Source organism: Aquarana catesbeiana, linkage group LG06 (assembly GCF_042186555.1).
Source record: "Aquarana catesbeiana isolate 2022-GZ linkage group LG06, ASM4218655v1, whole genome shotgun sequence".
NCBI lineage: Eukaryota > Metazoa > Chordata > Amphibia > Anura > Ranidae > Aquarana > Aquarana catesbeiana.
Genome location: NC_133329.1, coordinates 169,749,111 through 169,821,199, shown reverse-complemented (window position 1 = coordinate 169,821,199; position 72,089 = coordinate 169,749,111).

The window sequence follows — 72,089 nt, the reverse complement described above, 5'->3', positions numbered from 1 at the left end:
ACCCTGATGGCGCTTGAAGCTGGCCGCCCTGGCTTGCCCCCCCGAGTGCCCGCGAGGTCCGTATAAGATACATGGAATACTTTGTGGGTAGGGGGGCCATCAATATGCCAGACAATATCTGAGACATTTTTTAAATAAAACATTTTTTTAAACTGAACAAATATTTGCTTACATTTACTACTTGTGTTTCTTTTAGCTGACCATGACTGAAATTTGGGGAGTCATGAAAATGGAATGATTCTGTAAAATTATAAAGTTGGGTGTTATTTACTAAAGGCAAAGACTAGGGATGAGCCGAACACCCCCCTGTTCGGTTTGCACCAGAACATGCGAACAGGCAAAAAATTTGTTCAAATACGCGAACACCGTTAAAGTCTATGGGACACGAACATGAATAATCATAAGTGCTAATTTTAAAGGCTTATATGTAAGTTATTGTCATAAAAAGTGTTTGGGGACCTGGGTCCTGCCCCTGGGGACATGGATCAATGCAAAAAAAGTTTAAAAAAGATCTGTTTTTTCGGGAGCAGTGATTTTAATAATGCTTAAAGTGAAACAATAAAAGTGTAATATTCCTTTAAGTTTCGTACCTGGGGGGTGTCTATAGTATTCCTGTAAAGGGGCGCATGTTTCCCATGTTTAGAACAGCCTGACAGCAAAATGACATTTCAAAGGAAAAAAGTCATTTAAAAGTACTCGCAGCTATTAATGAATTGCCGTTCCAACAATACACATAAAAGTTAATTGATAAAAACGGCATGGGAATTCCCCACAGGGGAACCCCGAACCAAAATTTTAAAAAAAATGACGTGGGGGTCCCCCTAAATACCATACCAGGCCCTTCAGGTCTGGTATGGATAGTAAGGGGAACCCGGCCAAAATTTTACAAAAAAAAAGGTGTGGGGACCCCCTCAAAATCTATACCAGACCCTTCAGATCTGGTAGGGATTTTAAGGGGAACCCCGCACCAAATTAAAAAAAAAAAATGGCGTGGGGTCCCCTCAAAAATCCATACCAGACCCTTATCCGAGCACACAACCTGGCAGGCCACAGGAAAAGAGGGGGGACGAGAGAGCGGCCCCCCACCTGAACTGTACCAGGCCACATGCCCTCAACATTGGGAGGGTGCTTTGGGGTAGCCCCCCAAAACACCTTGTCCCCATGTTGATGGGGACAAGGGCCTCATCCCCACAACCCTTGCCCAGTGGTTGTGGGGGTCTGCAGGTGGGGGGCTTATCGGAATCTGGAAGTCCCCTTTAACAAGGGGATCCCCAGATCCCGGCCCTCCCCCCTGTGTGAAGTGGTAAGGGGGTACAAAAGTACCCCTACCATTTCACAAAAAAAGTGTCAAAAATGTTAAAAATGACAAGAGACAGTTTTTGACAATTCCTTTATTTAAATACTTCTATCTTCTATCTTCTTTCTTCTATCTTCTATCTTCTATCTGCCTTCGGTTTCTTCCTCTGTCTTCTTCTTCTTATCCCCTTACCATTTCACACAAGGGGAAGGGCTGGGATCTGGGGGTCCCCTTGTTAAAGGGGGTTTCCAGATTCCGATAAGCCCCCCGCCCGCAGACCCCCACAACCACCGGGCAAGAGTTGTGGGGATGAGGCCCTTGTCCCCATCAACATAGGGACAAGGTGTTTTGGGGGGCTACCCCAAAGAACCCTCCCAATGTTGAGGGCATGTGGCCTGGTACGGTTCAGGGGGGGCACTCTTTCGTCCCCCCCTCTTTTCCTGCGGCCTGCCAAGTTGCGTGCTCGGATAAGGGTCTGGTATGGATTTTTGGGGGACCCCGCGCCATTTTTTTTAACTTTTGGTGCGGGGTTCCTGTAAAATCCATACCAGATCTGAAGGGCCTGGTATGGAATTTAGGGGGACCCCCACGTCATTTTTTTTTTAAATTTTGGTTCGGGGTTCCCCTGTGGGGAATTCCCATGCCATTTTTATCAATAACTTTTAAGTGTATTGTCGGACCGGCAATTCATTATTATCCGCGAGTAGTTTTAAATGACTTTTTTTCCTTTGAAATGTCATTTTGCTGTTAGACTGTTCTAAACACGGGAAACATGCGCCCCTTTACAGGCATACTATAGACACCCCCCAGGTACGAAATTTAAAGGAATATTATACTTTTATTGTTTAACTTTAAGCATTATTAAAATCACTGCTCCTTAAAAAAAGGCCCTTTTATAAACTTTTTTTTGCATTGATCCATGTCCCCTGGGGCAGGACCCAGGTCCCCAAACACTTTTTATGACAATACCATGCATATAAGCCTTTAAATTTAGCACTTTTGATTTCTCCCATAGACTTTTAAAGGGTGTTCTGCGGCTTTCGAATTTGCCACAAACACCCCAAATTGTTTGCTGTTCGGAGAACTGGTGAACATCTGATGTTCGAGTCAAACTTACGTTCGACTCGAACATCGGGCTCATCCCTACTAGTAAGTCAAATCATGACCTTACTGACAAGCTTGAAGAAACCTATGAAATAGGTCAACCTGAGTTTTTCCCAGGATTTCTGGAAACGGTCCAAGAGCAAATATTGTTGGCGCTCTATGTCTTAAGAACATAGATCGGCTAACAGTTAAAAGAAGTTTTCTTGGAGTTCAAGGACTCGACTCGAAGCTCATCCCTAGCAAAGACACTTTGCACTACAAGTGCACTTGAGAGTGCACTGAAACTGCACTTGTAGTGCGAAGTGGATTTGCCTTTAGTAAATAACCCCCATTGTCACCGAAAACACCAATTTTACCACAAAAAATGTTTATGAGCATTGAAAGAAGAAGCCACACATTGTTGATTATTAATCTTTTTAATACAAGCACAATCACATGTGCATTTATAAAAGGTTTTTAAAACAAACCAACATGTTTGTTGTAGAACAAATTTTTAGGTCACATTAATAAAAGTAAAAAGGTCCTTTTAAGGTAAAACAGGCATGTTTAAAAACAACAAGAAATACACAAATCTGGAACTTACAAAGTTCAACTTTTATAGAAATTGAAGGCAATATCAGACATGAGTATTTACAAACTGTGTATGATATTGCGTTCAGATGGGGTGATGTCACCCCTGAAAAAGCTAAATTTTGAAGATGCACACAAATTGCCAAATGTCAACATGTGCTAGATGCCATCATGGGGGATCAAGAGACGTGTTTTGTGGGTGCAACCCCTTCCTCTCAGCTACTTTATTATTGAGGAAGGGGTTGCACCCCCAAAATGCATACATTGATCTCCCGTGATGGCAGATAGCACATGTTGACACACTGTGTGCATCTTCAAAATTTGGCTTTTCGAGAATATGTCAAAAAAAGTTCAAAAAATTTTCCGGACAAAAAAACTGAAATAATTTGGGATTTCGAGGGGTTTTAAATTCTCCGTGATATTCTTCATTTTGTTTTGAACATCATTGATGTTTTGCATTATGTTTTCCAAGTCCCTATTACACCCGATGATCTCCCCGATCAGGATCTGAGCACTTTCACTGGTGAAATGACCTTCATCCACAACATCACGATCACCTAAAAATATAGAAACAAAAACACACCATGTATTATAAATATGCAGGCATCCATCTCTTACCTGAAGCTGTGCTCGCAGACACTCACCTGTTGTGGTGACAATTTTCACAACGTCTCCCTCCTCCTCCTCTGCTTGGCTTTGTGGGATTTCCCCTTCTTCATGAGGTGGGGGGTCTTTTGTCTCCTCTGATGAGTGGTGTCCTCCGAGTCTTTTCTCCCCTATGTACAAAAAATAGGTAAACTTAGAACACAGAAATTTGATGGCAGAAATAGGAATATGAAACATTGCTTGGAAGTGGGGTACAATTGTCTCTTTTGGCAGAGTTCCAAGATGAACAAATATTGTTTTCCTTTGTCAAGCTTGAATACTTACCTGTTTTGTACAAGCTTCACAGATGGAGACTCCCCTATAGTATACACTGGAGCACCTGTGTGGGCCCCCTAATAAAAAGGGTGTTCTGGTGTCCCACACTAGTGCTCCAGCGTCCAGATGTGTAAACAGCTGCTGAGCGTCCTCTCCTTACACAGAATCTTGTTTGCATTTCATTCTAGTTACAAACCCATCTAGACACCAAAATTATTTTAAGAGAAGTAGGCCAGAAAAAATGTATTGAACTGCATCTGGACAAAACATGGTGTTTTATAGGCCAAACGAACAATGTTTCCTACGAAAGAATAATGTGTCCATGAACATGAAAGTTGCCATTTTAAACTGTACAACAGTAAAGAAAAACACATGGAGCAGCGCAAACGTTATAAAAATAACGAATAGGAACACAGGACAACTACTTACATTTTTGCAGCACTCTCCTGATCTTTCTATACTGATCATGCTCCCTTAATTTGAGGTCCGACCACCGCTTGATCCTTGGATTGCCGTACCCCAAAATTTCTGTGCAGACTTTTCACAACTTTCGCCATGATCTTGGCCTTTCTGACATTGGGGTTGGGGTAAGGTCCATACTTCCCGTCATAGTCGGCCCTTTTCAAGAGGTCCACCAAACCACACAGTTACAGTCACAGCCTAGCAGGATCTGGGAGAATCTGCCATGCAAACTTTTGCCGGACTTTTGGGGAAAAATATAGTGACTGGCCGCAAAATTGTGCGAGAGGATGGACCCACCTAAGACCCGCTCTGCTCAGACAGATTCAGCTGTCTTATCTTCTGCACAGTCAGCAATTATTCCAACTAAACGTGGGCTGGCCAGCACTATGCCTGTCAGCAAGCAGCCTCCGACAGAGATAGAGACAGGAGACACAGTACATTCTTCAGGAGCAGCTATTCTTGCAGCAATTGCTGAGCGTAAAACAGCATTAACATCAAAGATTGATTTTGTAGCAACAGATGTCAGTCTTATTCATCAGGATCTGGACAAATTTCGGATGTGGATCACTGAGGTGGAAGACCGGATCTCAGGTGTGGAGGATCAGGTCAGATTGGACTCTAGGGACCTTAAGGCTTTACAACTACAGGTATGTGCTCTACAAAATTGGGCTATAGATACCGAAAATCGTTTAAGGAGGAATATTATCCAAATTATAGGCCTTCCTGAGCGAGCAGAAGGCTCATGCCCCATTGCATTTATCGAGAAATTGCTCATAGATCTGTTTGGCCTAACCGACCTGCCACCTACCTTTGTCATCGAGCGGGCTCATAGGATTCCACCAGCCCCCCCTAGACCGGGAACACCATCGCGTCCTTTTTTGCTCCGGTTCCTTAAAGCGAGGGTTCACCCACACCGCCAAAAAAAAAAAAAACTTAAAAGCCAGCAGCTACAAATACTGCAGCTGTTGACTTTTAATACATGGCCACGTACCTGTCCCAGTGTCCAGCGATGTCAGCAGGGGACGCCGAGAACCCGCTCGGTTCTCGGCAGCTGCCGCCACCATCCTAGGTGAGGGAATCAGGAAGTGAAGCATTGAGGCTTCACTTCCCGGTTCCCTACTGCGCATGCGCGAGTCCCGCTGCGCGTCCCTAGTAGTCCCCGCTCTCTCCTGGGAGCTGTGTGTTCCCAGCAGACAGCGCGGTCGGGACGGGAAGAGGCATAGACTCCCATGGGAGTCTATGCTGGAAGTGGGTGCAAATACCTGTCTTAGACAGGTATCTGCACCCCCCTCCCCCCTGAAAGGTGCCAAATTTGACACCGGAGGGGGGGAGGGTTCCAAAAAGCGTAAGTTCCATTTTTGTGTGGAACTCCGCTTTAATTATAGGGACCGGGACCGCATCCTGGCTGCAGCTCGGTCTAAGCCTGACACTATGTATGAGGATAAAAAACTTTTTTTTTCCTGATTATTCCCAGGAAGTACAACTAATTTGTAAATCCTTTACAGAGGCTCGCAGAAGGCTGAAAGACAAAGGCTTAAAATTTAGTCTTCTATATCCAAGCAAGATGAGAGTTATTGATGGTGACAACACACTTTTTTTGATAAACCAGAAGCTGTTTTAGCCTGGTTGGATACCCGTTGATGACTGCACAACCCCTTTTTTGGTTCTCTCCTTCTTTCTTTTTTGTTACATACTAATGAATTATTAATTTGCTAGAGGGAAAAAAAAAGAAAAAAAAGAATTTTTTTGTTGTTGTTTTTTGTATTGTATTATTATATATATATATATATATATATATATATATATATATATATATATATATATATATATATATATATATATATATATATATATTACAATACAAAAAACAACAACAAAATTTTTTTTTTTTTTTATATATATATTTATATATTTTTTTTTTTTTTTGGGGGGGTTTCATGATGGCTCCATTATTGTTTTATTATTGTTGCATTACTGTTTTATTACTCTGATATGTATGGTTGCTAAATGTTTGCCTATCATACCCCCCCTTTTTTTTTCTTAATAGGCAGTGTATTTATGTATACATGGGTTGGGGTGGGGGTGGGTGAGTATGCGTATATATGTGTATAGATATATATATATATATATATATATATATATATATATATATATATATATATATATATATATATATATATATATATATATATATATATATATATATATATATGTGGATATACATGCTTCACATATATTCTATGCTTAAAGTTTCTTTTTTTTTTTTTCTTCTTTTCTTTTTTTGGGTAATGCTGCTGTTTTTTTTTTTTTTGTCTTTCCCTTGTATTAAATTTGTATCAATTGTATCAATTTCTATTATTACTATATCATATTATCTTGCATTCTAAGTCGGCTTGTGTCAGTTTCAGTATAGAAGCCCCCCTTCCCCCTTCTCTTTTTTTGAGGGACTAGCTGAAATCAATGGCAATAGGTAATAAAAAATTCCCCTCCCCTCCCTCCTTTCCCTCTTTCCCTTTTTCCCCCTCCTCCCTTCCTAGACCATTTTTTTTAGTGTTGGCCATGGCCGACAAGCAACCACCTTTTTTTTACCCCATAGGTATTGGGAAAGCTGCTTCAATTGATGCTCGGAGCTGTTTTTTTTCTGTGTTTTATTTATTTTTTTATTTTTTAATTTTTTTCCCCCTGATTTCTGAACCAGATTTCCCCTACCTAGGTGCTGTGCTACAGCACCAAGCGGTTACTAACAAACTGTTGCTAACTAAATTTTTTAGGGTTTCCTTTTTTGTTTTTTGGGTAAAAGCCTGATCTGGCTACTCTACAAATTTTGGAAGACGCCACCAGATGAGGGCAGGATAGATACCCTTCTGTCATCTTGGGTATTGTTTATTGGTGTTGTATGTGTATATGTTTTTGTTTGGAATGATTATGCATTGGTTATGCTATTACCAGGTATAGACTCCCTGGATTGGTGCTGCTCCTGAGATGTACATTAGAGTGTACACCTAGATTAAATTTGTTTTCTACTTCTCCTTCTTTCATTTATAGTTTGACGTATAATGACGTCACGTGATGTCTCAGTTTTCAGGATATTATCCTGGAATGTTCGGGGACTTCATTCTAAATTTAAGAGGGCAATACTTTTTAGATACCTTAAATTACATTCTCCACATATGGTGTTTTTACAGGAGACGCATCTCAGGGGCAGCAAATGTTTGGCACTAAAAAAGCCATGGATTCAGCAAGCCTTTCATTCTTCTTATTCTACATATGCAAGAGGAGTATCGATATTAATCAGTAAATCTCTTCCATGTATAATGGAACAGGTCTATACTGCTCCCCAAGGCAAATATGTAATAATAGTATTTACGGTGTGGGGTACGCGATATATAGTAGTAGGGGTGTATATTCCCCCTCCTTTTTCTTCGTCCACCCTATACTCAATCTTGGAGAAAGTAATTTCGTATTATCTGGCAAAGCTGTTGTTGATGGGTGATTTCAATGCCATTATGGCCCCTCACCTGGACAGACCTGTTCCCCTGAAAATTTTCTACAGATTTACTTACCTGGGCTCAAGTAATGGGTGTAACTGAGGTCTGGAGGTGGAAACATCCTGAGAATAGAGCCTATTCTTGTTTTTCTGCCACATATAAAACCTCTTCTCGTATCGACCTCGCCTTTGCTAATCCGACTATGCTGTCTGATGTATTAGATGTATCATATCTACCCAGTGGACTCTCAGATCACTCGCCATTACTTCTTAAAATTCATGCCCCATCCTATAGAACCGTAGCCCTATGGTGCTTGGGGACCCACTGGCTTTCTCATGTAGACCTGACGACCAATATCTCACCACGATTGGCGAAATATTGGGAGTTTAATGAGGAATCCTCCTCTGTTACAATGATATGTGATGCCTTCAAGGCCTTTTCCAGGGGACAATATATCTCCTATATTGCTGGGATTCGCAGGGAACAGGCAGGCATTGCAACAGCGCTACAGCAAGCTGTGCAACGTCAGTCTGATATTTATACTACTGACCCTACTAATACCCATTTTGACCTCCTGAATGCTGCAAAATGTAAGCTACATCTCCATCTCACAGAGATCACCAGATTAGATCTACATCGGAATAAACAAATGTTCTTTGAACACGGGGACCGTAATGGTCGTCTTCTAGCAATGTTGGCACAGCCGGATTATCCTCCAACAGTGATTCCCAATGTGGTGTCTGCCTCAGGTGCATCAGTTTCTTTATTACCAGATATACTAGAGGTCTTTCGCCAATACTATAGTTATTATACTTCTGTGTTGCCTTCTGACTTTCAGCCCAAGGATATGGCATCCTGGCTAGACCCATTGGCATTTGTCTGGCTTCTAGATAAAGAAAGACAATCTCTGGTGGGGCCAATAACCCCGGAGGAGGTACTGAGAGCAATCGAATCATTTCTGCGGGGGAAGTCTCCGGGTCCGGATGGCCTCCCCATAGAGTTTTATAAGACACATGGGAATATATTAGCTCCCAAGCTACCACAACTTTATTCTCAATGCCTGACAGATGGAGCCCTCCCAACTTCTATGAGCCATGCCCATGTTATACTAATTCATAAATATCTAAAAGATCCTTCATTGTGTGCCTCCTATAGGCCAATTGCCCTACTTAATACAGATTTTAAAATTTTGACCAAATTACTTACCATCAGACTACAACCACTATTACCATCTGTTGTAGATATTGATCAAACTGGCTTCATGGCCAACAGGTCAACCGATGTAAATTTGAGACGTTTGTTCACTAATATACATGCAAAGCATTTGAATGAAGGTACTAGGGTGGTGGCCTCCTTAGATATTGAAAAGGCCTTCGATACTATCGAATGGCCTTTTCTTTGGGAGGTCCTTAGAAGGATGGGGTTCCCCCTGATCTTTATTAAATGGATACAGATAATTTATCAAAACCCCACCTCAGCTATCAAGTTGGGAGGTAGCTTATCACAGTCTTTTTCTCTGTCAAGGGGTACTTGACAGGGCTACCCCCTCTCTCCAGCCCTGTTCACCATAGCAATGGAACCACTGGCGGAGGCTCCCTGTACTTCCCTTCATGTTAAGGGATTGCGTGTTGGCTGGCTGGAGGGTCTTGTATGTGGACGACCTACTCCTCTTTCTTAATGACGCAGGACCATCACTTAAGGGGGCCCTACAGATCCTCAATTCTTTCTCTGCGGTCACAGGCCTTAAAGTAAACTGGGAAAAGTCACTTCTATTTCCTATAGACTTTGCGGCTCGTGCTACTGCCGATACGGATACCCCCCTAAGATGGGTGGAGCATTTTAAATATCTAGGGGTGGTGGTTTCCAGACAGGTTTCAGACTATATATCCCTAAATTTAACACCTGTGATCCAGGAGACTCAACAACGGCTGAAGGCATGGGAGTCATTACCCCTTTCATTGTTAAGACGCATAAATTTAATAAAAATGAATGTATTACCTAAATTCACATATTTATTTCGACACTCTCCCCAGTGGATCCCTAAATCTTTCTTTGTAAGGCTACATCGTATTTTCTCAGCATTCATATGGAGATCAAAGCCCCCTAGGTATAGCTGGGCGACATTGGTACGCCCGACCTCCCAAGGTGGCCTGGCATGTCCAGATTTCCATAAATATTACTTGGCTTCTCAGCTAGTAACTACGGCCTGGTGGCTTAACCCAGATATCTCAAATTCCGCTACTCAGGTAGAAGCAGCAGTGCTGGGATCCCTAGAGGCGCTGAAATTTTTGATCTTTCGGGGCCCTCGTGCTCCATATTCATTGACACCATCTATGCTTACCATGCTACGTGTATGGGGAGAGGGCCTCAAAATTGAACGATATCCCCTACAGGCAATATCACCTAATGCTCCCCTCTGGTTAAATCCCACTCTGGAGCATTTCTATTCACTACCCGACCCCTATGCTTGGACTAATTTTAAGATAAAAACAGTGACACAGATCATTTAGGATAAATCTTTAATTTTTTTCCCCAACTAATCTCTGACTTCAATATCCCTCAGTCGTATTCTTTTTGTTTCCTTCAACTCTCCCATGCCTTCAGCTGTCAATTCTCTGGCTCTCTTCTACAACTAGTCCAATCTGCCTTAGAGAAGCTTCTTAGGCTGGATTGCACAAAGAATGCTGCATCTAAATTGTATCTTCACTTAACAACTGCCTCTCTTCCTGATTTAGAGAAATTAAAATCAAAATGGGCTAAGGATATCCCTGAATTTAATGAAGATGATTGGGATAATATATGGGACTCTCCCTTCAACTCTCTTGTCTCCTTGAGAGACAGACTTATTCAGTTTAAGATAGTCCACAGGGCATATTACACCCCCATATATTAAATAAAATTAATTCAGACTCTGCTCTTGGTTGTTGGCGATATGGGGAGATTCCTGGAGACTTTACCCAGCTATCGTAAGGTATTGGGAAGAAATACTAGCATTTATATTCAAAATAACATATATCCCACTGCAACGATCAATGCCAATATGTATTCTAGGTCTGATAGAGCAATTTAGTTCTACGACAGCAGGGCGTACTTTGGTGGGGCTGCTTTTGTTCTATGCTCGTAAAGCTATAGCTCTCAGCTGGAAGAAAACCACCCCCCCATCGCTGACTTTGTGGAAACAACTCATTAATAATAGCTTACCATTATACAAAGAAACATATATAAATAGGGGTTGTCTCCTCAAATATGAAAAGGTTTGGTCCAAATGGCTCACGGACCCCTCTACAGCCTCAATAGCCTCCTAGAGGAATATGACTCTTTGCAATCTCTCCATTAGTTATTGGGCTCTAGGCGTACATATGCAACACGGGATAAAACCTTTCTTTAAAATTAAACTGGCATCGGAACAAGGTATGACCGATGTATGTATGTATGCGGGTTTTTTTTTTTTTTGTGTGTGTGTGTGTTTTGTTTTCTATGTATATAGTTTCTTTAATTGCTGCAAGTATTCATTTTTGTTTGTTGTCTGTTTTTTTAAAATTAATAAAAGCGTATATTTAAAAAAGATGTCCACCATCTCCACCATCTCCACAAAGGCCATATTTGATGCCTTAAATCGTCTCCTCCGGGATTGTGATGTTTCTGGCTCCGGGCTTTCCTCCTCCTCCTCCTCGGTGTTGTAATTAGCACGCACCTGCTGTGTCTCCGCCATGTGCTCTTCCCTACTGCGCCAAATGAGATGGGGCAGGGAATAGACTAGAAAGAACGTCAGGAGCGGGCGGAGTTTCACGCATGCACAGTGTATATAAAGCATAACACACGTGCGTAGTACGTACGATCTGTGAGCGGAGGTGGGAGTATCGGAAGCGCCAATCGTGATAACGAAGGTAAGATTTAAACTTAGGCCTATACTGCTTATAGATTGAGGTCTATATTGGGACAAGATTAGGAGACTTTAGCCTGACATTAGGGTTTGTCTTGTGTATTGCAGATAAAATGGATGGCTTCAATGACCACAACTTCCTTCCCCTGTTCATAGACAAGTACAGGGAGCTGCCCTGTCTGTGGCAGGTGAAACATCTGCATTATAATCATAAACAAAAGAGGCAGGCGGCCCTGGAGAAACTGCTGGAGTTGGTGAAGCCGGTGGTCCCCACAGCAACCATCCCCTATTTAAAAGCCAAAATTGGTGGCCTGAGGAGCACTTATCTTAGGGAGCGCAAGAAGGTCCAGGATTCCCAGAGATCCGGAGCTGCAGCAGATGACATTTATGTCCCCAGGCTGTGGTACTATAAGAGACTGCGATTTCTGTCAGACCAGACGGAAGTCAGAGAATCCCTCTCAACCCTTCCTTCCACTCTTCCTTCTACCCTATCTTCCACCCCAGCTGAGGCTTCCGATGTCCAACCTGGGACTTCCAGCCAGGAAGAAGTGGAGGAGCCCAGCTGGAGCCAGGTATAGCATTGTTCTACAGATTTCTGGTGAATAAATAAATGATGTTTACTAGATGTTATTATTGATCACTAATTGCTGATTTAATAAAGTTTTTTAAATATCAATAGACAGTAGTGGGCAAAAATAATTGGGACAAGAATGAAAAATGCTGGGCTCAGAATGATAGTCTGTTATATTTGTTAACATTCAATTTGCAACAGTCGTGAGATCAAAAAAGTGTGTGTGATTGATGAAGAAAAAACTAAAACTATGTCCCTTTTTCATACACAGGAAGACCTCAGCCAGGAGGAGGCTGTGGAATGTGGCACACAGGAGGAGGCTGTGGAATGTGACACACAGGAGGAGGCGGGGGTATGTGGCAGTCAGGAGGAGGCGGGGGTAAGTGGCAGCCAGGAGAAGGCCGGGCCCGGTAGGAGCCTGACAGAATCACAGGTAGCTCCCCTCTGCCTTTCAAACAAAAGACCCAGGAAGGGGGGTAACATGCAGGATTCAGCATTCAGGCTGATTCAGGAGGTTTCTGCGTCCCTGAGAGCCACCCCCACTCATGAAGAGGCCTTTGCCTCCGTGGCTGCCACCAAACTGCAGGACATGCAGGAGGTCCAACGCCTCGTGTGTGGAACTCATTTATCAAACATTAAATAAGGGGTTGAGGGACGAAATCACACCCAATACCCACCTGAGTGAGTTGCATCATCCTCCTCCTCCTGCCACAACTCCACCACCACAGACACAGAGTGGAAGGAAGCGTGGAAGGAAGACTGATTTACGATCGGGTGTCATATTTGCCTAGGTTTTGAGTTGGGGGTGTTCTGGGGGACCCCCGGATAAACGAGAGGCCAAATAAAGGCGGAACCAAAAAAGGAAGTCGCCATGTCGCGAGGTCCGATGCGTTTGAGAAATTCTATGAGAATCCAGGTAAAGCCTGAATATCGTGGTGAAGTGGCTCTGAAGACGATCGCTGTGGATGTTTTACAGAAGTTGCTGAATGTACAGGTCAGTGATATATTTGCTCTCCAAGATTTTATGGTCAGTGGTCAATACGATGTTTCTTTTCATACTGAGTAGGGATGAGCTTCGAGTTCGAGTCAAACTTATATTCGACTTGAACATTGGCTGTTCGCAAGTTTGCCGAACAGCGAACAATTTGGGGTGTTTGCGGCAAATTCGAATGCCGCGGAACACCCTTTAAAAGTCTATGGGAGAAATCAAAAGTGCTAATTTTAAAGGCTTATATGCAAGTTATTGTCATAAAAAGTGTTTGGGGACCTGGGTCCTGCCCCAGAGGACATGGATCAATGCAAAAAAAAGTTTTAAAAACGGCCATTTTTTCAGGAGCAGTGATTTTAATAATACTTAAAGTCAAACAATAAAAGTGTAATATCCCTTTAAATTTCGTAGCTGGGGGGTGTCTATAGTATGCCTGTAAAGGGGCGCATGTTTCCCGTGTTTAGAACAGTCTGACAGCAAAATGACATTTCGAAGGAAAAAACCCATTTAAAACTACACGCGGCTATTGCATTGCCGGTCCGACAATACACATAGAAGTTCATTGATAAAAACAGCATGGGAATTCCCCACAGGGGATCCCCAGCCAAAATTTTAAAAAAAATGACGTGGGGGTACCCCTAAATTGGATTTTAAGGGGAACCCTGCGCCAAAAAAAAAAAAAAAAAACGGCGTGGGGTCCCCCCAAAATTCCATACCAGACCCTTATCTGAGCTCGCAACCTGGCAGGCCACAGGAAAAGAGGGGGGGACGAGAGTGCGCCCCCCCTCCTGAACCTTACCAGGCCACATGCCCTCAACATTGGGAGGGTACTTTGGGATAGCCCCCCAAAACACCTTGTCCCCATGTTGATAAGGACAAGGGCCTCATCCCCACAACCCTGGCCGGTGGTTGTGGGGGTCTGCGGGCAGGGGGCTTATCGGAATCTGGAAGCCCCCGTTAATAAGGGGACCCCCAGATCCTGCCCCCCCCTGTGTGAAATGGTAAGGGGGTACTTACCCCTACTATTTCACTAAAAAGCCAAAATTCAGCCCGAACTCATTCTCAGGCCGAACCGTTCACCTATCCCTAGTGAATGCCAAGCCAAGATGTGTATCTTGAATTATGCATATAATCTATGTCTCTAGGGTGATTTTTATCCATGCTTCCATGAGTCTAGATTGGACATACCACAACTAATATGTGATATGATCTGCTGCTATGAGCTAACATTGTCATATCAGGTTCTGGCAACGATATCCAAAATACCTTTGTCATCTCTAGAATTGATCTGATGAGTCACACACTTTTGGTATCAGTAGTATACTGTAATGGTACTTCACCAGCTGTTCTTACTACTGTTTTTCATTTGTATACAACTGTCAAAAAATCTAATATAATTGAATGAATAAAAGGTTTTGAAGCTCCATTTCCCATAGCAACCAGTCAGTATCTTCATTTTTTCCAGGTATTGAAACATGAAACTTTACTGTTGGATATGGTAACAGTCCAAATTTGTTGCAGTTTTGTTTGCTCATTTGCTCATACTTAAAATAAAATAATTCACAGTTTTGCAATGCATCGCATAAACCTAAAATTACGTGAAATACTGAGTCATAATGAAGCTTTGTCTCATCATCTGTTTCATTGTCAAGTCTTTAAGCGATGCTTAGAATAATACTGTTTATTATTTTGCCCATCATCTTGAAAGTAAACTATTAATAGGCATTATGCATTCTGTTGCAACATATATTTAACCTCCTCATATCCGCGCTATAGCTGAATGATGACTACAGCGCGGGACCTACTTTGCCGGGACGTTGTCATATGACATTGTCCCCTTTAAATGCACCCCGCGCTCCCTTGTGATCGCCCATTGGGGAAAATTTGTGATGGCCGTGTGCCCTTGCACACAGCCAATCACAGATTGTGGTAAATGGCCAATCACAGCGGCCATTTACCATGTGATCTGTGTGTCCAATGAGAGATGAGCGACCTGTGCTGCAGCGTGAGTGATTGCTATTATATACCATCACTAGGGATGAGCTGAACACCCCCCTGTTCGGTTCCCACCAGAACATGCGAACAGGCAAAAATTTGTTTGAACACGCAAACACCGTTAAAGTCTATGGGACTCGAACATGAATAATCAAAAGTGCTAATTTTAAAGGCTTATATGCAAGTTATTCTCATAAAAAGTGTTTGGGGACCTGGGTCCTGCCCCAGGGGACATGGATCAATGCAAAAAAAGTTTTAAAAATGGCCTTTTTTCAGGAGCAGTGATTTTAACAATGCTTAAAGTGAAACAATAAAAGTGTAATATTCCTTTAAATTTCGTACCTGGGGGGTGTCTATAGTATGCCTCTAAAGGGGCGCATGTTTCCCGTGTTTAGAACAGTCTGACAGCAAAATGACAAAGGAATGAATTTCAAAGGAAAAAAAGTAATTTAAAACTACTTGCGGCTATTAATGAATTGTTGGTCCGACAATACACATAAAAGTTCATTGATAAAAACGGCATAGGATTTCCCCACAGGGGAACCCCGAACCAAAATTTTAAAAAATGGAGTGGGGGTCCCCCTCCTAATTCATACCAGACCCTTCAGGTCTGGTATGGATTTTAAGGGGAACCCCGCTCCAAAATGTAAAAAAAATGGCGTGGGGTCCCCACAAAAATCCATACCAGACCCTTATCCGAGCACGCAACCTGGCAGGCCGCAGGAAAAGAGGGGGGACGAGAGAGCACCCCCCCTTCTGAACCATACCAGGCCACATGCCCTCAACATTGGGAGGGTGCTTTGGGGTCCCCCCCAAAGCACCTTGTCCCCATGTTGATGGGGACAAGGGCCTCATCCCCACAACCCTTGCCCGGTGGTTGTGGGGGTCTGTGGGCGGGGGACTTATCGGAATCTGGAAGTCCCCTTTAACAAGGGGACCCCCAGATCCCAGCCCCCCCTGTGTGAAATGGTAAGGGGTACAAAAGTACCACTACCATTTCACACAAAAAGTGTCAAAAATGTTAAAAATGACAAGACAGTTTATGACAATTCCTTTATTTAAAGTCTTCTTCTTTTCCATCTTCTTTCTTCTATCTTCTTTCTTCTATCTTCCTTCGGTTTCTTCCGCGTGCGTCAGAGGGGGCGGGGTCACCGGGTGGCCCCGCCCTCCATTATTTAAGAAGTGTCAGAAGACGAGAAGCGTCACACAGTGGGAGCCTCCAATCATGGATGTGGAGCGGCCCGAGAATGAAGAAGGGAAGAAGACACCGCGGAGGAAGATGCCGAACGAGAACACCGGAGCAAGAAGCAGAGGATCGGAGGAAGAACCAGAGGAAGAAGAAGATGGAGGAAGAAACCAAAGGAAGATAGAAGAAAGAAGATGGAAAAGAAGTAGACTTTAAATAAAGGAATAGTCAAAAACTGTCTCTTGTCATTTTTAACATTTTTGACACTTTTTTTGTGAAATGGTAGGGGTACTTTTGTACCCCCTTACCATTTCACACGGGGGGCGGGATCTGGGGGTCCCCTTGTTAAAGGGGGCTTCCAGATTCCGATAAGCCCCCCACCCGCAGACCCCCACAAACACCGGGCAAGGGTTGTGGGGATGAGGCCATTGTCCCCATCAACATAGGGACAAGGTGCTTTGGGGGACCCCAAAGCACCCTACCAATGTTGAGGGCATGTGGCCTGGTATGTTTCAGGAGGGGGGGCACTCTCTCGGGGGACCCCACACCATTTTTTTTTAAATTTTGGTGCGGGGTTCCCCAAAATTCAGGTCTGGTATGGATTTTGAGGGGGACCCCCAAGCCATTTAAAAAAAAAAATTGGCACGGAGTTCCCCTTAATATCCATACCAGACCTGAAGGGCCTGGTATGGAATTTAGGGGGACCCCCACCCCATTTTTTTTAAATTTAATTTTGATTTGGGGTTCCCCTGTGGGGAAATCCCATGCCATTTTTATCAATGAACTTTTATGTGTATTGTCGGACCGACAATTCATTAATAGCCGCGAGTAGTTTTAAATGACTTTTTTTCCTTTGAAATGTCATTTTGCTGTCAGACTGTTCTAAACATGGGAAACATGCACCCCTTTACAGGAATACTATAGACACCCCCCAGGTACGAAATTTAAAGGAATATTACACTTTTATTGTTTTACTTTAAGCATTATTAAAATCACTGCTCCCGAAAAAACGTCCCTTTTTAAAACTTTTTTTGCATTGATCTATGTCCCCTGGGGCAGAACCCAGGTCCCCAAACACTTTTTATGAGAAGTACCATGCATATAAGCCTTTAAAATTAGCACTTTTGATTCCTCCCATAGACTTTTAAAGGGTGTTCGCCGGAACACCCCAAATTGTTCGCTGTTCGGCAAACTGGCGAACAGCCGATGTTCGAGTTGAACATGAGTTCGACTCGGACTCAATCTCGAAGCTCATCCCTAACCATCACATACAGTAACAGTGCCAGTGTCACAGTGCCCATCTGTGCCATCAGTCTTTGTCATCAGTGCCCATCTGTGTCGCGCCATCAGTGCACATCTGTGCCATAAATCAGTGCCCATCTGTGCCATCAATCAGTGCCCATCTGTGCCGCATTATCAGTGCCAATCAGTGCACATCTGTTCCTGCCTCATCAGTGCACATCTGTGCCATTAATCAGTGCACATCTGTGCTGCCTCATCAGTGCAAATCTGTGCCATAAATCTGTGCCCTTCTATGCTGCCTCATCAGTGCCATCAATCAGTGCACATCTGTGCTGCCTCATCAGTGCACATCTGTGCCATTAATCAGCACACATCTGTGCCACCTCATAAGTGCCCATCTGTGCCAATCAGTGCACATCTGTGCCACTTTATCAATGCACATCTGTGCCATCAATCAGTGCCCATCAGTGCAAGCTTATTAGCACACATCTGTGCAGCTTCATCAGTGCCACCTCATCAGTGCCCATCAGTGCAGGCTTAGCACACATCTGTGCAAGCTCATCAATGCAGGTTTATCAGCGCACACCTGTGCAGTCTCATCACCACCAGCAATAATGTCCAAAAAATCCTTTTCCACTGAGGAGGCTTACCAAATTCTTGAGAGAGCAACAGAGAGCTTTCTACTTAAGATTCCCTTCAAATTCAAATTCTGAGTCTGATGTAAATTATGAGCCAGTCCTAAGTAGTGGAACATTGACATGATAAGCTTTACAAAATTCGGCCATTTTTAAATTATTTTTCTGAAAAATTCCCCTAGTTGTTTACCCCGGACCAACACATATGTGTGGATGAGTCACTTGTAAAATTTAGTGGCAGGCTGGGAATCAAGCAATTTATCCCCAGCAAAAGGGCCCGCTATGGGGTGAAAGTGTACAATTTATGTGACCAAGCCACAGGGTACACATATGTCTTCATAGTGTACAAAGGGAAGGACACCCAGCTGCATCCCCCTATTTGCCCAGACTACATAGGATCAAGCGGGATAGTTGTTAGGGACCTCATATACCCACTACTGGAGAAAGGCTACCACCTGTATGTAGACAACTCCTACACGAGTCTGTCCCTGTTCCACAACCTTCACCGGAGGAAGACGCCAGCATGTGGTATCGTGAGAAAGAACAGGAAGGGCTTTCCTCAAAGGCTCATCAATATGAAGTTGAGAAGAGGGGAGACGGTGAGTCTGTGAAAAAAGGAAATTCTAGCAGTGAAGTGGAGGGACAGAAGGGATGTCTACATGCTGTCTTCCTTCCACAATAACACCTATGTGGAAATCCCCAGAAGGAATGGCCCCATCCAAAAGACAACATGTGTTCACAAATACAATTTTTTCATGGGGGAGTCGACTTCAACAACCAAATGCTTGAACCCTACCTTGCCACAAGACGTACATGCCATTGGTATAAAAAAGTAGCAATTTATTTTTTTTATTTGGCCATATACAACTCATATATAATTTATCACAACTCCACAGAAAGCCCCCAATCCTTCCTTGGCTACTAGGAGGAAATTATCACTGCCCTTATATTCCCGAACAGCCCACCAGAAAACATTTGATCCGATGTTCTTAGTAGACGCTCTGAACTCCACTTTCCCAATAAAATCCCTACCAAACCAACAGGCCAAAGACATCACAAAAGATGTAAGGTGTGTACCAGTGGAGGAGTTAGAAGAGACATCTCCTATTATTGTCCCTAGTGTCATACCCAACCAGACCTCTGCATAGGTGACTGTTTCCACCATTACCATACTTCAGTAAATTATTAGTGAAGTACGATAAACATAATCCTCAGTTGACACCCCTTATGCCACTGCCTGCTCCGGAACTGACCTTGGCTTGTTATTCAACAATGCTTCTGTCTACTGCTTCTGTACATACCTCTGCCTGAGCTAGTACTGACCCTGGACCAGGCCCAGACTGGCTATAGGGCAGACCGGCATTCGCCCGGTGGGCCAGGGCCAACCGCTTCCTGGCTTGCTGACAGGGCCGCACAGTGAGAGGTAAGCAGCGACCGTGGCCTGGACAGGGATAACACAGGCCATGGCCACCACTCACCTGCCACTTTGCAGCCATGCCTGTGTTTTCTCCGGTGGAACTACAAATTAGCATCTGCATGGGCTGAGCTGTGTGTTTCTCTCACACACAGCTCAGCATCAATGCCGATACTGACAGTTCCGCTCTCCGCTCGGACTGACTGCTCCTCCTCCTCCCGCCCCTCTACTCCTGTGTCTGCCCTGCCCGCACATCTCCGGGGAGATGTAAAGGGAGATTGAACCCCGAAGATAAAAGCTACAGACAGCCTGTGCCTGAGCCTCCATCCTGGGGTGAGTAAGCTCACCCTCTCTCCTACTTCCCATTTTATAAAACAAATTGAAGGGGTCCACAGCATTCCCCCTTAAATCAGGGTTCTTAGAACACCACTTTATATCAGATCCCCCTTAAATCAGGGTTCCCCTTTACATTAGAGTCCACAGAGCTCCCTCTAATGCCCTGTACACACGATCGGACTTTCCGACGGAAAATGTGTGATCGGAGCTTGTTGTCGGAAATTCCGACCGCGTGTAGGCTCCATCAGACTTTTTCCATCGGAATTTCCGACACACAAAGTTTGAGAGCTGGATCTAAAATTTTCCGAAAACAAAATCCGTTCATGTAAATTCCGATCTTGTGTAGACAATTCTGACGCACAAAGTGCCACGCATGCTCAGAATCAAGCAGAAGAGCCGCACTGGCTATTGAACTTCATTTTTCTCGGCTCGTCGTACGTGTTGTACATCACCGCATTTTTGACGTTCGGAATTTTCGACCAACTTTGTGTGACCGTGTGTATTCAAGACAAGTTTAAGCCAACATCCGTCGGAAAAGATCCGATGGATTTTGTTGTTGGAATGTCCAATTGTGTGTACAGGGAATTACAGTAAGTGGAAATTCTGCTGACTCTAAGGGGGGCTGTGCGGACTCTGATGTAAGGGGGGGCTGTGCAGACTCTGATGTAAGGGGGGCTCTGCAGACTCTGATGTAAGGGGCATCTGTGTGGACTCTGATGTAAGGGGGGCCTGTGCAGACTCTGATGTGAGGGGGTCTTTGCAGACTCTGATTTAAGGGGGCCAGTGCGAACTCTGGTGTAAGGGGGTCTGTGTGGACTCTGATGTAATGGGGCTCTGCAAACTCTGATGTAAGGGGGGCCTGTGCAGACTTTGATGTAAGGGGGGGTCTGTGCAGACACTGATGTAAGGGAGCAGGGGGCAGGAGGAGCTGGAGATCTTCACAGTGAGAAGAGAGTAAAAGAAGGCACTGTGATTACAGAGAAAAGGGGGGCATGATTACAGGGGCACTGTAATATAAAGGGGACTGCACTGTAAAGGGGCACTGTAATCATTACAGTGCAGTCCCCTTTATATCACAGTGCCCCCTGCACATTACAGTGTGGAGGACCGACACTAGCCACCCCCGCAAATGCCTACTGACACACCCCCCTTGCCCCTGAAAAAATTGTCTGCTCAGTCCAGGCCTGCCCTGGACCATTTGACCATGTTTTTTCCCTTCCTCATGGACTGATCTTGTACCCTGCTACTGGACTGGTAGGATTCATAGCACAAAGCACTCACATATGTGAGGGGCTCCAGAATAGTTTTTCTGGATGAAGAAACCTTTTTTTTTTTCTCATTCCTAGAATAGGGTCTTGAGACCAGAGCCTTCAAAGAGATTTGGGTGGGATAAGCCTCTACCCCTGTCCCCATTCTGTCCTGAATGAGGCCCTACTTCTGCCTCTGCCTGTTGCATAAACACCCCACACCCCATGGACCATGTTCCTGCCTACTACCAGGACCAATATTTTGGCACTGCTGACGATATCACGCTGACCCTGGACTGTATATTGACAGTATCCCTGCCTGCTGCCTGTACTGACTATGAACAGTATTCCTGCCTGTTGCCTGGACAATTGAGTTCGCTGTTGCTGACCAAGTCCCTGCCTGTTGCCTGGACCTGTGCTAAGCTTCTGTGAACAACTGCACTACTAAAACCACAGGTAATCTTTTGTTTACCCTTTGCTTAGCAGAATGTATTTTGGGGTGTAATTCTTGGTATGTGCATGCTATGTGTCCCTAGAACACCTGATGGTGTTCCTTGCATGTTGGGCCTCTGTATGTGGCCAGGCTGTGTAAAGGTCTCACACATGTGGTATTGCCACATGTGGTATATAGGAGGAGTAGCAGAATGTATTTTGGGGTGTATATTTTGCTATGTACATGCTATGTGATGGAAATATCTTTAAATGGACAACCTTGTGTAAAAAAAATGCATTTTCATTTTTTTACAAATTTTCCAAAAACTTCTGGATAAAAATGAACCGTTCAAAAGACTCATTATGCCTCATAGATTATAGGTTGGGGTGTTAGCTTTCCAAAAAGGGGTCATTTTGTGGGTGTTTCCATTGTCCTGGTGCTCCAGGGCCTTCAAAAATGTAATGGGTAGTCAACAAGTTAGATGTGTAATTTATGCTCCTAGAACACCTGGTGGTGCTCCCTGCATGTTGGGCCTCTATGTGGCTAGGCTGTGAAAAAGTCCCACACATGTGGTATTGCCATACTCAGGAGGAGTATCAGAATATATTTTGGGGTGTCATTTGTGGTCTGCACATGCCATGTGAAAGAAATAACCTATTACAATTTAAATATTGTGAAAAAAAAAATCTTAATTTTGAATTTTGCAAAGAATTGTGGGAAAAAACGACAACATCAAAAAATTCACCATGCCGTTCATGAAATACTTTGGAATGTCTACTTTCCAAAAAGGAGTAATTTGGGAAGCATTTGTACTTTCCTGGCTTGTTAGGGTCTCATAAAATGAGATAGGCCGCCAGTACATCAGGTGTGATACATTTTTTATGATTTGCACCATAGCTTGTAGATTCTCTAACTTTCACACAGACCAAATAATATCCACTAATTTGGGTAATTTTTACCAAATATATGTAGCAGTATACATTGTGGCCAAAATTTATCAATAAAAATTACTAATTTGCAAAATTTGATCACAAACAAAGAAAATGCATTTTTTTTCAAAAGTTTTGGTCTTTTTTCATGTATAGCGCAAAAAATAAAAAAAAACAGGGGTGATCAAATACCACCAAAAGAAAGCTCTATTTATATGAAAAAAGGACAACAAATGTATTTAGTTACAGTTTTGCATGACTGAGTAATTGTCCTTCAAAGTGTGAGGGCACTGAAAGCTGAAAATAGGTCTGGATAGGAAGGGGGTTTAAGTGCCCAGTAAGCAAGTGGTTAAATTACATAACACAAGGCATTTGAAAATAGAGCATGAAAGTCGCATATTGGCTGCTATGCAAAAGTTTTGTGTACTAAATTGCTTATTATAAAAAATACCATGCACATAACTTGTCAAGGACAATTGTAGAACATCAGATCTTCATGATGCCCATTACAGTTTGTTCTGTGTGGGTACAATGACAGCAGCATGGACTACAATCACTAAATTACTTACTTATGTATGACTGAGCAAAGCCTTTAACTAAACAGAATCCAGAATTACAGCCCATATCCATCATTCAGATCAGGAAGAGGAAAATGCTTCAGACGGTGTGGTAATTATTTTTATACATCAAAAACCTGTTTTTAAATTACATTTTCTCAAGATGTAGTGGAATGGGTTTCCCTCATTTCAATTTGAAAGAATCTATTTTCTCTCTTTTAACATTTACATTTTTGATGTCTGCTTTAGCATTTAATAGTTTCTCATATACCTAAATAATTTTGAAAATGTGTGGGTGTGCGATTGGGGGGCGGGGGGTATAGCACATAGTTAAAAATGAGGTTGACATACCTGTCCGAGTAAATAGCAGGCAAGTGTAGCTTTACCTTTAGCAGTTCAGCTCCCTTTGAATAGTAGGCCTACCAGTACCAGGTTGTCCCCAGAAATTATTAAACAAAACTATATAAGTTGGCCATAGATGAATAGAAATTCGGCCAGTTCAGCAGGGGGAGGCCAAATTTTGATCCATGCGTGGCCACTGCTGCTCGAAATGACAGTAGTTGATCTAAGAATCAACTTCTGTCAATCGGGCTTGTTTGAAAAGTTTTCTCAATCAGCAGCTGATAATGCAAAGAGAGTCCTTGCTGTCAGGATACAGTGTCTTGGTGGAAAGGATTTATCTATCAACCTTTATCCACTATCCATGGCCAGCCTTACTCTACTCTTCTCTTACGTACCATACGAGAAACAGGATGGAAGACCCACTGAGAGGTCAGCATTGATGGCTGGCAGTGAGCATGAACATAGTAACGCTATGGAATGCTTCTCCTTTTGGCCAATCGGGAAACAGGTCTCAGAGGAGAATTGGTGTGACAATAGTGAATATTCATTCGCTATAGTCACACAACTGGTTGGGCTCAGGGTGCTGTGCTCTGAGCCCTAAGCCCACCCTTTTTTGAAGCCTATTAGAGTCTTTGGCTCTAATCATGTGCTTCAAAAAAAATAAAAACCCTGATTGGAATCCATGTGTCCGGCACCCTGCATGTAGATTAGGGGGCCAGATGCATGGATGGGGGGGCGGCGCCCGTGCACCCCTAATGAACCAGCCACCACTGATGGGAGATGAAATTCAGGAAAGAAACTTTACTATGGCAGTCAATGGACTATACAACTACAATTCTCAGTGCGAGCCAGGTATAAAGAGAGCGAGAGCTATATTTTCACAGGCTGAATACCGAGGAATTTCCTCATTGCTGCGAGGAGACCATGGTGTGCACATCACTGCTCATGTATGCATATCAACCTGCTACAAGCCTGCGGCCGTGTGCTGAAGACACGTGTTGTTCCAGACAGATCCAGAAGTGAGCTGGCATCTGAATAGCGGGACCCCTGTTGCTGTATCATTGGGGCTGGTGTCATTAACCTGTTGCTGCTAGCAGAGACTGAGCACATAAGAACTGGCCATCTACCTAGAAGCATTATTTAATGCAGACTTTACTGAGACTATACTCATGTGCATTACCATAAAGACTGGTCCCCAACACTAGCCAGCTGAAAAACTAGGGCTAAAGACTGCTCGCTCAGATAGCTGCGTGACAAGAACTTTTGCAATGTAGCAAAGAAATTCACCCAAGCTCTACTGCTATGTAGTACAAGTACAGTATATGAGCAGAGTGTCGGCGCTCTGGCTGAAATTATTCACTGTAAGTCCATAACAAATGCAAGCCGGCAGCTTGACAGCTTCTTAATTAGAAAACTTTATTTGAGCATTACAGCAATAGCAAAATCCATAAAATGCTGATATGTGTTGGGCCTAAGCCTTCATCATAGCATGTCCAAGTAAAATTAAAACAATGTATATGGGGGCGTGGCGACCACACTGCTGTATGGCCACATAGGACAGGAGCTTTGCGAAGATTAACGACAATCTGCGGGCCCCTGCACCTCAGGCACCCTCTGGAAATGCCCCACAGAAGAAGGGAAGCGCCGCAGCTGATAAGCTGGATGACTTCTTCCCTAAGCTCTCTGCCAGTTCATGGCAAAATGGCAATAAACAGGAACTGATTCTGGACAGCCGCACTCTTGAAAAATAGCCTTATTTATAGGGAAAATTCACATCAAAATCAAAGATGAAAATCACAGCAGACAAAAGAGCTGACGTTCGCACTAACATTAGTGCTTATTCATAGATATGAATAAGCACTAATGTTAGTGCGAAACGTCAGCTCTTTTGTCTGCTGTGATTTTAATCTTTGATTTTGATGTGAATTTTCCCAATAAATAAGGCTATTTTTCAAGAGTGCGGCTGTCTAGAATCAGTTCCTGTTTATTGCTACTTGCTTCCGAACCGAGAGAGAGATTTACTTTCTGTCTGTCCTCCTGGAGCGGTGATACCTTTCTTTTCCTCATGGCAAAATGGCGCTGGGGGCGGCTCACAGACGGAATGGAGCCTCCTTGGGGCCCCCTGCAGACCCTATATCCCCATCCAGAGCATGTCCACAAGGGCTACAGGTTAACTCCCCTCCCTCAGGAGCCTCCATCTCATCCACATAAATCCCAGCAAAGTATAGGCCGAGGATGGACTCATTGAATGACACACAGAAGGATCTGGGCATGTGCACAAGCTGCTGACTCACATGCTCCACAGTCACGTGCATACCCCTTTGCTGCATTCCCCACCTCAGACCACCCAGTCTGTGACCATACTGAAAAGTATGCTAACTTCCCTCAGGGAGTCTCTACAACTTGACTTGAAATCCTACGTTAACCACATGCAGGCTGACATACAAGACCTTGGAGATCGGATGGACCACATAGAGAATAAAATGTGTGACTACGCAGAATCTTTTAATATGCTGGTTGACACTCAGTCTGCACATGAGGATGAAATAGCATGGCTGAAGTCAAAAGTGGAGGACTTGGAAGACAGGTCTCATCACAATAACTTGAAAATTTGGGGGGTCCTGGAATCGATCCAACAATCCCAACTTCGGCAATTTACAGGAGACCTATTACTAGTCATTATACCTACACTTACAGTGGAGGATTTGACCATTGATTGAATCCACAGGGTCCCTAAGCCCAGGTATCTTCCATCCGAATTTCCTAGTGATGTCATTCTCTGGGTGCACTTTTTTTCAGGTTAAAGAACAGCTCCTGGTGGCCATCTGTAGAGCAGAGCATCTTCCCGACCAATTCTCCAAGCTTCATCTCCTACCGGATCTCTCCAAGCATACTCTTCAACTCCGTGGCAATCTTCTCACCATCACTAAGGCCCTGAGGAACCAGAAGATCTTGCACCACTGGAAGTATCCCTCTAAACTTACTATCACACATAATAGAGTGACAAAAAGCTGGATGAAGGTCTGCAACTTCTCCGAAGCTGGGACATCATCTCTGGTTCCGGCACCTTCTTGCCCTAGATTGAATCATTCTCGTCAAATCCCACCACACTGGCAAAAAACTCCACAAAAGAAGCTGCCTCAACATCATCCTTCAGGGGGCTCATGAGTGACATTTAGAAGTTCTTCTTTTCTCCTTTACTATGGCCTATGAGCATTTTACCATCTTGCTCTTACCCCTGGTTCATTATAGCAGTATGTACTACCCTTAGTCCTTCTGGACTTTTACTTATCCTACTATGTTTCTTTACGCTTTTTTGCAGTTATTCTTCCATTTCATTCACTTTGTTTGACTCAATGCAGATGCTCGGGCCTGTTCCAGTTGATCCTCATCTCTGCACACAGCCACACCCGGATCCGGCACTGACTGACATGGACCCAGCTGGCTCCCGTGACTGCCAACGGCTACTCTCCCAGCTTTTTACCCGCCCTGCGGAGCTACGGGCGCATTGTCATTTCCACACCTATATACTTAGGTGTTATGGGTTTTAAAATTATGTCTATTAACGCTCACGGGTTGAACCAACCTGCTAAGTGTTTTTCTTTATGGCATGAGGCACGTAACACCCAAGCAGATATTGTGTGTGCCTAAGAGACGCACTTCCATCTAGATCAGGGGTCTCAAACTCAAATTGCCTGAGGGCCACATGACAAGTTTTCATATCCCATGGGGGGCCGCATGCAAACTTTTAAAACTTCAAAAGCAATGAACTATACCAGCAATAATATACTATACTATACCCAGCACTGGTGTCAGCAAACGCATTATACCCAGTACTGGTGTCCGTAAGCGCATTATTAACCCAGCATTGGTGTCAGCAAACGCATTATTAACTACCCAGCATTACCCCTCCCACACTGCACAAATAGCCACACACTGCACAAATAGCCCCACACTCCATAAAATACCCCCCACACTCCATAAAATACCCCCCACACTCCATAAAATACCCCCCACACTCCATAAAATACCCCCACACTACACAATTACCCCCCACACTGCACAATCACCCTCCACACTGCATAAAATACCCCCCACACTGCACAAATTTCTACCCCAGTCACCCCACTAAGGACTTTGCCTCAGTGTGATGGCTCACTCACCTCTCCTGGCAGTCAGGATCATCTGCCTCCCAAATCCTCTCCTCCTGGCTTCCATACAGGCCTAGTGACAGGGGACCCAGAGAACACAATCTCCCGCCCTGAGGTGGCAGCAGGACCCTGGTTTGGAGCTCTGGTCGATCGTCAATGCCTAGGTGGGCGGATCGATGAGCGGATCCTTCCTCCGCTCCATTCTCAGCTCTGTTCTCTCTCTGGGCTGCAGCAGCGTGCAGCGGAGAGGACAGAAGAGATGGAGAGGTAAAGCCGATGGCCGATATATGATGACGATTTTTGTGGCCGATATTTTAGGCCGATTTGAAAAAAAAAAAACCTCACCCACTCCACTCCTCCCTGCTTGCTCCTGTCACTCTACCAAACACTTGATGTCCTCAGTACAGATGGCACTGGTTGGCTTAGGCAGGTGGCACTGGCAGGTGGCACTGGCAGGTGGCACGTTGCACTGTTTGGACGGTGCACTGATTGGCACTGACAGATGGCACTGGCAGGTGGCACTGATTGGCAATGGCACTGGCAGGTGGCACTTATTGGCAGTGGCACTGGTTGGCACTGGAAGGTGGCACTGGCAGGCATTGGCAAGTGGCACTGGTTTGAAACTGGCAGGTGGCACTGGTTTGGAACTGGCAGGTGGCACTATTGGCACTGACAGGTGGCACTGATTGGCGTGGCACTGGCAGGTGGCACTGATTGGCGTGGCACTGGCAGGTGGCACTGATTGGCGTGGCACTGGCAGGTGGTGGCAGGTGGCACTGGCAAGCACTGGTTGGCACTGGCAGGTGGCACTGATTGGCGTGGCACTTGCAGGTGGCGGAAGGTGGCACTGGCAGGTGGCTTTGATTGGCAGGGGCACTGGTTGGCGGTGGCACTGGCAGGCACTGGTTGGTGGTGGCACTGATTGGCGGTGGCAGGTGGCACTGGCAGGTGGTACTGGTTGGAGGTGGCAGGTGGCAATGGCAGACTGGTTGGCACTGGCAGGTGGCACTGATTGGCAGTGGCACTGGCAGCTGGCACTGACAGATGGCACTGATTGGCACAGGCAGGTGCCACTGGCAGGTTTCACACTGAGCGGAGTGTAACAGTGTGTGAAACTGACAAGGAGCTGTCCACACTCAGCGCTTGATGCTTGTGTGAAGCTGACACGTAGCACAGAGGAGAGAGACAGAGGGATCTGTCAGAATTGAGGTTGATGTCGGGGTGGGCGGGACCCGGCCGAGGTGGGCGGGGCCAGCAGCTGTCAAACACCAGCCAATGATTGGGCTGCTTAAGAAAAGGGGCGGGCCACATACACGTAGCTGCCCGCCCAGATCCCATTGGCTGGTGTTTGATATTGGCCGGGTCCCGCCCACCCCGGCCGGGTCCCGCCCACCCCCGACATCAACCTCAAATCTGACAGAACCCTCTGTCTCTCTCCTCCTGTTACGTGTCAGTTTCACACAAGCATCAAGCGCTGAGTGTGGAGAAGGAAGGAAGAGCAGCGGCCAGTGCTATATATCGACCTAATGGCCAAATATCGGTCGACCTCTAGTCCTTTATCAGCCCTGCCTGCGGGCCATTTTTAACCGGTCCGCGGGCCGCAAATGGCCCGCGGGCCGGTACTTTGAGACCCCTGATCTAGATGCTACCCCCAAATGTACCCATAAGAATTTCCCTCACATTTTTTTAGTATGCACTGCTTTGAAGAAAAGGGGGGTGCTTTTTGCCAGAAAGAGCTTGTGGTTTTCAATCTATGAAATTCTGTCCTTGATCCTGAAGGGAGGTTTCTAATTCTCTTATGTGATATTAACAACTACCCTTATACTTTAGTAGGTGTATATGCCCTGAATTCACACCAGTTGCACTTTATGCATAAATTATTGTCAAAAATAGCCAAGGTGAAATATGGGAACCTAATTTTGTGTGGGGACTTTAATGTGTCAGCAAACCCCCACATCGATACCACTTCCCCTATGCAGCACTGTCTTCCTTCTCTTCAGACTCTGCTGCACCAGGATGAACTGTACGATGTCTGGCGCTGCCTACATGACAGTGAAAGGAAATATACTTGCAGTGCTAAGGTTGCAAAAAAGCAAATTTGCATAAATTATATAAATGTGACTTAAACATAAGTATATCAAATAAACAGAGATTCATACATGGTGAAATGTGAATCAACCAAAGAAAAAGTGAAATTTCTGAAAAAATACAGGTATGGTGAAAAATGTGCTAGTATGGAGACTTTACCATATATCAGGTGAGAGATAAAAATTAGTGTTCATATTAAACAGAAACACATCAAATAATCAAGGATTAACACATAATGAATGTGAGTCCAAACTCAGAAAAAATTAGAATAATTTCTGAAAAATGTGCCAGTATAATAATGTGCTAGTATAACAACTGCACAATAAACAAAGTCCAAAAAACGAAAATGGTGGTTTATAAAGTCCAAAAAAATCCAATGAGATGTGCAGTCCCGTTAAAAAAGAAACATAAGAAAAAAATGCTGGTATAATAAAAATGTGCTAGGTTGCTAAGTTATAATGAAAAATGTTGCAGGTTCACAGCGCAGTATTCCTTTAACTTTATTTAAAGGAAATATGCTTAAAGTGGAATTCCAACGATATATTGACATTTTTTTTTAAAATGCATATCTTCGCATCATAATATACACTAATGTCACTTTTTAATAAATGACGCAACTACATTTAATATTTGAGATAAAAAAATTACCTTATAGTTTTCTATCTTGGCAGTTCCCATAATTTTCCGGAATACGGTGCAGCTGAATTACCAGCATGCACCACCCGTTCTCGTGCACGCGCAGCATGCAAAGCTCGCAGCGATGATGAGCGACGGTGCACACTGACTCCTGGGAATTATGACACAAAGTTCCCAGGAGACAGTGCGCCGCCGGATATGACAGAGATATCTGTGGGTGGCAGAAGGCGGAAGCCACATGGAAAAGCTTACAATATAGTGAGCTGACAGAAAAAAAAATGACAATTGCTGAAAATATGGGCTGTAATATTTTGATTGAGAAAAAGTTTATAAAGTGGGTGGAACTCCACTTTAATTCACAGCCAGGCACAACACGTATTCTCATATAGACATGTTCCTGGTTGACAAATGGACAGAGGGTATCCTCAGTCGATATAGCCAATATAACATGGTCTGATGCGATAATAACGATTGAAAAAACAGAAAAGGATGCTTGCACCAGCTCCAGAGAGTGTCGCTGCAATACAAAACTTATACAAGATCCCACCAACATTAGTATGCTTTCTCAGCATCTCCAAGAATTCTTTCAGCTTATTGCACCCTCGGTCAGTGATACATTCTCTCTTTGGAATGCCCACAAGGCATTATCCGAGGGCTTCTCATCCAATTAGGTACAAGGGCCAGAAAGGCTAATGCCCTGTGCACACGATCGGACTTTCCAACAACAATACCATTGATTTTTGTTCGAAGGGTGTTGGCTCCAGCTTGTCTTGCATACACACGGTCACACAAATGTTGGCCAACAATTAAGAACGTAATGACGTACAAGACGTACGATGACCAATAAAAAGGAAGCTCAAAAGCCAGTGCACCACCCTTTGGGCTCCTTCTGCTAATCTTGTGCTTATCTCGTGTTAGTAGAAGTTTGGTGAGAAACGATTTGCCCTTTTCAGCCTCGTGCTTTTCAGTTTCTTTCTGCTTTTCAGGTTGTGCTTGTCGGTTCGTATCTGTTCTCCAGTGCGTGCTTGTCTAGTCGTTTCTGATTTTCAGCTCGTTCTTGTCAGGTCCTTTCTGATTTTCAGTGCGTTCTGTCAGTTGGTTCTGAGCAGCCGTTCGTTTATTAGCCATGTTGCAGTTACGTACTCATCATAGAATTTGTGCTGTTGTTGAGTTATTGCTTTGACCCAAGTCCAGTCCATTAACAGGGGGAGGAGGAGTTCTTGGACCAAGAATTGGTTGCTTAATCGTGACCAATTCTCTCATATGCCTTTGCTGTGGGCGCTCCAGAAGAATAATCCTGATGATTTCAGGAATTATCTCCAGATTACGGACCCCGTCTTTCATCATCTATTGGCTTTGCTGTCCCCTTATATTACTAAGCAGGACACCTGCATGCGGCAAGCCGTCTCTCCCAAGCAAAGGCTCGTCACCACCTTGTGGTACTTGGCGACAGGGAGAAGTCTCCAGGACCTCAAGTTCATGACTAGGATCTCCCCCCAGGCTCTGGGAATCATTATTCTAGAGACCTGTTCTGCCATCATTCAGGTCCTGCAGAAGGACTATATTAAGGTAAGTTTTATCCTTTAACATCACATTCTATGTATTTAATGTTTGCTAATGTATTGTATTTATTTCATCATTCCCTAATTACCATGATTGTAATATGCTGTAAATGTCCTCTTTGTCCGCATGCATGCTGTAAGCTTTTACTGCTCCTTTTTTGTCCTTCACGCATATTTGCCTTCACTAACCTCCCCAGCATGCTATCCTGAGCCCATACACATCTAGCCTAGTCACTTAACGATGTATTTTGTCAGCTCCATTGTATTGCTTACCCTAAACACCCCCTAAAATGTGTCCAAATGTTATTGTTTCCCTACATTCAGGCAGAGTGCAAGAGGCTTTTTTTGGGGGGGCCAAAACTCATTTGGAACCGTCCCTCCCCCCCAACCGCTAAGTCAACCGATACCAATACTCTATCTGCTGACTTTGCCAAACCCATACACACTATACCTACCTCTTTTGTGGTCATATTTATGGATGAATTCAACAAAGCATGTAGTGCAAGTGCCTGCCTGAATACTTTCAAATGGTACTATTTAAAGTTTTGTTCTCCTATTATGTTGATAGGTAATTGCAGAATGTTAACCACTTGCCGACCGCCTCACGACGATATACATTGGCAGAATGGCACGGGCAGGCAGAATCACGTACCTGTACGTGATCTGCCTCCCGCGGGCGGGGGGTCCGATCGGACCCCCCCGGTGCCCGAGGTGGTCGGCATTTCTCCCCCGGCGATCGGAGGTGAGGGGGAAGCCATACATTTGTGGCCCCCCCTCGCGATCGCTCCCGGCCAATTGAATCATTCATCTGCTGCTGTATAGTAAACAGCAGCAGAGGAAGTGATGTCATTGCTCCTCAGCTCGGTATTTTCCGTTCCGGCGCCGAGGAGAGAAGACATCAATGTGAGTGTAAAACACAACACAAAGAAAAAAGGGGGGATTAATTGCGCATAAGTGATAGTAAGTGATCAAAAGGGGATCAAGTAAAGATAACAAATGAATTAAATATTTAAAGTATTGTAAAAGCTGCAAATTCCTATATGTGACACAAACACAAAACATGAATATTGTAAAACGAATTGAATCACGCTGTTCAAAAAACAAATGTGTGTATAAGTGATGATTAAATCACCTTAAGGATAAACCCAAGTAAATGTGTATAAACATATAAATAAGCATGTATAAATAATCGATGAATCTAACATCAAAAGTGCAGTCTTCGTGTGCAATGAAAAAAATTATTATTATAAGTCCATATATGAACGATAGAACACCCGAGTGTTGAATTAAATGAAATGAAGATCCTGCTGGATATGGACAAAGTGCTTGAATCCACCACCATATAAAGAGTGACTGGCTGCTTACCAGAAACCCATGACCCCCCGTTACAGAGGGTCTGAGTGAGCTGTTAGATTTAATTGCTCCGGACCACCGTCAAGCCGAGATTGAACACTAGGATGGAACATCAGGGACCTGGAAGACATAATCTGTTTACGAAACGCCACGTAGGGCTGAGCGACATGTTCGCATCACCTCCCACCAATGTTGTGATACCAGCAGGACGGGCTGTCTGTGAGTATCCGGCCGGTGCTCCAGACTTCTTTCCATAGGCGCTCTTTTTCCATTTTACATGTGAGTGTACATTTTATTTGTGTTTTTAAAAGAGCCTTAAGATTTTACACTATTGGAGCCCCCCCCTTCTTTTTCATATATGGTCACATCACTCTGCTGAGAACCTGACTTCCCGCTGATCCGTCCATCTATACCGAGGTCCCTGATGTTCCATCCTAGTGTTCAATCTCGGCTTGACGGTGGTCCAGAGCAATTAAATCTAACAGCTCACTCAGACCCTCTGTAACGGGGGGTCATGGGTTTCTGGTAAGCGGCCAGTCACTCTTTATATGGTGGTGGATTCAAGCACTTTGTCCATATCCAGCAGGATCTTCATTTCATTTCATTCAACACTCAGGTGTTCTATCGTTCATATATGGACTTATAGTAATCATTTTTTTCATTGCACACGAAGACTGCACTTTTGATGTTAGATTCATTGATTATTTATACATGCTTATTTATATGATTATACACATTTATTTGGGTTTATCCTTAAGGTGATTTAATCATCACTTATACACACATTTGTTTTTTAAACAGCGCGATTCAATTAGTTTTACAATAAAACACAACACACACACAGTAGAACATGCCAGGCACACATTACACCCCTGATCACCCCCCCGATCACCCCCCCGATCACCCCCTAATCACCCCTCCCCCCGTCACACTGACACCAAGCAGTTTTTTTTTTTTTTTTTCTGATTAATGCATTGGTGTCAGTTTGTGACAGTTAGTGTGGTAGGGCAGTTAGTGTTAGCCCCCTTTAGGTCTAGGATAGCCCCCTAACCCCCCCTAATAAAGCTTTAACCCCTTGATCACCCCCTGTCGCCAGTGTCACTAAGCGATAATTTTTCTGATCGCTGTATTAGTGTCATTGGTGATGCTAGTTAGGGAGGTAAATATATAGGTTCGCCGTCAGCGTTTTATAGCGTCAGGGACCCCCATATACTATCTAATAAATGTTTTAACCCGTTGATTGGCCCCTAGTTAATCCTTCCACCAGTGATCACCGTATAACTGTTACAGGTGACGCTGGTTAGTTAGTTTATTTTTTATAACTAGTAGAGTATGGGGATGGGGGATTATAACGGTGCTAGGGTCAAAATAATGCAAAGAGAAAGAGACAGTTTAAAATGGCAAAAATTACAAAAATATTTTTATTCATAGAAAATATCACAAACATGAAAACACAATCAAATGATTGACGGTAAAAACAGACTAATATATTCCGTACGACCCAGAATGTAGTAGGGTAGGCCAGATGGAAAAGGCTTAACGAAATGGGGGCTCAGTTTCCTACATGTTTCGCCAAGGCATTGGCTTCCTCAGGGAACAAGAGCTCAAATTAGGTATGGGAAAGTCTGTACATAAGGATAAAGAAAACAATATAAAGACAAAAATATTAACGATATGATATTAAGTACACAACTGAATAATCTAATGATCTAATATTGTGGCTGGACAATCACACAGAGAGGTGGCTCCAATATCCCCTGTAACGCAAACGTACCTGAGAGACCGACAACCAGGGGGGCCACGAAAAGCCCCACCACAACGGGGAGGGGCAGGCTGCACCGTATATTGTGCCTGCAGGGGGTACGCAGTAAACCTGGCAAGGAAATGCATTGGGGATAGGTGAGTCGATGTTGAAAAATATATTGAACATTGCGTTTAAGAATACTGGGAGTGATGCAGTTATGCATCGATTGCAAAAAGCAAAAAAGTTTTTTATGATAGATAACTCACACTATAGATTAAAAACAATTGATTGAAGGAGGGGAGAGGTGCCTGTAGGAAAAGGCGCACACACAGCAGGGCAGTTGGAGGAGTTGACACTCAATGGACCTCTATGGAAAGATAAATAAATAGGTGCCTTTGCTTAACCAATGGGCCTGATATTACCAACCAAGATAAGGGAGAGAAATGCACAGAGAGAGAGCTTACCTAGTAGGATGTATAGCAAAACAAATAACTCGTTTAGATGTTTTTATAAAACAAGGTCTTTTTTTGAAGAAAAAGCAGAAGCAGTGAGTCCTAAAAGGGAGATAGATTAAAGAGAGTTTATTAAGGATTAGGGAACTGTGCTGAAGGGGACTGAGAGACTAGTTGGAAAAACCAGGAATAAATTACCTAATAGGCCGTGTAGCAAAGTGTATAACTCCAAAGGGGTCAATATTAATGATTGTCCAGGAGGTGGATGGTAGCTCCAAGATGATGGCACCTAAAGAGAAATGATTCAGGGCTAAGCAAGGAGTGGAGTTGAGAGTATTATTACTATGGTGGAGATTCCAATTACCTGGTTCATGTGTGTGGAAGCAAATGCAGGCACGTCCCTCGTCCAGCGTGTAAACCGAGGGACTGGCCGGTTCCTAAAGTACCCCCCACACCTGATCAGATAGTGATCAGGTGTGCAGACGCGAGTAAAGGGCGTCCGCGCCTGTGCGCCGTGCGGCGCCCCGGAAACTACATGTTCCGGCATGCACCGCACGCGCATGCGCAGACACTGCAGCCATCACGTGGCCAAGGAGGCATGACGCCATGGAATGGGTGGTCCCAAGGCACCATAAACACTCATTTGCCGGTGGAATGGGGGGGCCAGAAAGTGTAAGCGAAGCTCGGACACCCGAGGCAGACAAAAAAGTTCTGCCCCGGGCGTCCGTACAGGCACGAACAGCGCTAACGAGACACCCACCGGGGGGGGGGCATGATCGCATCCCTCCGCGGGATGCAGGAGAGCCAGGCACTGGAAACGATCCAGGGATGGATTTACCTCAATGCGAAATAGAGAGTGGGCGGAGGCACAGGAAAAAGGGGGGATCGTTGGGCCAATGGGGGTTTCGCTTACACTTTCTGGCCCCCCCATTCCACCGGCAAATGAGTGTTTATGATGCCTTGGGACCACCCATTCCATGGCGTCATGCCTCCTTGGCCACGTGATGGCCGCAGTGCCTGCGCATGCGCGTGCGGTGCATGCCGGAACATGTAGTTTCCGGGGCGCCGCACGGCGCACAGGCGCGGACGTCCTTTACTCGCGTCCGCACACCTGATCACTATCTGATCAGGTGTGGGGGGTACTTTAGGAACCGGCCAGTCCCTCGGTTTACACGCTGGACGAGGGACGTGCCTGCATTTGCTTCCACACACATGAACCAGGTAATTGGAATCTCCACCATAGTAATAATACTCTCAACTCCACTCCTTGCTTAGCCCTGAATCATTTCTCTTTAGGTGCCATCATCTTGGAGCTACCATCCACCTCCTGGACAATCATTAATATTGACCCCTTTGGAGTTATACACTTTGCTACACGGCCTATTAGGTAATTTATTCCTGGTTTTTCCAACTAGTCTCTCAGTCCCCTTCAGCACAGTTCCCTAATCCTTAATAAACTCTCTTTAATCTATCTCCCTTTTAGGACTCACTGCTTCTGCTTTTTCTTCAAAAAAAGACCTTGTTTTATAAAAACATCTAAACGAGTTATTTGTTTTGCTATACATCCTACTAGGTAAGCTCTCTCTCTGTGCATTTCTCTCCCTTATCTTGGTTGGTAATATCAGGCCCATTGGTTAAGCAAAGGCACCTATTTATTTATCTTTCCATAGAGGTCCATTGAGTGTCAACTCCTCCAACTGCCCTGCTGTGTGTGCGCCTTTTCCTACAGGCACCTCTCCCCTCCTTCAATCAATTGTTTTTAATCTATAGTGTGAGTTATCTATCATAAAAAACTTTTTTGCTTTTTGCAATCGATGCATAACTGCATCACTCCCAGTATTCTTAAACGCAATGTTCAATATATTTTTCAACATCGACTCACCTATCCCCAATGCATTTCCTTGCCAGGTTTACTGCGTACCCCCTGCAGGCACAATATACGGCGCAGCCTGCCCCTCCCCGTTGTGGTGGGGCTTTTCGTGCACCCCCTGGTTGTCGGTCTCTCAGGTACGTTTGCGTTACAGGGGATATTGGAGCCACCTCTCTGTGTGATTGTCCAGCCACAATATTAGATCATTAGATTATTCAGTTGTGTACTTAATATCATATCGTTAATATTTTTGTCTTTATATTGTTTTCTTTATCCTTATGTACAGACTTTCCCATACCTAATTTGAGCTCTTGTTCCCTGAGGAAGCCAATGCCTTGGCGAAACATGTAGGAAACTGAGCCCCCATTTCGTTAAGCCTTTTCCATCTGGCCTACCCTACTACATTCTGGGTAGTACGCAATATATTAGTCTGTTTTTACCCTCAATCATTTGATTGTGTTTTCATGTTTGTGATATTTGCTATGAATAAAAATATTTTTGTAATTTTTGCCATTTTAAACTGTCTCTTTCTCTTTGCATTATTTTGACCCTAGCACCATTATAATCCCCCATCCCCATACTCTACTAGTTATCTAAATTTTTTTGGGATGAGGTGCTGCATCCAATTGTACCATCTAGCCACAACCATATTTTTTTAGTTTATTTTTTATAGTGTCAGGGCACCCGCCGTTTATTACTGAATAAAAGTTTAGCCCCCTGATCACCTGGTGGTGATATGCATCGCCCCAGGCAGCGTCAGGTTAGCGCCAGTACTGCTAACACCCACGCATGCAGCATACACCTCCCTTGGTGGTATAATATCTGAACGGATCAATATCTGATCCAATCAGATCTATACTAGCGCCCCCAGGAGTTTAGGGTTCCCAAAAACGCAGTGTTAGTGGGATCAGCCCAGATACCTGCTAGCACCTGCATTTTGCCCCTCCGCCCGGCCCAGCCTAGCCCACCCAAGTGCAGCATCGATCAATCACTGTCACTTACAAAACACTAAACGCATAACTGCAGCGTTCGCAGAGTCAGGCCTGATCACTGCGATCGCTAAAAGTTTTTTTGGTAGCGTTTTGGTGAACTGGCAAGCCCCAGCCCCAGGCAGCGTCAGGTTAGCGCCAGTAGCGCTAACACCCACGCACGCACCGTACACCTCCCTTAGTGGTATAGTATCTGAGCGGATCAATATCTGATTCGATCAGATCTATACTAGAGTCCCCAGCAGTTTAGGGTTTCCAAAAATGCAGTGTTAGCGGAATCAGCCCAGATACCTGCTAGCATCTGCGTTTTGCCCCTCCGCCCGGCCCAGCCCAGCCCACCCAAGTGCAGTATCGATCGATCACTGTCACTTACAAAACACTAAACACACATAACTGCAGCGTTCGCAGAGTCAGGCATGATCCCTGCGATCGCTAACAGTTTTTTTGGTAGCATTTTGGTGAACTGGCAAGCACCAGCCCCAAGCAGCGTCAGGTTAGCGCCAGTACCGCTAACACCCATGCACGCACCGTACAACTCCCTTAGTGGTATAGTATCTGAACGGATCAATATCTGATCCGATCAGATCTATACTAGCGTCCCCAGCGGTTTAGGGTTCCCAAAAACGCAGTGTTGGTGGGATCAGCCCAGATACCTGCTAGCACCTGCGTATTGCCCCTCCGCCCGGCCCAGCCCAGCCCACCCAAGTGCAGTATCGATCGATCACTGTCACTTACAAAACACTAAACACATAACTGCAGCGTTCGCAGAGTCTGACCTGATCCCTGTGATCGCTAACAGTTTTTTGGTAGCGTTTTGGTGAACTGGCAAGCACCAGCGGCCTAGTACACCCTGGTCATAGTCAAACCAGCACTGCAGTAACACGTGGTGACGTGGAGAGTCCCATAAGTGCAGTTCAAGCTGGTGAGGTGGCAAGCACAAGTAGTGTCCCGCTGCCACCAAGAAGAAGACAAACAGGCCCATCGTGCCCATAGTGCCCTTCCTGCTGCATTCGCCGATTCTAATTGGGAACCCACCGCTTCTGCAGCACCCGTACTTCCCCCATTCACATCCCCAACCAAATGCAGTCAGCTGCATGAGAGGCATTTTTATGTCCTCCCGAGTGCCCCTACCCAACGAACCCCCCCAAAAAAGATGTCGTGTCTGCAGCAAGTACGGATATAGGCGTGACGCCCGCTATTATTGTCCCTCCTGTCCTGACAATCCTGGTCTTTGCATTGGTGAATGTTTTGAAGGCTACCATTCACTAGTTGAGTATTAGCGTAGGGTACAGCATTGCACAGACTAGGCACACTTTCACAGGGTCTCCCAAGATGCCATTGCATTTTGAGAGACCCAAACCTGGAACTGGTTACAGTTATAAAAGTTACAGTTACAAAAAAAGTGTAGAAAAAAAAAAACACAAAAAAATATATAAAATAAAAAAAATAGTTGTTGTTTCATTGTTCTCTCTCTCTCTATTCTCTCTCTATTGTTCTGCTTTTTTTTACTGTATTCTATTCTGCAATGTTTTATTGTTATTATGTTTTATCATGTTTGCTTTTCAGGTATGCAATTTTTTATACTTTACCATTTACTGTGTTTTATTGTTAACCATTTTTTTGTCTTCAGATACGCCATTCACGACTTTGAGTGGTTATACCAGAATGATGCCTGCAGGTTCAGGTATCATCTTGGTATCATTCTTTTCAGCCAGCGGTTGGATTTCATGTAAAAGCAATCCTAGTGGCTAATTAGCCTCTAGACTGCTTTTACATGCAGTGGGAGGGAATGCCCCCCCACCGTCTTCCGTGTTTTTCTCTGGCTCTCCTGTCTCAACAGGGAACCTGAGAATGCAGCCGGTGATTCAGCCAGCTGACCATAGAGCTGATCAGAGACCAGAGTGGCTCCAAACATCTCTATGGCCTAAGAAACTGGAAGCTACGAGCATTTCATGACTTAGATTTCGCCGGATGTAAACAGCGCCATTGGGAAATTGGGAAAGCATTTTATCACACCGATCTTGGTGTGGTCAGATGCTTTGAGGGCAGAGGAGAGATCTAGGGTCTAATAGACCCCAGTTTTTTTCAAAAAAGAGTACTTGTCACTACCTATTGCTATCATAGGAGATATTTACGTTCCCTGAGATAACAATAAAAATGATTAAAAAAATGAAAGGAACAGTTTAAAAATAAGATAAAAAAGCAAAAAAATAATAAAGAAAAAAAAGCACACTTGTCCCCCCCTGCTCTCGCGCTAAGGTGAACGCAAGCGTCGGTCTGGCATCAAATGTAAACAGCAATTGCACCATGCATGTGAGGTATCACCGCGAAGGTTAGATCGAGGGCAGTAATTTTAGCAGTAGACCTCCTCTGTAAATCTAAAGTGGTAACCTGTAAAGGCTTTTAAAGGCTTTTAAAAATGTATTTATTTTGTTGCCACTGCACGTTTGTGCGCAATTTTAAAGCATGTCATGTTTGGTATCCATGTACTCAACCTAAGATCATCTTTTTTATTCCATCAAACATTTGAGTAATATAGTGTGTTTTAGTGCATTAAAATTTAAAAAAGTGTGTTTTTTCCCTAAAAAATGCGTTTGAAAAATCGCTGCGCAAATACTGTGTGAAAAAAAATGAGAAACCCACCATTTTAATCTGTAGTGCATTTGCTTTAAAAAAATATATAATGTTTGGGGGTTCAAAGTAATTTTCTTGCAAACAAAAATCATTTTTTTAATGTAAACAAAAAGTGTCAGAAAGGGCTTTGTCTTCAAGTGGTTAGAAGAGTGGGTGATGTGTGACATAAGCTTCTAAATGTTGTGCATAAAATGCCAGGACAGTTCAAATCCCCCCCCCAAATGACCCCATTTTGGAAAGTAGACATCCCAAGCTATTTGCTGAGAGTCATGTCTAGTCTGTGGAATATTTTATATTGTGACACAAGTTGCAGGAAAAAGACTTTTTTTTTTGCACAAAGTTGTCACTAAATGATATATTGCTCAAACATGCCATGGGAATATGTGAAATTACACCCCAAAATACATTCTATTGCTTCTCATGAGTACGGGGATACCACATGTGTGAAACTTTTTGGGAGCCTAGCCACGTATGGGACCCCGAAAACCAAGCACCACCTTCAGGCTTTCTAAAGGCGTAAATTTTTGATTTCACTCTTCACTGCCTATCAGTTTCAGAGGCCATGGAATGCCCAGGTGGCACAAACCCCCCCAAATGACCCTATTTTGGAAAGTAGACACCCCAAGCTATTTGCTGAGAGGTATAGTGAGTATTTTGCAGACCTCTCTTTTGGTCACAAAGTTTTAAAAATTGAAAAAAGAAAAAAAAAATTTTTTCTTGTCTTTCTTCATTTTCAAAAACAAATGAGAGCTGCAAAATACTCACCATGCCTCTCAGCAAATAGATTGGGGTGTCCACTTTCCAAAATGGGGTCTTTTGTGGGGGGTTTGTGCCACCTGGGCATTCCATGGCCTCTGAAACTGTGATAGGCAGTGAAGAGTGAAATAAACAATTTACACCCTTAGAAATCCTGAAGGAGGTGCTTGGTTTTCGGGGTCCCATACGTGGCTAGGCTCCCAAAAAGTTTCACACATGTGGTATCCCCGTACTCATGAGAAGCAATAGAATGTATTTTGGGGTGTAATTTCACATATTCCCATGGCATGTTTGAGCAATATATCATTTAGTGACAACTTTGTGCAAAAAAAAAAAGTCTTTTTCCTGCAACTTGTGTCACAATATAAAATATTCCATAGACTAGACATGCCTCTCAGCAAATAGCTTGGGATGTCTACTTTCCAAAATGGGGTCATTTGGGGACAACTTTGTGCCAAAAAAAAAAAAAAATTGTCAATTTCCTGCAACTTGTGTCAAAATATAAAATATTCCATGGACTCAACATGCCTCTCAGGAAATAGCTTGGGGTGTCTACTTTCCAAAATGGGGTCATTTGGGGGGGTTTTATGCCATCTGGGCATTTTATGGCCTTCAAAACTGTGATAGGTAGTGAGGAGTGAAATCAAAAATTTACACCCTTAGTAATCCTGAAGGTAGTGATTGGTTTTCGGGGCCCCGTACACGGCTAGGCTCCCAAAAAGTCTCACACATGTGGTATCCCCATACTCAGGAGAAGCAGCTGAATGTATTTTGGGGTGCAATTCCACATATGCCCATGGCCTGTGTGAGCAATATATCATTTAGTGACAACTTTTTGTAAATTTTTTTTTGTCATTATTCAATCACTTGGGACAAAAAAATTAATATTCAATGGGCTCAACATGCCTCTCAGCAATTTCCTTGGGGTGTCTACTTTCCAAAATGGGGTAATTTGGGGGGGTTTGTACTGCCCTGCCATTTTAGCACCTCAAGAAATGACATAGGCAATCATAAACTAAAAGCTGTGTAAATTCCAGAAAATGTACCCTAGTTTGTAGACGCTATAACTTTTGCACAAACCAATAAATATACACTTATTGACATTTTTTTTACCAAAGACATGTGGCCGAATACATTTTGGCCTAAATGTATGACTAAAATTGAGTTTATTGGATTTTTTTTATAACAAAAAGTAGAAAATATCATTTTTTTTCGAAATTTTCGGTCTTTTTCCATTTATAGCGCAAAAAATAAAAACCACAGAGGTGATCAAATACCATCAAAAGAAAGCTCTATTTGTGGGAAGAAAAGGACACAAATTTCATTTGGGTACAGCATTGCATGACCGCGCAATTAGCAGTTAAAGCGACGCAGTGCCAAATTGTAAAAAGTGCTCTGGTCAGGAAGGGGGTAAATCCTTCCGGGGCTGAAGTGGTTAAAATGTGCTTCAATTTGTACAGTGTGTATTCATATTTTTGGATTATGACACTTCGTACCTGTCCAGTGGGCTGCCAGTAGTGTAAGTAAGGAGGGGCTGGCCAAAGTAACACACATTATTTATGCATTCAGCTCTCAATGAAGTGCAGAGGGTTACCTGTCCAAAACATTCCCCCCACCATAACATTTTTACAATGGGCCATCAGAGGGGGTGAGGAAAATGATAAGTGGACCTTATACTTTTGTCTTTAAATACTCATTTCAATAAATGTTATACTGATGTTAGCCAAGAATGTTTGTGTCTAATCTGCTTGCAATGTTATGTGCAAAAGTAGTATTTTTTATTCTTTTTTTGACTCCACAGTTTCCTTCCAACCCACAGGAATGGCAGACTGTGGCCTCCCAATTCCACCACCAGTAGGACTTTCCCAATTGCGGTGGTGCGATCGATGAGAAGCATGTCCAGATTGTCCCACCACCCAACTCGGGCTCATACTACTTCAACTATAAGGGGTTCAGTAGTATTGTGATGCTGGCGGTGGTGACAGCAACTTATGAATTCTAATATCTAGACATAGGGAAGAATGGCCATATGTCTGATGGAGGAGTGATCGCCCAGACGGAATTTTACCGGCATCTCCAAAATGGCACCTTGGGTTTGCCACCTCCAGGAGGATAACGTTGCGGGCCTCAAGTTCATTTTTGTGGCGGATGAGGCCTTTGCTCTGGGGGAACATCTGATGAGGCCATTCCCCATGAGTACGCTGACCCCAGAGCAGAGGGTTTTTAATTACCGGCTGGCCCGGTTCTGGCTTTTCCTTGTGGCCATCAACATGGCAGAATACAAACTCAATCGCATTGTCTTGAGCTGCTGCATTCTTCACAACTTTCTACGGAAGAATGCAGCCAACTATCTGGCCTCAATTGCAACTATATATACATTGTTCCAAATTAGTTATATATTTTTGTAATGATCACATGTTCATCTGTCCAAAACTTAGAGTTAGCGTTTGCTTATTGTTGTTGCTGTCGCTGTTTGTCCCTGTGATGACACCCTCACGCATAGCCCCCTGGCTTGCCATCCATTTTCCAAATGATGATCTGTTGTTTCAATCTATATGTTCCTAACTAGGTTCATTTTTGATCGTCCTGTTGCTTATTGCAGCAGGACCTGCAAATAATACATCCCTGTGGTATATCTCCAGGGTACTCTGTCAAGTCGATTAGCTAAAACCCCTTTATCCCTCCCCCTCTTTTGGTCACTTTGTGACAATACTTGTACTTTTTTACATTTTAGCATATGGATGCAACATATTATGTTTGTGTGCCCGGAGCAGCAAAGAGTTTCCTCCTAGAGGACTAGATGGGAGGGAATTGTTGTTCCGTCGGCACTTTCCCCTCCCCCTGTTGTATCCATGGCGACCTTGTTGCCATTTGGATGCGCTGCCACGCCAGTGGGACTCGATCGTGGCGTGTCACTCCGTGGTGTGGGCGCGTGACGTCACCACGCATGCACCATGTTCATTGAGCGTCATTGGTGCCTGCGCTGTGTGGAGGCTCGCCGCGAACGGGACCCATGGGGCCCATATTGGATACCTGGATGAGGCTGGCCATATCCAGCTGATTTCTATTGGACATCAATTATGGCCACATTTGCGGAGCTATATAAAGCCCTGCTCATTATCCGGCAGGCATGGCAGGGGCCAAGACACATTTGGAGATATCTACATTCCACCTCGTTCAACAGTGAGTACAATGGGGACCCTCTTTTCTCTACTTTATTTTTGCTTTTACATGTTGTCAATACTGACCATTATCCACACTCCAACTAGCAGATTGACTTATTATATTTTTTTTTTCCTCCTTCTCTTCCCATTTTTTGGGTAAATGTATCCAGTAGTTTCCCTCACTGTCAACAAGGCTGATGCTTTAACCATCGTTTTGCTGAGGTGGTCTGTGATGTCCCCCACTCTATGCGCCCCCTTCAGCCATGCTGCCGGTTTATAATTGCACTATTAAGCGTAGGTAGGTGCTATCTGTCCTGGGTTTACACTACGTACAACCTGAATTCCTAAAGCTTTCATTATGTGCAAATACTGATAACTTTATGCTTCTATTTCCAGGTTCCTGCTGTTTTGGACCCCAGTACACACTCATAATTTGCATCTGTATACAGATTTTGGTGGTACAATTGGGGATGCTATCCTTTTTGAGGATTTCGACAATTTTTGGCTCCCCCTGAAATTTATTTTGGGTGGGAACACTACTTCATTGGATGCGGTGTATGGGGTGCTCTACGTGATGGTGTCAATTTCTCTTTTAACATTGTGGATACTTATATGCATTTGCCAATGAACATGATGTAAGTGTTAAATACCCTTAGGGCTGTATGTATTATAGACAGTACTAATTGTCAAGGGTATATGTGTATGTACACTATATTGATTATCTTGCATCTCTCTGGTTGTGATATTTTTTGTCAAAACCCTGACGAAGGAGAAAACGTTTTCCAAAATGCGTCGGGTTCAGTAAAATCATATTCTTCATTGTCATCTTATCCATACTGTATCCACGTTTATGTGGTATATTTAGGTATTTTTGAATAAATATACCTTTTGTTATCTCATATCATATATTGTGTGGTAGTGCTTCTAAAGTTCCACTCTAGGGGTTCCCTCTCTTCTGTGACATTTTTCTTGGGATGTGGCACACCCATATTAGTTTTCCTTATTAGACTCTTTTTCAGTTGCAACTGAGGCCAACTTTTCACCTGACCAAACAATGACGGTGTTTGAAAGTGGCTGTCCTGGCTTGCCCCCCCAAAGTGCCCGTGAAGTACAGCAAAACTATGTCGAGTACTTTGTGGGTAGGGGGGCAATTGATTTACAAGAAAATTTGGAATCTGTCTAATAATTTTTTTTGGAAAAACTAAACTCATTTGAATTTCTGTTTGTGTTTCTTATCTGTCTCCTAGGTTCTCAAATGGCCTTTTATTTTTGGTCATTTTCTTCAATAGTGAAAATGTAACTTATTTGATACATGAGGTGACAATCTTTTCTTCAGATAACTATTATGTTGTGCTGTGGGTCTGCTACACACACACAATGTTATTGTTGGTAATGTATGTATAATGCATTAATGATGATAGAATTTTGCAAATTCTACAGCACAGTGGTGGTTATTTACTGAAGGCAAATCCACTTTGCACTACAAGTGCACTGCCAGTACACTTGTAAGTGCACTGAAAGGAGCGTGGCCTGGATATGGCTGAATGAGGACTCATTCTTTGTGAGCTCCTGGCTTTCCCCTACCAGTCTAGGCAAAATCTATCTTATACAGCCTCACCCAACGGCATGCTAGCAGCAAAACGATACCAGACACGATTGTCGGCACAGGGACATCAACCACGCACTTCTCATGGTGAGATACACAGATTCTTTAGGAGCGTGGCCTGTCTCTCCCCAGGCGCCATAGCTACGACGCCTCATGGTCCCGGAGCACTAGACCCACCACCCTCTCCTGGCCTGTTCCCTGACCCAGACTCCCTCTTGGGAACCCTGCACTCCTCCGCTCAGTAATGTCGGAGATGTCAGCCTCCCCCAGCAGACGAGAACCGGCTGACATGGAAGGAGAAATCAGGGCACTCCTCCAGGCTTTGCCTACAAAGTGGGACATAGAAAAATTAATACAACGTGTAGAGGAGGCTCACCTCAGGGACATTCAAGCAGTGAGATCGGAGATTAGCTCTCTATCGGACAGGGTGGACGCCGGGGAAATGTCTATCTCCTCTCTGGAAGCCAGAGTGGGAGTACTGGAACAGTCCAAGGTAACACAGGCAGAATCAACAGCTGCGTTGCAACTGCATTTAGAAGACTTGGAAGACAAGAGCCACAGGAACAACCTGCGGCTCCGAGGACTCCCGGAAGCAACAGGCTCTGAAAACCTTTCAGACACAGTGACTGCCATCTTCCAGCAGTTCCCTGCGTCAACGCAATCCATCATCAAGCTGGATAGTGTCCATAGGGCCCTGGGACCAAAATGGCCAGATCCAACCAGGCCCAGAGATGTGGTGTGCCGCATCCATAAATACTCCCTGAAGGAGCAGATTGTACGTAAAGCATGGGAGTGCGGAGAGGTAGACTTTGACGGAGAATCCATCAAGATCCTCCCGGACCTCTCCCGTGCTACCCTACAACGACGCGCCCGCCTACGCACGCTACTAGATCTGGCAAGAGATCAGGGTTTCATGTACAGATGGGGATACCCGCTCTCTGTCACTTTCAGAAAAGATTCTGCTTTCTTCACTCTTCGTACACCATCTGACCTGCCGGACCTGTTCGAGTTCCTGGAGGCGGCGCCCATTCAGGTTCCCAACTGGCTCCAACTCTTGCCGGGACCCACAAGTCGCCCTGGCCCTACAGGATCCAGGGGTTCTTTTCCAGCACGCCCGCAGAGACAACGGAGGAGACCAAGATCCCTGTCTGGAGAACAATCCCGGGAATCGTGAGTGCAATGAACATTAGTCTAATTGAGTTCATACAGCAGTTTTTTCTGTTTTTTTCTGTTCTTTTCTGACTACTAATGCTTCCAGCGGACGTTCTGAGTTGTCCCTGCTTCACAACAGGTTCCCCCCAGCCCGTGCCTTGTCGATACGTGCGTCAGGAGGGGGCCCTCCTGGAAATATCTCTCAAAAGGTATGGAAGCTTAAAATGTTTATACCATCATGGTATTAATGGTCCCCTAAGAGACTCCAAGATGGCCACATACCATTTAACGGAAAGCAGACATTCCGAAAAGTCACCGCTATTGTTTGTCTATTGTAGGACTAACTTTTCCCCACGAGAGAACTAGGGGGATTTTCAAAGATTCTTTGGGGCATATTCCAACAGAGACGACAGTAGCCCTCAGATTCTTTTGCAAGCCTAACATGGCACACGGGGAGGTGGAGTCTTTGTGCCCCAATGTTTTTCAAGCTTCATGACATTTTGGGAGCAGACTCTTTCCTGCTGCTTCAACCCCTCAGATTAGGTCTTAGTGCCTCAATGTTTATTTTGTTATGTGCATCTATGTGCTAACGCTTTCTTTACAGAATGTGCTGTCTCCTTTGAACCCCACTATCAAGTTGGAGAGCTGGGTCCCCCACCCTCCAGTATACTTCTGACCCCGGTGTTTTGGGTAGCTTAACACAGATCATTGATGGTGACCATTTAGACCTGTCTAACTATTGGGATTAGGGGGCATCATTTTGCCGGGCCCCATACAGTTTCCTTCAATTTAAGCGAGTAGCAAACCGCTGAGACGGGAGACAGCTCCCCTATAAGGTACCTTTTCCCAATATACCCCTCTCCTCTCCCCAACAACTTTTCCCTCCCTCCACCCTTCCTTCTACCCTCTTCCACCCTTCCTCCCCCCATCCCCCTCCTCTCCCTTCCTCAATCCCCCCTCCATTTACCCCCCTTCACAGGAGTGGGGGGATGTTCATCCTCAGACGGGTCCTGGAGACGGATTGACCGGTTCCCCCCCAGAGGTCAACCCTGATATGTTGGGGAATGAAAAACCAATAAGATGAGAGTTCCAGTCTCTGGGTCACTCTCAGGTCCTGTTATGACCCTTACATTGGTAGTCTAAGGCTCACTCTTTTGTATTGGTATGTTCTCACACAAGGTTATATTTTCAATGTTATGCTTATTTGGTTTACCAATTGGTGTTTATTACTAGAAGTCAATAGTTCGAGGTTATTTTATTTTACTATTCACTACAGCCGAGGTGGGTGGGGATAGCCGGAGCCCCTTCTTCGGCTGTGTCTATCCGAACCCCCACATAGGCAACGCTCAATCTCCGGGAACTTTCTCCGGTGTGCGTTTTAGCAAATTTGCTACCTATCTAGAATCTCTCCTCTTCTGTTACCTGCTCTACTCTTTCTTTCTTTGTCCTCTTTTCTCTTCTCTCTCTCTTTCCCCATCCTTTCCTAACCTCCCTCCTACCTCCTCAACCCTTCCCCCCCTTTTTTTTTTATCATGGATGTACTTAATGAGATCTCACTTAACACCAAAGGACTTAACGTCCCAGAAAAGAGACGTATGCTCCTACAAGATCTTCCTACAGGAGACCCACTTCAGGGACACCAAACTAACCATTCTTAAGAATTGGGCCTACCCAATAGCTTACCACTCGACTAACGCGACTGCGAAGTCAAGGGGGGGGTGTCCATTTTGATCTCCAGTAAGGTGCCGTGGACCTGCTTAGACTCCGCGCTGGACCCAGCGGGCCGGTTCTTATTCCTGAAAGGCATGATTGGAGGGGTCAAGGTGACGTTAGCAAATCTATATGTCCCAAACACTCACCAGGATGTCTTCCTGGAGAGGACTATTGGAAAGCTGTTGAGTTTCTCTGAAGGACAGCTGATTGTGGGGGGTGACCTAAATACCCCTATGATCCCCTCGGAAGATACTTCCTCGAGACGTTCCACGGTTTCTCCTGGCTCTCGTAAACACATTGATCAAGCCTTATATAAAGCCCAACTGGTAGACGTATGGTGTATTCTCCATCCCACAGAAAGGGACTATACGTTTTACTCTATACCCCACAAAGTATGCCCTTTGCCCTCACCTCAAGAACTAAATATTGGAGGCTGAATGAAAGTCTCTTACAAGACAAAGATGTAATTTCAGAAATTACTAGGGAACTTCAGCTCTACTTCAGCAGGCATCGCATGGGAGGCTCACAAAGCAGTCATCAGGGGTATGCTTTAAAGCATGGCTCAAGACTTAAAAAACAACGTACGCAACAGCTGAACTCACTGCTAGATGACTTACGACAACTGGAAACATAACATAAACAGTCTCCATCCCCCACCCTAGAGACCGACCTCCTTATCAGACGATCCCAAATTAATGACCTGTTACAGTTTAAAGCCAAGGCGTCGATGCAAATTTGTAGAAAAATTTCCTATGAATTGGGTGACAAATGCGGCAAAATGTTAGTGCGGTCACTTCGGGATCAAAGGCTGGCAATGTACATACCCCACATATGCCCGCCAAAAGGGACTAAGGTCTCCAAACCCCTCGACATTGCCCAAGAGTTCCAGAAATTCTACACATCTTTGTACAACATAGACAGAGTTCCCCCTTCACAAGATCACTTGCAGTCATACTTATCTACCTCTTAAATGCCACAGCTACCTGACTCAGCTCAGGAAGCCCTAGAAGACCCCATCACGGTTGAGGTTTCACCATCAGATACTATAAAACCTTTATGCTGACTTTGAGCACGTTCATGGTTAAATTATTTAACGAAGTAGGCCCTGAATCACCTTTTACAATAGACTCTTTGCAGGCTAACATTGCAGTAATACCAAAGGAGGGTAAAGACCCAACCTCCTGTGGCAATTACAGACTGATATCCCTGCTTAACACTGACATAAAGCTGTTCACCAAGATACTTGCGAATAGGATTCAACAACATCTTCCTCATCTGATCCACTTAGTTAAAGTAGGGTTCATACCCAAGAGAGAAGCAAGGGACAACACCATCAAGGTACTAAATATAATACACAGAGCGAACAAATCGCACCCCATGCATGCTCCTGGGCACAGACGCGGAGAAAGCCTTTGACAGGGTGAACTGGTCCTTCATGTATGCAGTCCTTCGGATTTGGCGTTAATATGTCCCGGTGGATCTCATCAATATACTCAAGACCCACAGCTTGTGTACGAGCTAATGGAGTCTTGTCGGATCCCCTACAAATCTCCAATGGGACACGTCAGGGGTGCCCGCTTTCGCCCCTCCTATTTGCCTTGTCATTGGAAACCTTTCTGTGTTCGGTCCGTAGAAACCCGGATATTAGTGGCGTATCGGTGGGAAATTTTCAACATAAAATATCGGCACGTGATATCCATCCCAAATCTTGTTAGGGAATTTGACAAATACGGTGCCCTCTCCAACCTTTAAATAAACTTCATAAAATCAGAAGCGATGGGCATTAATCTCTCACAGTCACTTAAAGTCCAACTCCAATCGAATTTTAGGTTAAAATGGAACAATACGGCATTGACATATTTGGGTACAATAATTCCAGCCCACACATCAAAGGTCTTTGAACTGAATTTCCCCCCGTTACTTGCAAAGATCAGAATGCTCCTCAATAAGTGGGACCCCGGTCTACACTCGTGGTTCGGCTGCTGCAATATTCTTAACCACTTACCGTCCGGCTCCTGTACATATATACGTCGGCACCCCCCTCCTGCCGCTCTCCTGTGCCCTCCGCCGCTTACCGGAGCCATCGGTAGCGGAGGCGATCGGGACCTGTCACTTCCTGGGTATGGAGACGAGTGAGGCTAAGATGGCCCCCACATGTCTACATACCATAGGAGGGCGGAAGCAACGTCATAACGTCAGCTCCGCCCATTTTACTTAAAAGCATATTTTTTTTGTCATTTTTTTTAAACGAAATTTTTTTTTTTTTTGCATTTAAGTCCAAATATGAGATCTGAGGACTTTTTGACACCAGATCTCATATTTAAGAGGACCTGTCATGCTTTTTTTCTATTACAAGGGATGTTTACATTCCTTGTAATAGGAATAAAAGTGATCCAATTTTTTTTTTTTTTTAAACTGTGAAAAAATAATTAAAATAAAGTAAAATAAATAAGAAAAAAAGAAAAATTTTTTTTTTAAAGCGCCCTGTCCCGACGAGCTGGCGCGCAGAAGCGAACGCATATGTGAGTAGAGCCCGCATATGAAAACGGTGGTCAAACGACACATGTGAGGTATCGCCATGACCAGTAGAGCAAGAGCAATAATTCTAGCCCTAGACCTCCTCTGTAATGCAAAACATGCAACCTGTAGAATTTTTTAAACGTTGCCAATGGAGATTTTTAAGGGTAAAAGTTTGATGCCATTCCACGAGCGAGCGCAATTTTGAAGCGTGACATGTTGGGTATCAATTTACTTGGCGTAACATTATATTTCACAATATAAAAAAATGGGGCTAACTTTACTGTTGTCTTATTTTTTATTAAAAAAAGTGATTTTTTTCCCAAAAAAGTGCGCTTATAAGACCGCTGTGCAAATACGGTGCAAAAAAAAGTATTGCATTGACTGCCATTTTATTCTCTAGGGTGTTAGAAAAAAAACAATATATAATGTTTGGGGGTTCTAAGTTATTTTCTAGCAAAAAACCTGTTTTAAACATGTAAACACCTAAAATCCAAAACGAGTCTAGTAAGTGGTTAAAATGAGTATACTTCCCAAATTTCTATACCTCCTACAGACTTTACACGTCCTTATCCCATCTACTTATTTCCAACAAATACGAAAGGTATTTTTCAAATTTATATGGGCCCACAAACACCCCCGATTGAAGAGATCCCAACTCACATTGCCAAAGCAATATGGGGGATTGGCAGTACCAGATGTACACAAGTACTACCAGGCAGTTCACCTTGGTAGACTGGTTGATTGGTGTAGGCATGAGCCCCTCAAAATGTGGATTCAGCTTGAACAAGATCAGAGCCCTATCCCTTTGAAAAGGGCTCCATGGTGTTACGATTCCTTGCCTAATAAGGTAAAGTCAAACCCACTAATCAGCCAGACTGCAAAGGTGTGCCTCCTTCTGTTCAAAAAGAGGTCCCTCTGATCCGAGACCTCGCCAATCTTCCCAATTCTAGGGAACTTGCTTTTTACACCGGGCTATCAGGAAGAACCCTTCAAACACCTACTACTTTCGGGTTATACACAGGCCTCACACTTCTTAACACAGGGAAAATGACCCTCGCTGCAAGACCTTATGGATCCATCGGGATCTTTTAGACTGAAATTTTGGAATGCTCTCAAACTCTCCCACTTCCTTAGGACTCTCCCCCCTTCAAGCAATTTTGATCAACCTCTCACAACCTTAGAGGAGATATGTTCAACAGAATGGACATTACCACACACTCTCTCAAGCATGTAAAATCTTCTGATCACTCCCTCAGACTCCCACTTAAGCTGCATTGCTGACTGGGAAAGGGACCTGAATCGTACATTTAGTCCACAACAAAAACAACGCATCCTCCATTTCACATACAAATCGTCAATCTGCACGAAAATACAGGAAAACAATTTTACAATCTTAACCAGGTGGTACAAGACTCCAGCAAGGCTAAGAAAAATTTTCCCCGCTTCCGCGGATAGATGCTGGAGATGCCAGGAGGAACAGGGTACACTACTACACGTCTTCTGGACATGCCCAATCATTGCACAATTTTGGTCAGAGGTCAAAAATATTGCCCAGAATTTCTCAGATCGGCAAATTCCAGATGACCCTGCCTTCTTCCTCCTCCACGTCTCGGCTACCCCGGTGAAATCCTACAAAAAATCAATTATCCGTCACCTCCTTGACGCGGCCAAATCATGCATTCCGCTGAAGTGGAAAACCCCACAATCTCTGACTATTGGGATGTGGCTCAGGAAAATTGAACAAATCAATAAATTTGAGGACCTAATCCTAACAGCACGGCAGCAACAAGAACGATATTCCAAGACGTGGTTCCTTTGGAACATGTTTGTCAGATCTGAAGAGGGTCGCACTTTATTTGAAAACGCAATCCTAGACTAAAACTGGAGACCTGTTCCCCCCCCCTATTTTTTTTTGCCACCTCATCCCCTTCACCCTCCCTTACCCCTTACCCTTTATCCCAACTACCGCCTCTTCTTCTATCTTTCCTTACTTTCTGCTCCCTTAGTCTTCTTTACCCTATCTCTCCTTTTTCTTTCGTGCTCTGTGATTTCACAGTGGCAACTGTTTTATTGTTATTAAGTTAAAAAGAGAGGGAAGGGCCACATGGGACCACCGTACTGAACAATGTATCTCTTGTTAGAGTTGGACAACTTGCTGTTTTACCATTTTCTATCTTTTTTGTACTGATTTTTGTATGTTCTGTACACATTGTTATGTTGTTTATTTTGTGTCAAGGGTCCATGGACCTCTCCCTTGATTAAATAAAAGATATATAAAAAAAGAAAGTGCACTTGTAGTACAAAGTGGATTTGACTTTAGTAAATAATGCCTATTTTCACTGTAACTACACCAAAAATAAACTGGTATTGAGCGTTGAAAGAAGAAGCCACACATTGTTGAGTATAAAACATTTTACTCCAAGCACATTCACATGTGCGTTATTAATGGTTTTGGAACAAACCAACATCTTGGTGTATAACATGTATGTTTGACATAAACATTTTTTGCCTTTTTTGGGGCTAAACAGACATGTTTAAAAGCATAACATACACATCCCCAACTCAGGAACTTACAAAGTTCACTGTAAAGTGAGGGCCATATGAGACATTAGTATGTCAAAACTGGGTTGATTTTGCCTACATCAGATGGGGTGATTTCACCCCTGTAAAAGCCAAATTTTGAAGATGCACACAAATTGGGACTCAAAATTTGGATTTCCCTCATGATCCCACCCCTACAATGTGTGTATTTTCCCTACATCTATTTTGCTAAAACCACAAAACACACAGTGTGCCAACATGTGCTATCTGCCATCATGGGATATCAATGTATGTGTTTTGTGGGCACAACCCCTTCCTCAAAACTAAAGTAGGTGAGAGGTAGGGATGAGCCGAACACCCCCCTGTTCGGTTCGCACCAGAACATGCGAACAGGAAAAAAGTTTGTTCGAACACGCGAACACCGTTAAAGTCTATGGGACACGAACATGAATAATCAAAAGTGCTAATTTTAAAGGCTAATATGCAAGTTATTGTCATAAAAAGTGTTTGGGGACCCGGGTCCTGCCCCAGGGGACATGGATCAATGCAAAAAAAGTTTTAAAAACGGCCGTTTTTTCAGGAGCAGTGATTTTAATAATGCTTAAAGTCAAACAATAAAAGTGTAATATCCCTTTAAATTTCGTACCTGGGGAGTGTCTATAGTATGCCTGTAAAGGGGCGCATGTTTTCTGTGTTTAGAACAGTCTGACAGCAAAATGACATTTTGAAGGAAAAAACTCATTTAAAACTACCCGCGGCTATTGCATTGCCGACAATACACATAGAAGTTCATTGATAAAAACGGCATGGGAATTCCCCAAAGGGGAACCCCGAACCAAAATTAAAAAAAAAAAATGACGTGGGAGTCCCCCTAAATTCCATACCAGGCCCTTCAGGTCTGGTATGGATATTAAGGGGAACCCCGGCCAAAATTTAAAAAAAAAATGACGTGGGGTTCCCCCTAAATTCCATACCAGACCCTTCAGGTCTGGTATGGATTTTAAGGGGAACCCCGCGCCAAAAAAAAAAAAAAACAGCGTGGGGTCCCCCCAAAAATCCATACCAGACCCTTATCCGAGCACGCAACCTGGCAGGCCGCAGGAAAAGAGGGGGGATGAGAGTGCGGTCCCCCCCCTCCTGAACCGTACCAGGCCACATGCCCTCAACATTGGGAGGGTGCTTTGGGGTAGCCCCCCAAAACACCTTGTCCCCATGTTGATGAGGACAAGGGCCTCATCCCCACAACCCTGGCCGGTGGTTGTGGGGGTCTGCGGGCGGGGGGCTTATCGGAATCTGGAAGCCCCCTTTAACAAGGGGACCCCCAGATCCCGGCCCCCCCCTGTGTGAAATGGTAAGGGGGTACAAAAGTACCCCTACCATTTCACTAAAAAACTGTCAAAAATGTTAAAAATGACAAGAGACAGTTTTTGACAATTCCTTTATTTAAATACTTCTTCTTTCTTCTATCTTCCTTCATCTTCTGGTTCTTCTGGTTCTTCTGGCTCTTCTGGTTCTTCCTCCGGCGTTCTCGTCCAGCATCTCCTCCGCGGCGTCTTCTATCTTCTTCTCCTCAGGCCGCTCCGCACCCATGGCATGGGGGGAGGCTCCCGCTCTTCTCTTCTTCTTCATCTTCTTCTCTTTTTCTCTTCTTCTCTTCTTCATTTTCTTCTCCGGGCCGCTCCGCATCCATGCTGGCATGAAGGGAGGCTCCCGCTGTGTGACGGCGCTCCTCGTCTGACAGTTCTTAAATAACGGGGGGCGGGGCCACCCGGTGACCCCGCCCCCCTCTGACGCACGGGACATGACGGGACTTCCCTGTGGCATTCCCCGTGACGTCACAGGGAAGTCCCGTCAAGTCACCGTGCGTCAGAGGGGGGCGGGGTCACCGGGTGGCCCCGCCCCCCGTTATTTAAGAACTGTCAGACGAGGAGCGCCGTCACACAGCGGGAGCCTCCCGCCATGCTAGCATGTGTGAGGAGCGGCCCGGAGAAGAAAATGAAGAAGAGAAGAAAAGAAGAAGAGAAGAAGATGAAGAAGAAGAGAAGAGCGGGAGCCTCCCCCCATGCCATGGGTGCGGAGCGGCCCAAGGAGAAGAAGATAGAAGACGCCGCGGAGGAGATGCTGGACGAGAACGCCGGAGGAAGAACCAGAAGAGCCAGAAGAACCAGAAGATGAAGGAAGATAGAAGAAAGAAGAAGTATTTAAATAAAGGAATTGTCAAAAACTGTCTCTTGTCATTTTTAACATTTTTGACAGTTTTTTAGTGAAATGGTAGGGGTACTTTTGTACCCCCTTACCATTTCACACAGGGGGGGGCCGGGATCTGGGGGTCCCCTTGTTAAAGGGGGCTTCCAGATTCCGATAAGCCCCCCGCCCGCAGACCCCCACAACCACCGGCCAGGGTTGTGGGGATGAGGCCCTTGTCCTCATCAACATGGGGACAAGGTGTTTTGGGGGGCTACCCCAAAGCACCCTCCCAATGTTGAGGGCATGTGGCCTGGTACGGTTCAGGAGGGGGGGGGCCGCACTCTCGCCCCCCCCTCTTTTCCTGCGGCCTGCCAGGTTGCGTGCTCGGATAAGGGTCTGGTATGGATTTTTGGGGGGACCCCACGCTGTTTTTTTTTTTTTTTTTTTTGGCGCGGGGTTCCCCTTAAAATCCATACCAGACCTGAAGGGTCTGGTATGAATTTAGGGGGAACCCCACGTCATTTTTTTTTTTAAATTTTGGCTGGGGTTCCCCTTAATATCCATACCAGACCTGAAGGGCCTGGTATGGAATTTAGGGGGACTCCCACGTCATTTTTTTTTTTTAATTGTGGTTCGGGGTTCCCCTTTGGGGAATTCCCATGCCGTTTTTATCAATGAACTTCTATGTGTATTGTCGGCAATGCAATAGCCGCGGGTAGTTTTAAATGAGTTTTTTCCTTCAAAATGTCATTTTGCTGTCAGACTGTTCTAAACACAGGAAACATGCGCCCCTTTACAGGCATACTATAGACACCCCCCAGGTACGAAATTTAAAGGGATATTACACTTTTATTGTTTGACTTTAGGCATTATTAAAATCACTGCTCCTGAAAAAACGGCCGTTTTTAAAACTTTTTTTTGCATTGATCCATGCATTCATCCCTGGGGCAGGACCTGGGTCCCCAAACACTTTTTATGACAATGACATATTAGCCTTTAAAATTAGCACTTTTGATTTCTCCCATAGACTTTTAAAGGGTGTTCCGCAGCATACGAATTTGCCGCGAACACCCCAAATTGTTCGCTGTTCGGCGAACTTGCAAACAGCCAATGTTCGAGTCGAACATGAGTTCGACTCGAACTCGAAGCTCATCCCTAGTGAGAGGAAGGGGTTGCACCCCCAAAACACATCCATTGATCCCCCGTGATGGGAGCTAGCACATGTTGACACACTGGGCCTTATTTCAGAAAGGACAATCCACTTTGCCCTACAAGTGCACTTTCAAGTGCACTTGCAGTGCACTTGTAGTGCAAAGTGGTTTTGCTTTTTTTAAATAAGCCACAGTGATGTGCTAGCTCCCATCATGGGGATGTGTTTTGGGGGTGCAACCCCTTCCTCTCATCTACTTTAGTTTGGAGGAAGGGGTTGCACCCACAAAACAAGTACATTAATATCCCATGATGGCAGATAGCATATGTTGACACACTGTGTGCATCTTCAAAATGTGGCTTTGCGATTCATTTAAAACATTTAAAACACGTACAGCAATAACAAGTTAAAAACATTTTTTTTGTTTAGCTTTTGCCAAAAAATATCAATGATGTTGCTCAGTCTTTTTTGAGCATTATTGATATTTAGCTTCATCTTGTCTAAATCGCGATTGCACACCATGAAGTAAGTTTCTTCTTCCACAACATCTACATCACCTAAAAATAAAAAAACACACCATGTGTTATAAATATGCAGGCAACCATCTATTACCTGAAGCTGTGGTCTCAGACACTGAACTGTTGTCCACACAATTTCGATCACTTCACCCAGCACTTCCTGAACCTCTGCATCCACATCCTCATGTTGTGTGGTGAGTTCCCTTTCTTCAGTAGGTGTGGGGTTACTGGTGTCCTCAGATGTCCCGATTCTTTTCTCCCCTATGTGAATACAAAAAAGGTATACTTAGCAGACAGATATTTTAGGCTAGAGATAGTAATATGAAACTCTGCTTGGAAGTATCTTCCAATTGTCTGTTTTGGCAGAGTTCCAAGCTGAAGACATGATTTTTTTCCCTTTCAAAAGTTGGAATACTTACCTGTTTTGTGCAAGTTTCACACATGGAGAGACCCCTAGTATCCACTGGAGCACCTGTGTAGGACACTATAACAAGGTTGTTATCCTGTCCCACACTAATGCTCCTGCATCCAGATGTGTAAACAGCTGCTGAGCGTCCTCTCCTTACACTGAATCAAGTTGTCATTTCATTATAGTTTCAAACACATCTAGACAACAATGTAATAAACTTATTTTAATAAAAATAGGCATAAACAAATGTAGTTAACCTGCATCTGCCAAAAACATTGTATTAGTTGTCGAACGAACGATGTTTAATACGAATGATTCCTGTGCCCACGAACTTCAAACTTGGCATTTTAAACTGTACAACAGTAAAGAAAAGCACGTGAACCAGCACGAAAGTAATAATAATAATAATAGGAACACACGACAAATACTTACTTTTTTGCAGCACTTTCCTGATCTTTCCTCAATTGCTCCTTGGATCGTCATACCCCAAAGTCCTGTGCAGACTTCTCACAATTTTAGTCATGATCTTGGTCTTTCTCACATTAGGGTTTCTGTACAGTCCATGCTTCCCATCATAGTCTGTCCTTTTCAAGATGTCCACCATCTCCACCATCTCTTCAAAGGACATATTTGAGGCCTTATATCTCCTCCTGGATGTGGAAATGCCTTGCTCCAGGCTTTCCTCATCATTGCTGACAACAGCATGCACCTGCTGTGTCTCTGCCATGTGCTCTCCCACTGCCCCGAAAGGGAAGAGGCGGGGAATACACTAGAAAGAAGGACAGGGGTGGAGTTTCACGCATGCGCAGTGTATATAAAGCATAATACATGGGCTAAGTATGTACAATCTGTGAGTGGAGGACGGAGGATCATTAGCGCCGATCTTTCAAACATAGGTACAATTGTAACTTGGGGCATCAGTGGTTAGTGGCCTATACTGCTTATAGATTGAGGCCTATATTGGGACAAGGTTAGGAGAGTTTAGCCTGACATTAAGGTTTGTCTTGTGTTGTGTCTTGCAGATAAAATGGTTGACAAATTCACAGCCCCTGATTTCCTGCCCAACTTCATAGACAAGTACAGGGAGCTGCCATGTCTCTGGCAAGTCCAATGCAGGGACTATTCGAACAAGCAAAAGAGGAAGGCAGTGCTGGATAAACTGTTGGAATTGGTGAAGCCTGTGTATCACACGGCAGACATCACCTATTTGAAGGCCAAAGTTGGTAGCCTGAGGAGCACATATCATAGGGAGTGCAAGAAGGTCCAGGATTCCCTGAGATCCGGAGCAGCAGCAGATGACATATATGTCCCCAGGCTGTGGTACTACGACAACCTGCATTTTTTGTCCGACCAGACGGAACCCAGGCCATCGCTATGAACACTTCCTTACACATCAGCTGAGGCTCCTGAGGTCCAACCTGGGCCTTCCACCCAGGAAGAAGATGTGGAGGAGCCCAGGTTGACCCAGGTATAGCATTGTTGAAGATATTTCTTGTCAAAAATTGAATTATGTTAACTAGATGTTATTGATCACAAATTTCAGATTTAACAAAGTGGTTTACATATCAATAGACAGTAGTAGCCAAAAATGATTGGGACAAGAATAAAAAATGCTGGTGTCAGAATGATAGTCTTTTCTATTTGTTAACATTCAATTTGCAACAGTCATGAGCTCAAAATTATGTGTGATTGATGACCAAAAACCTAAAACTATGTACCATTTTCATAGTCTCTTGTAAGATCACAGCCTCGGGACATATATGTCACCTGCTGCTGTTCCCAATCTCTCGGAGTCCTGGACCGGATTGTGCTCCCTATTAAATGGACTCCTCAGGTTACCAATTTTGACAGGCAAATAATTGAGGGTACAAAGGCTTCACCAATTCCAACTGTTTCTCCAGTGTTGCCTTCCTCTTTATTTTGTTATGACCTTGTGCTCCCTATTAAATTTTACATTTATGTTTTGACAAATACTTGGCTATGTGTTTTACATCAAAAAGGACAGTTTGTTTGTGAGTAGGCAGGTACATTTCAACAATACAAATTCAAATTAACAAGGGACACCAACATAGTTGTATCTTTGAGGTTAAAAAATACAAGATAATAATGGTGTTGTGGTAACTTGACACACAAAACGAAAAAACAAATTATTATGGAGATCACTAGAAAAAGAAAAAAAAAGATTATTCTGGAGCTCACGAAAAAAAAAACAACAAAAAAAATATTATAGAGAAGAAGAAACAGCAAAGGCGCCTCTTAATAAAACAGTATATTTTAATGACACAATTTCATTAAAAGCACTCACATGTTAAAACTTGTTAGTCCGGCATAGGTAGTCTCAGTAAAAGCCATGTCGGCTCGTATGTTCGGTGTAAGCTTCCGGGATTCGATAGTAATCCAAAACGAGGCTTGTACCTCCGCTGGGCAATCGAATGAAGGGCTGGAACGCAAATCCAATGGTATAACGACAGTACAGCACATACCATTGGATTTGCATTCCAGCCCTCCATTCGATTGCCCGGCAGAGGTACAAGCCTCGTTTTGGATTACTATCGAATCCCGGAAGCTTACGCTGAACATACGAGCCGGCAGCGGAGAGGAATAAGGCTCGTTTACATCAGAGAGTGCAATCCTGTACAGCTTTTACTGAGACTACCTATGCCGGACTAACAAGTTTTAACATGTGAGTGCTTGTAATGGAATTGTGTCATTAAAATATACTGTTTTACTAAGAGGCGCCTTTGCTGTTTCTTCTTCTCTTGCATATCTGGAGTGGCTTCACCTCCCTTCATAAGGCTGCCCTACCTATAGACTGTATGCATCTCACGAAGAGCTTTTGATAGCTTAAAGGACATTTTTTTGATGTACATTGAGTTACACTGTTTACATTGAAACCTGCACTACTTTGTGTTGTTGTTTTTTTCTAAAAAAAAATATTATGCTGGAGATATAATAATAAAAAATATGTTTGTCAGAACTGTGAATATCAGCAGCAAAGCAACTTCATTATTATAACATTATAAAGAAGAAGAGAATGCACTGCATTAAGAGATTTCATAATTTGCCGCGTCACGAATGTGATATCTCCAATATGAACGCTAGTTTTACAAGACAGAGCGCTTCCAGCTCGTACAAACGGGCAAAACAAAATGTGTAGCGCTAGAAGTTCAACATAAACAAAAATGTCCAACTGATGATTCCGGGTATCACAGAAAACTTAAAACAGTCCTCCATATATATAAAGCTCATGAATAAACAGATGGATTTTCAGTAACTTCGTGCAAGGAACGTATCATACGTGTGACATCAGAGATGAGCACAGAAGGGAAGAACCACCACCAACATTAGGAAGGCTTACCAGATGGCGTTGACCCAAAAGAGCATACGCCCAACTGGGTCAAATCAGGCTTGGGTGGTGGGTGTTGATGATTGTTCCAGAGGAGTGATGGAAGTGAAAATCCGGAAGCAAACCAGTGGCTAGTGGGTCCCTCAGGGTAATGTTGAAGAGCAAATGGCCATGAAATGGAATGAGAAGGAGAGAAGCCACATACTGTAATTCCGTAAAAAATATACCAAATTTATTAAAAAAGAGTACACTCACATGAAATACTAAAATCAGCACTGTAAAAAGAATGGCGGCAGTGGGGTCCTACCCGACGCATTTCGTCCTCTTAGACATCGTCTGGGGGGTCCCCCCACTGCAGTCAGCAAAGTATATATAGGCAGTGTGTCCCTATGGAGGGGAGGCTACCAAAAATAGTACATAATTGCCACTTCCTGTTTACAGGCAAGATGGCCGCTCGGCATGCGTTCCACGCCTCTCTATAGGGCCAAATGCCGGTCCCGGAAGTAAAACCACTGGGGTTGATCAAACACCATGGGAAAATCAAATTGTAAAACATTAATCAAACACCATCATATATAGGTGGTGAATTAATGACTGTGCAAGGGTGTTAAGAAAGAGAAGTATAATGTGAATCAACAGGCGGGAGTGCGAGCGCGCACCATAATGCGTCATTGCCTGTACAAAGCAGAGTGCCGTGAATCAATCGTCTGAAGTGCGCACGCACATCATGACGCATGGTCCATGAGTAGCGTAGAGTGAATAACGATGTGTGCGCGCACTGTGCGCATGCGCACATGTATAACACACGGAGCTGTGATGAACACACATTGCAGACAGCAGTCTGCCCCCCGCTTGGGATAGGCTCAATCGCTGAGAGCACACCACTAATACAGGGGACGGCCCACCGCCCCGCAGGACGTGATAACGTGTATTGGTGCGGTGGCTCCAAAGTAACAAAAGAGATGGAGTCACCGTGAGCAATGTGTGTTAATGTCAAAGACAAATGCAAGAAAAAAGAAAAATTATAATTATGTGTGTCTATATTAAAAAAATTATAATGACGTGGAGAGATATATTAACTCTACTAGTGAGGGGACAACAAAATCGTAGGATATGCATAGACAATGAATGCAAATAAAAACTATAAAGTGTCCTTCGCGCTCGTCGGATGATAAATACAACAATAGTACCTAGACTATTGTAAAGTGAATAAAGTCATAGGGTGAATAAAGTGACAATATTGCAGCAAAATGAGGGTGTTCACACCAACACTCAGTGAATAATAAATAAAATGAATTTCGCGCAATATTGATAATAAATAAATAAATAAATAAATCAACCTTTAAATAATTGTGAAAAGACAAGCAAAATTTCAAACTATTAAGTAGTGGTTGCTCAAGATATTGCCGCAAAAATCAGTTGTCTCTTTGTTGCAGCTTATAGCTAATGCCTCTAATTACCAATTAAAGTAATAAATATTAAAAAATAACGTGAATACGTGTCTTCATCGGGGCAGATGAAGACACGTGATGGTGTCGTAACGCGTAGGGACTGGCTGGAAAGGTACACAGAAGTTGAAGCATAAGTGAGAGGGCGCTGAGAACGCCAAACCTTTTTATATTACTCTGCCTGTTTTTAAATGACTAAATGTAAGAGTATTACCTATAATAAATACCCCCCATCTGATTTTAAAACTTTATCACGCTAGTGGAGCCTTCTTTTCTCCCCCTCCCCTATTTGTTTTATCTCCACCACCGCTGAGAAAATTAAACCCGCACTACTGACAAGGAATGATGGAGGAACAGTAATAAAGAGAGCGAGGATCCCAGTGACAACCACCGCAGCAGATATCCTACATCATTGAATGCCTGTTTTTTACAAATTGAAGGTGAGGGTTCTGTGAGACCATAGTAGGAGACACTACCAGCAGGGATATATATCCACATTACTTTATATACAAGAGCTGAATAGAAGAATCGTTTATAGACTGTTTTTATGTTGCAATCCACCGATCTCCTTTAAGAACTTGCCATACTAATATTTGCACTTTAATTTGAGCACTAAGTGGACTTTTTTGGCACTCATTTCGCATTTTTGGTATTATGGCTGATGTTGTATACTAAATATTCACAGCGGAGTTTGCACATATCACTCAATTATTTATTAATGGCCGTAGGAAGTTTTGGTTTTTACTCACGGTCACTTTAGATCCATTTATATTTTCACTGCAGGTAGTTTTGACTGTATTCACGTTATTTTTAGATGTGATATTTATTACTTTAATTGGTAATTAGTGGCATTAGCTATAAGCTGTAACAAAGAGACAACTGATTTTTGCGGCAATATCTTGAGCAACCACTACTTAATAGTTTGATATTTTGCTTGTCTTTTCACAATTATTTAAAGGTTGATTTATTTATTTATTTACTTATTATCAATATTGCGCGAAATTCATTTTATTTATTAATGAATGCAAATATCCAATGGATAAAGTGTTTAGTGTACAGATATGTAGTAGACTCCCCTCGCAATATAGACAAACCTCATACAGAAACCATGAAAGTATATAAAAATGCATATAGATGAAATTACAAGCATATAGGTGCAAAAAAAGTCAAATATGATATAGGTAGTTAAAATCCCATATAATACTAAAAGTAAAATGAAATAAAATGAAATAAAATAAAAGAGAGAGCATGTACATAAATAAAGAACGGGAGAGAATATGACAATGGAGCCGGGTATCAAGCCGTAGCCTTATCAAGCCGTATTAATGAAGGCATTGACGTCCAGTTCCACATTGATGCCCAGAGGGGAATAAGTACGGAGCTCATGGATCCAGAAAGTTTCCAAACGTGACACCCCTCTAGTCCTAGCTCCACCCCTCCAAGGGGGGACGTATTTGTAGATTACTACAAATTGCGTTCCATCTATTACCCGGTTATGGTTAAGCTTATAGTGTCTGGGGACAGTATGTTTAGTGTCACCATTTTTGATGAGCGCAATGTGCTCTGCTACTCTGACTGCAAAAGAGCGAATGGTGCGTCCCACATACTGTTTACCACAGTGGCATTTTATCAGGTAAATAATATAACTTGTGGTACAGGTACAGAATTGCTTGATGGAGTAGCGTTTGTGAGTAACCGAAGATGCAAAGGATACAGTCTTGCGTCCTATCCCCGTGTTGTGCTGACACACTACGCACTTTCTGCACGAGTAGAAACCTTCCATCTCGTGGAAGAAAGGCTGGCGTATGGGGGGGTTAATAACGATTGGAGCAATTTTGCTCTGTAGGGTAGGGGCGCCTCTTAAGATGACCTTAGCTTGATCTGGCAGAACCGAATTTAGAACACTATCACTCTTCAAGATACCCAAAGTTTGGAGATGATAGCTCTAATCTGTTTGTGTTGAACAGAGAAAGAGGTGTGCATAGACCATTTAAAGCTGTCATTTTGTTCTTTCTTAGGTCTTTCTTTTAATAATGACTTTCTATCAGTTGCAAGTGCTGGAACTCACGTTCAACTAGGCCAGGATCATAGTCCTTATCTAAGAACTTAGTTCTTAAAAGTTCCGATTGTACTTTAAAGAAGACAAGTCTGAGCAATTTCTGTGCAGCTTAAGAAATTGGCTCCGTGGCACAGAGTCAAGCCAGGATCGATGGTGACAGCTATCTGGTGGTATAAAGCTGTTACAATCCGTGGCTTTGAAATGTGTCTGGAATTGGAAATGACCATTGCTTATTCCTATCTCTAGATCAAGGAAATTGATCCTGTCTCTACTGGCGGTATAGGATAGAGAGATGCCTCTGTCATTATTATTCAGATATTTGAAAAATTAGTCGAGGGATTCGGCACTACCCCTCCATAGGAGGAGGACGTCGTCTATATAACGCACCCACATAATCAGGGAAGGATCCCTATTGGTATAGACGACGTCCTCCTCCCACTTGGCCATAAATAAATTGGCGAGGCTAGGGGTGTATTTAGCACCCATAGCCACGCCGTGTAGCTGTAAATAATATTGTTGATTAAACCAGAAATAGCTTCGCTTTGTGGCAAATTCCAATAACTCCATAATAAAGGAGCGTTGGAAGGAAGTGATGCTAGGCTCCTTTTCCAGAAAATACCGAACCGCATCTAGACCTTTGTCTTGAGGGATGCACGTGTAGAGAGAAGCGACATCTGCAGTTGCAATGATGTGGTCTCCTTGTAACTCCAAACTCTCTAGCAGACGGATGGTGGCTCCTGTATCCTTTAAATAGGATGGCATCCATCTAACCAAGGGTTGGAGATAAAAATCAATGTAGCGGCCAATACGTGAGGTAACGGAATCAATCCCGCTCACAATCGGCTGGCCTGGGGGTTGTACTGGATTCTTATGGAACTTGGGTAAAAAATATATAGTTGGAACCCTAGGCGCCAAAGGAACCAAAAAATCTTTCTCCTTTCTATTCAAAATACCCTGATCATAACCTCTCTCCACAATATTAATCAGCTCTCTCTTATAAACATAAGTTTATACGAGCTTCCAGCTCGTACTTGATTCTGAGCATGCATGAACTTTGAACTGCATGGACTTCCGTACACACGATCAGAAAGTCCGACAACAAAGTTTTGTTGGCGGAAAATTTGAGAACCTTACGCCTGAATAACATTCTGCAGGATCTCCAAGCTCTCGAAATCCAGCAATAAACTCATCCCTACCCCTGCTAACCAGCTTGCCCTAATAAAATTATGTAGGGAACTTAGGGTCCATCTGCTTGATCAACATGATCTGCAGCTAAAACAGCTAAAAGTGCAGTATTACTCCTCTGACAACAACTGGGTAAACTTCTAGCTTGTAAATTCAAACTTAAAACAGCCAAAACTAGAATTTTCCACCTTACCCACCGGACTACGCAACAGAAAATTATGAAGCCCTAAAAAATAGAGGACTTGTTCTCTGGCTACCACGGTAGTCTTGATAATCTTAAAGACCACCTATCTACCTATGTAACTATGTACTCCCCAACTGACTGATATTAATTCCTTCCTGTCAACTATCGATCTCCTGAAATTGTCCACAGTGCAGCTTGAGGCTTTGAATGCTCCGATTAACGAAAAGGAAATTATGAAGTCCATCGTCTTCTGCCCATAAATAAATCCCCCTTAAACTAATACTATAGAGCATTTCAGGCCTCATTGTTGCCCCATCTTGTTTCTTTATTTGAAGTGGCGGCTTTGGCTGCTTCATTCCCCACTGAGATGCTGGGAGCATATGTTGCAACCTTACCAAAGCCTGGAAAAGAACCAACGACCCCTTCCAATTTTAGACCCATCTCCCTCATAAATTCTGATGTAAAATTATATGCTAAAGTTCGGTGGTCACCTTATGAAAAAAATGTCAACTCGGCTTTATGTCTGATAGACAATCCTCGGATGATATCAGATTAATTATTTATATTCTCTACTTCATGGAACTACGTGGGTGCCTTTTCTGCTCCTTTCTATTGATGCAGAGAAGGCATTTGACAGAGTACATTGGCACTATACGGCTCAGTTCAGGTCTATACCTCAGGTATGCTGTCCAAACCCTTCTTTATCACCAATGGGATGCGCCAAGGCTGCCCATTATCACCCACAATCTTCAATTTCATGATTGAACCCCTGGCTGAGAGGATTCGTTCCCATCCACTCATTCAAAGTTTCCAGTTCAGCACTAGGCATCATAAAATCAACCTCTGTGTGGATGATGTGATACTGCTCTTAACAGATCCCCAAACTTCCTTATCCAGGGCCCGCAAACTTATCACATATTAAAAGGTTAATTTCTCTAAGGCTGGGTTCACACTGCAGCATGCTCCGACTCACAGCAGGTGCATCTCCATTCACTGTTTCGGGTCCGATTTCAGCCCAAATTTTGGGTTAAATTCAGACCTGAAACAGACCAAAATAGAGAGCCGGTCACAATCTCCTGCTATGGGAAACCCTCATTGAATTCGCAACTGTGTGAACCCAGCCTCAATCTTTATTTCTGAACTGAACTTAGACTTAAGTGGTCCATATAGTGAACTTGGTGTTAAGTTATTCACTTTAAGGTCATCACAGAGGACAAGGGGGCACTCTTTACGTCTAGAGGAAAAAAGATTTAATCTCCAAATACGGAAAGGTTTCTTCACAGTAAGAGCTGTGAAAATGTGGAATAGACTCCCTCCAGAGGTGGTTCTAGTAAGCTCAGTAGATTGTTTTAAAAAAGGCTTGGATTCTTTCCTTAAAGTGCATAATATACAGTTGCAATAAAAAGTATGTGAACCTTTTTGGAATGATATGGATTTCTGCACAAATTGGTTGTCAGGTCACCTGGGACCAGGTGACAGATGCACTCTGTAGGAGTCAGAAGTGCATCGCTAAGGTAGTGGACCCTAGGACTGACTGCTGCGGATTGAACCCTGGAAGGTTCAGGAAGCAGGTCTACAGGATAACTAACGTGGATCCCAGTGGGAGCTAGAGCATAGATTCCCCAGGGCGCGGAGTCTAAGAACCAGCGGGTGTTCACCAGAGCTTCTAGTGGTGAGGATGGACTGCGCTGCAGTCTGGCTCCAGGCCGTGGCCCCCAGGGTCTCACAGCTCACGCTCACCGTAGACTACAGGAGAAGAGGAAGGAGGCAGCAGGCTGGAATGACAGGAAAGTATGGGGTAAGCCAAAGGTCAGGGCGACTAGCAGAAAAGGATAAACATAACACGCCAATGGTCAGGGTAACAAGCAGACAGGGAGAGTCGAGAACAGGCCAAAGTCGGCAACAGGAATCAGACGTAGGAAACACAGCAAGTACACACGAAGGCTAACACACAATGGTTGATCAGCACTGCTGGCTTGCAGTGCACAGGATAATATAGGGTTCCCTGATAGGGCCTGGGGTGGGGCCATGCTAGAGGAGAGGTTATAAAACCAGTCAGGTGAGAGGCAGCTGGTCTTTAGAGATGAACACATGGAGACAGGTAAGCTGACAGAGAAAACTCTATTGCATAACCATGACAGTACCCCCCTCTTATGAGGCCTCCCCCTCCCCCCGCCTGGGCCCTGGCTTAAAGGGAAACTCCAGATGAAACCTCCTCAACAGACGAGGCGTAAAGATCTCAGATGCAGTGATCCAAGACCTCTCCTCAGGACCAAACCCTTCACAACGTACGAGGTACTGAAGACTGTGAGGGCTAAAGGCTTCTTAGGAATGGGTAAAGGCATAAGAAGATCATCAGGAGTCTGAGCAGGGTCCCCCCAGACCCTTAAAGATAAGCTGGACATTTAACACAGGATCAAACTGGGCAGATGTCAGTGGATCCCTGAGACAAGGTTGGTTAGAAAGTGATGTGTCACAGAAGTCAACCAGAATAGCTTCACTGGGCATAGGCTGAACTGGTGCAGAGGCCGACTGAACAGCATTGCCAGGTGCAACGACCACCAGAATCGCATCACAGGGTGTATCGACTGTGGAACTGGTAGACTAGTCAGCCTGGGTGTGCGTCCAAGGGGGTCCAGGAACAGGCAAAGGTAAATGACCATGTAAACTGGAGTGAATGATCGGCTCAAGTTCACAGGTGGGCTCCTCATCCAGAGTGCCACATGACCCAGAGAGTGCCTCAGCCCGACTATTGCAGGAGACATTCCATAAATCGCTATATGCAGCGGGAAGAGCAGAAGATACTGGGATGGTGGCAACAGGAAGTTTCTCTTTTGGGGTAACCTTGAGTAGGCAGGAAGAGGAAAAGGAGGAACCCCAAGCCAGGATCCGTCCAGCAGTCCAGTCAATGTGTGGAGAATGGAACCGTAAACAAGGAAGAACTAATATGATAGGAGATGAAGCTTTAGGCAAGACAGGGAAGGATATCCACTCCTGGTGGAGTGTCCCTACCGACATCTTAACAGGAAGGGTCTGGAAGCAGATAGGACCCCCTGGGAGAACAGTGCCATCAATCGCCAAGACCACCAATGGCGTTGAAAGGGGCAAAAGGGTAAGTCTCATGGAAGATGCAGTTTCCCAATCTATGAAGTTGCCAGCGGCTCTGGAATCCAGATGTGCCGAGACCAAACGAGAGGAAGCGCCGACATGAAGGAACACAGAAAGAAGAAGATGAGAAGGTGAAGGTGATACTTCAGGGTCTAATACATCACCTTCCATATCGTTTTTCCGGATGAAGAGAACATGTGTCACGGAAATCACCTTTGGCCCCACAATAGAGACACAGGCCCAGAGTTCTGCACCTAGCACGTTCTTCAGGGGACAACTTGGTCCAGCCCAGCTGCATAGGTTCCTCAGCGGGCAGGGGGTGCTCCTCGGATCGAAGAGAAGGGACTGGGAGCTCAAGCTGCCTAAGGAACGGGGAGCGCTGGCGTCTTTTTTCCAGGGCCCTCTCCTGAAAGCGAATATCGATCTGGTTACACAAGGTGATGGCACTGTCCAGATCATCAGGAAGGGATCTTCCTGCTAATTCATCCTTCACTCTATCAGAGAGGCCATGTAAAAAGGTTGCAAATAGAGCCCCATTATTCCAGCTCAATTCAGCTGTGAGGATATGGAACTGAAGAGCATACTGTCCCACAGAAGCGGACTCTTGACGGAGACGTAAAAGAGCGCTAGCCACTGAGGAGACACGACCCAGTTCCTCGAAGATATTCCGAAAAAGTTTCAAGAAATCAGACAGGCTAGAAACCACTGGATCATTCAGTTCCCACAGAGGGGCAGCCCAAGCTAGTCAGGAGGGATATAATATAGGCTACTTTCGCCCAATCGGACAGGAAGTTTTGGGGCTGAAGTTCAAAATGAATCATGCACTGGCTAAGGAACCCCCTGCAAGCCTTGGAGTCCCCAGAGAAATGGGCCAGAACTGGCAGTTGTAATGAATGTGTGGCTGCGACTGGTGCTATAGGTGCAGCAGCAGATAGCGGTTGAGGTTGTTGAACCAGGGGTCCTAATGAGGCCTGAACCTGTTCAAAATGGGATGCCAAATCCTGAAGGAATCGCATCACTTGGGTCTGATGCGATTCCTGGGTCTCAAGTCTGTGAACTAAGCCCTGCAACGGATCATCTGCGGTTAGCTGCACATCAGCCGGGTCCATGGCTGATCAAACTGTCAGGTCACCTGGGACCAGGTGACAGATGCACTCTGTAGGAATCAGAAGTGCACCGCTAAGGTAGTGGACCCTAGGACTGATTGCTGCGGATTGAACCCTGGGAGGTTCAGGAAGCAGGTCTACAGGATAACTAATGTGGATCCCAGTGGGAGCTAGAGAATAGATTCCCCAGGGTGTGGAGTCTAAGAGCCAGCGGGTTTTCACCAGAGCCTCTAGTGGTGAGGATGGACTGCGCTGCAGTCTGGCTCCAGGTCGTGGCCCCCAGGGTCTCACAGCTCACGCTCACCGTAGGCTACAGGAGAAGAGGAAGAAGGCAGCAGGCTGGAATGACAGGGAAGGGGTAAGGGGTAAGCCAAAGGTCAGGGCAACTAGCAGACAAGGATAAACATAACACGCCAAAGGTCAGGGTAACAAGCAGACAGGGAGAGTCGAGAACAGGCCAAAGTCAGTAACAGGAATCAGACGTAGGAAACACAGCAAGTATACATGGAGGCTAACACACAATGGTTGATCAGCACTGCTGGCTTGCAGTGCACAGGTTAATATAGGGTTCCCTGATAGGGCTTGGGGTAAGGTCATGCTAGAAGAGAGGTTATAAAACCAGTCAGGTGAGAGGCAGCTGGTCTTTAGAGATGAACACATGGAGACAGATAAGCTGACAGAGAAAACTCTATTGCATAACCATGACATTGGTCACAAAATGTGATCTGATCTTCATCTAAGTCACAACAATAGACAATCACAGTCTGCTTAAAGTAATAACACACAAAGAATGAAATGTTACCATGTTTTTATTGAACACACCATGTAAACATTCACAGTGCAGGTGGAAAAAGTATT